Consider the following 72,089-nt stretch of genomic DNA (forward strand, 5'->3'; position numbering starts at 1 on the left):
TTCACTGCTGAGCAGCAAGCAACACATGGCCACGTTAATTATCGACGAAGCCAGCATCAAAGCCAAATGCATTTATGACAGAAAATCTGATGCAGTGTTCGGCTTCCGAGACAAACCTAATAGTGACACTGCCGGCAATTCAAAGGAGATCCTTGCGAACAGAGTCCTTTGCTTTGTGCTTAATGGCATCTGCAGTTCCTATAAAATTCCCTGGGCGTACTATTTTACGAAGCAGCTGAGCGGGAGAGACCTATTTGCTTGGACAAAGGAAGTAATAGTTGCCGTTGAATCATGCGGCTTTTTGGTGGTACGCATCGTGACGGACAATTATTCTGCGAACACCACTATGTTTAAGCTTATGGGCAATGGCTGCCTGTCTACAGTGGTGAATCACCCACACGATCCTGATCGAGTGATTTTCCTCAGCTTCGATCCTTGCCACGTGCTAAAAAACATTCGGAGCCAGTTTCTTGAGCGCGAGCTGACAGATGGTTCGGGTATCATCAGCGGGGCATTTGTCCAAAAACTTTACGAGCTCCAGAAAGGAATGACGGTCAAGCAAGCACGGAACCTAACCAGGAAGCATGTTTACCCGTCAAATCTTGAAAAGATGAATGTGCTGCGGGCTGTGCAAATATTCTCGCCCCTGGTAATCGCAGCAATAGAACATCTGCAAGAAAACACAAAAGGAGACCCTGCCCTCTACATATTCAGACAGGCTAGCTCCACAATCCATTTCATGAAAACAATCAAACAATGGTTTGATATTCATGACACCACTTATGCTGGAAGCGGTAAAAAGAGACCAATAAATGACGCAAGTGATACTCGATTGCAGTGGCTTACAATTGAGTTCACCTGCTATATCGAAAACATCCAAGAAACTTCAAGGGCGTTAAAGCAGGACACTTTCATCGAAGAAACATATCAAGCACTACTGTTCACCACGAAGTAGAATACCTTCTGCGAAAAGGTGTCGGCTCCGTCCTCACCAAGAAACTCAATAGCGACCCCATTGAAGCTCTCTTCGGAAAACTAAGGCAAATGTGCGGAGGGAACGACATGCTAGATGCGAGAGCCGTAACAGCGGCACTTGACCACATTGTCAAGATGGAAGTTTCATCTGGGAGCCAAATCAAGGCACCTAGTGTCGACACCGACGAAATCATTTCAGCTCTGCCGCAATCAGTAACTGAGGAATTGAAAGAAGTGATGGTATCTCCTGTCATTACCCACTGTCACGTATTCTGGTTTAGCTTACGTCGCTGGATACATTGTGAAGTTAATCAGTGACTTCGGGTGTGACGCTTGTGCTATCCTTCTTGAAACCAGCGAAAGAAGCAGCCCCATGTACACTATTCTGCGAGGACAAGATTCTAGCGGACTACATTATCCAAAAGCAGAGTTTGTAGCCCTCTTGGACAAGGGTGTGTCTTTTTTTGAAAAAGCTGTCGTGCACCTACCACACACAAATGTCCTTGAAGTCCTTCAAATCTTAATCCAGCCAGAACTTGAGAACTCACCTTTGCTGAGTTGCCCGGAAGGCATTGACAATAGCCATGCTATAAGGTCCGCTTCTTTAATATGTGAGAAATTTCTCAGAATCCTTCTTGTCAATTATGCTAAGAAAGTGACAGACAGGAACGAAAGGCCAGCTCCTTATGTGCACAAACCGTCCAGAAAGATTTTGAGACTTTAATTTTCTAGCTGCATGTACTGTTTTGATGAATGAGTGCAATGTGTTAACTTTGAAGGACATTTTTTTTTATTGCTTGCCGCTCTTTTCAATTATGCATATCTGTTTGTGCCCATTTCCTTGATTAAATGTTTTTTATCACTGTATTAAACTGACTACGACTGTCTACGTGTGCGTCAGTCGCGAGACTACGTATACATCTGCTGTCTTTCAACCTACTGATTTTTTTTAAACGAAGCTAGAACAGCCCACTTCACTAGACAACTGAAATTTTAACTGTATGCGTAAATTTTTGTTCCTTACTCTGAATCCGAGACGTGCTATGAATTTTCGTCAGGGCCTCTTTTGCTCTAAACGAAAACGGCAGCGGTTGACAGAATATCCACCGAACAGTTTGCCATGCACTAGCGTCAGGTCGCGCTATACACGCTTACAGCTTTCAAAGGCACAGTGCATAAAATGGTACATATAGTTTTGTGAAAAATTTAGGGGCAAAAAGTGTTGATGTAAGTGCACCCGAAACTTCATTCGACCGTGCGCGACAGCACTGACGAAGGCGCGCGCGCTCTCGCGCGCACGCGCATTATTGACTATTTTATTGCTCATACACGATAAATCAGACGCTGATTACGGCTTCTTCCTATAAGCCATATGGGGTGAAATATCAGGACCTGCCGGTTGCAACCGATGCGGGCGGAGCGAAGAGCGAGCGCGCGTTTCCCTTGCGCGTGAACGGCTGTAGCGGAGGAGCAGCAGTGGGGCGGTGGCGACCCCACCGAGGCGCGGCGGGCGGTGGAAACAGACCCCATTGGAGAGGCCGTGAGAGAAGAGAGAAACGCGCTCTCCCTCGAGACCGGAGAAACGCGCTCTCCCTCACGTATGCATATGCACTCAGTATTTCGGAAGTACTCAGTATTTCTTTGTTGAAGCGCGCGGGGAGAAAATATTAGAAATGGTGTTGACGGCAGCTTAATGATGTTAATTGAATTTACTATTACAATATATATGTTGTAAAAGCGGTATTATGCATATATTCATCGGCGGCAAAACATGAGAAAATATTTTTTTTTTGTTTTTTTTTTAAAGTGCCTCATATATGTCACAGCATATATGCGGGTCTAACTTTTATCTGTTTGACACCAGCTACATTGGTCTTCGATTCCATGACGCGTCCTGAAAAGTTTCGTCCACGTTAGTACAACTAACAGAGCTTGATGCGAGGGCATCGACCGCGTCAACATTTCATGACCATAAAAAGTTAAGAAATACTCAACAGAAACCTCTGGGGCAGCAGTGTCTGAGCCAGCAGTTCCTCCAGGGCCTTCAGAAACGCATAGAAAAATTGCGGAAGGTTGGGAAAAGTGCACTTCAATTTTTTATCATTGTCATAACGAGGAAGTTCTCTCCGAAAAGAATTATTTTTTTTACTATGCTTTCAGAAGGCTAGCCAGTTCTGTGCCAGAGAGTTCTGGCTTGCATGTGCAAAGTTCACCAGTAAAGGAATGTTCATCTCTGAAGCCTTTCCCTAAACGAAGGCACTTGCACGGCAAATGACCCCATTACAATCATTGACTTAGAAAGGCACAGTTTTGCCCTATCTCTCATTTCACCAAATAATTCAACAGTTTCTTTTTTTTTTTACTGAAGGGTATAGGATGATGCCTCAGTAACCTGTGATTCATTGATAATGGTGCCTTGCAAAGTAACTCAGGGGATGAATTTAGACAGGCAAGGTAGAGCAATAGGGCTAAAATTTTATATGGAGAAAATGAAAGTAACACTTAACAGGCTAGGATTGCAAATAGGAGTTTACAATAGGTAGCAAGGACCTGGAAGTGGTTAGGAAATATGTCTTATAAGTACAGGTATAACAATCTCCTCTCTCTTCGATGGCAGTCAAATAATTAGAAAAATAAAATTGACTTGGAGTACATTTGGCAGGTACTAGCTCTCAGATCATGAATGGCCCAGTAGTATACCTCAAGAAGTAAATAGTATATGTGACAGCTGTATCTTTTCGGTACTGCCTATTGGGCAGCAATGAGAAGGCTAAAAAAAAAAAAGGTTTCAACAGAACTTTTAGACAATGCAGACAGTTTTGATATAGAAAACGATAGGTTTAACACTAAGAGACAGTAAGTGAGCACAGAGAGTGGTCAGGAATAAACGGGAGTTATTAATATTCTAGTTGAAACCAAGAAGAAATGGACATTACAGGGCATTTCATATTCAGGCAAGCTAGCCGATGGTTGCTATAAGGTAACTGCATTGCATTTCAAGAGAAGGCAAACGTCACAGAGGGAGGTAGAAAGGTGGGCGGATGAGATCAGGAAGTTTGTGAGGACTAGGCGGGTGCAGCTGGCACCAGAAACGGTTAATTAGCTGATGTATACGGCAGAGGTCTTTGCCCTGCACACCTGATGGCAATGGTGTGCATTGAAAAGCACTCATAATACTTCCCCCCCCCCCCCCCCCCAAAAAAAAAAAGTGTTTGCCATGTTATGTCATTATTGCTATGCATACACCTGAGTCACGCGCACTGTATGCCATGTGCGAATGATCCTTTCTTTAGCTGGTTTTTACAGACAGTGCAGACTATATATCTGGAAATTAGAGTATGTTTCTGGTGCATTTTTTATTGCATGCATAGTTCATCTGTCTTTAATTCCTGCATATCGCTTCATTTTTTTGTTCTTCTTTGTAATGAAATTTTGTTCATTTCATTGTAAATAATGTACATAATAAATAAACTTGAATTTTCAATGACTTCGAAGTCTTCCCTGCATATCATGCCTTCTTCAAGAAAATGAATGCATAGATTGCTTTTACTTGCATAGAAAAGTTGATGCATGGTGTGAAAGCTACAGGTACTGTATGTTCTGCTAAATTTATGAAGGGCATGAGGTTATGCTTTCAGTTTAGAGATTTTGTTTTTAATTATATCAAGCAGAAATCTTCACCATTTGGGGTATAGTTTATGGGAAAATCCTCAGTTGGTTCCAGCTAGAGCCAGTTAGGTCCAGAATAGCCCCACGAGCTTAACTAGCTGGTCAAGATTTTTGTCCTGTTAGAAAAAATTGAATTGTTTAAATTAGAACGGTATGATCGAATGAGAGCAGGCATAATAAAAATGCAGCTTTGATGAATGCTGCTGTGAGAGACATGGTAAACATTACTGTTATAATTAGCTTATTTTCTTTATTTCTTTTTCTTAACGGTGTAATTAATATTGTTAATAAGTGGAAGCAAACCATTTTTCTTGCCCCAGGATATGGTATTGAAGACTGCGTGAAACACCTGAGCTGCAGCTAGAAGAAAATATGAGCACAGCATAAGATCGAACAAGGGGTATTAGGTATAGGACCATATACATATGTATAAAATGAAATAAAGTAAGATCCCGAGAGTAAAATGGATATATATATATATGTGTGTGTGTGTGTGTGTGTGTGTGTGTGTGTGTGTGTGTGTGTGTGTGTGTGTGTGTGTGTGTGTGTGTGTGTGTGTGTGTGTGTGTGTGTGTGTGTGTGTGTGTGTGTGTGTGTGTGTGTGTGTGTGTGTGTGTGTGTGTGTGTGTGTGTGTTTGCCAGCTGGTGAATTCCATGACGACCTCATCATGAAGGTTTTGTGCATGATCGAGGTAAGTGCCGACGAAACGCCATGCCAGCTAAAAATGTGCCATTTTATTAGCTGCATAGAATTAAGTTGCGCAATATGCAGCTATAGATCGGTAAGCCTATAATTTTGATGATCGGCGTAGCTCCGCAAATGCGCGGTTCGAATGATCACAATTAAAGGAATCGTTCAAGAGCAATATCTCTAAGCTCACATCGAGTGCACATAGTAAGTTTGTATAATCATCACGCACATTTTGTTGCCGCAGCTATATTATAGTGTGAAACTGAACGAGATTCGCGCGCTCTTTCGGCGAAGATTTGCAAAAAAAAAAAAAAAGTGAATAAATAGCTGAAAAGACTAAAGCCCCTCATTGAGGGGCTTTAGGAAAGACTGCTTATGCTAGCATAAGGAATTTTAAGTTCCCGCTGCTGGCTAGCTACAACGAGTGCAGGGTACACAAGCGGCCGTTATGGCTCCAAAGTTGAAGCAGGCGACTTACCTCGGCGACGCTAGCGACGCTTTCCGCGTAGCCACAGCGCCGGAGCAAAGCTTTTTTTTATGTGTTTTTTGCCGATGCCATGACGTCAACGGTCACGTGAAAAGCGGAGGCTCCGCCCATGGAGGAAGAAAAAAACTAGGAGGGAGTGCCGCGGCGGAAAAGTGAAGCCTAGTCATAAAAAATATAATGGAAAGAATCATTTGGTGTGAATGTAGCATCACCCCTATAGGGTGCGTTCCAAACGGCCCCATCTTTATTGGAATGCTCCGTCGCTTCTGCGCATGCGCCAGCTGAAAGAAGTGAGGAGGAATAACTTGCCGGACATGACGTAAACATTGTTTTATGTTTTCTTTGTAAAATGTCTGCCGCTTCTCGTCGCTGTTTCTAGCGATAGGCCGATAGCTGGTCGCCAGTGTCGCCGGCTCCGTGATCGCTCGCAAGCCAGACTTGGCTGTGGCAATGGTGGCGGACGGGTTTCTTGGCATCGTAGTTTGAATATCGTAGCCGAGTGGCCGTGTTCCTTTCCACTTGTTATAATACTCCTTGAGCTTCGGCCTCGCGTACTGCTGTTCGTCAAGCGGCATGCTGTGATATTCCCATGCGTTCTCTTAGTTACAGATAGCACCCTCTCGACCTGTGGACTCTGCGACGCTAGTTCTGCAATGCGTGTCAGCCCGCCCTTGTCGATGGAACATGCCTGTAGTATGTCGCAAGTAATTGATGTGGTCAGCATTCCATGTACTTACTTGCATTTCCCGAAATTTGTACAGCGCAAGTAGCGCAACACATGGGATGCGAAAAACTCGTCTCCGATCGAGTGCGTAGTTGAATGGAATCTCGCTGTCATTTTTATCGTTGTCCTCGACTTCGACACCACTATTTAGTAGCAGTGGTAAACTTTAATCACCTCGAACTACCATTATAAAAAGGCCGGTTCGAGCCTGTAATTTGTACGAAATTGCCTCTCTATCCTGGATTTCAAGAGGTCGGTTGTGTATCCGCAGGGCAATTGTTTTGCCATTTTCGTTGCATTTATCGGATGTATGTACAAACAGGAATTCGGTGTTTTGATGCAGGCAGCTTGGCACAGCTAATCTATTATGAAGCTCCGGTGCGATAGCCAGCCCGGGACTAACCGGGGAATAGAACCTCAACCGGGAAGGCCAGCTATTCATCACAGTTCTCAAGCGACTCGCTGCCGGCCTACTGGACTAGTCATGCAACCGTGGAACCCAGGTATATTTTCAAGTAAACTTCTGTATTTAGGAGTGCCGGGAGGTAGGACGCTCGCGCAAAGAAAAAATGCTCTCCACTTCTGCCGACGCAGTCTTGCCTCTAGTTTTGCTCTTAAAGTTAAAGGCTCAAAGCGCAAGCTGTGAAATTCCTGGTATTTTTGTACAGTATTTATCTTCCAGCTGCTCTAGCTCTAGACAGTTCTTGTTGTGTCGAATTCCTATAGGTTTTTTTTTAAATATTTTTTTCTTCAGAAAACATCCCACGGCATCCTATTCGATCGATGTTATTTCTACTTGCCCTGTTGTGCTTATCATTGTAGACAAGCATGTAGACTAGTGTCAAAATAATAAATAAACAGTGCTGCGTTCGTAATTCCATCTTTGTCCAGTCATTGCCCTTGCGACTAGTTGCAGCATGCACCAAAAACAGTTTGCCAAGTAATTATTTCCTCTGCCTTAGGGATAACAGGCAAGCTGTGAAAGCTGCAAAGATATGGACTGATATCCCTTCATATTGTTTCACACAATCATGCTAATGATGTGTTGCATCTTCAAAGATTTAAGCAGTCTGCTTGCCAGCGCAAGACGGAACATTTATTGCCGACTGCATATTGGTTGTGTAGTGTCAAAATACACACATGCATCTCGATTTCAGGACATTCAATACCCTCGGGTGGTTACAAAATATTCCAATTGTCATGATAGCCAACTGCAGCTATGCGATAAAAAAGGTATATGGACATAAATCATTGCAAGAGTAACAAAACTGCGTAAATTTGCACTGTTAAGAATATTAAACACTACACAGTGAAAGTAGTTTTGCTAGAACCATTGCTGTGACAGACATGGCAAACAGTGCTTGTTTCCTTTAGTGATGTGTTGAGCACAAGGCCTGCATGGAGATTTTAATCCTGTCAGTTAGGCGGAGTTATGTCCTGTTTTTGTTGTGTTATCATACATGCAGGCCAAGGTAATGCCATATGGTCCTTGGTTCCAACACTGCAATTCTGAAAAAGTGACTGCCAACACAGGTCCGATGTACACAGTCCCACTGCTGACCGTGTATATTCCTAAGTGATGTCCAAGTCTTGGGCAGACACTAATCGACGCAGCTCACAAAGCAACATTCCTGCCAAGGTGGTTGCCTACCATAAAAACCACATGCCATAGCTGCCATTCATGGCAGCCCAGAAGTAATGAAGTGCTGACGAAACACACTTGAGATGTTCGGTGAGTTTACACAAGAGGGAGTTAATTAATATGGTTAATTAGTCATCCAGTGAAATTTGCACTGTATTTATTTTGTTAAAGCTGCTTTTGTGAAGTAAAACAAGCTCCAAGTAGCCACAGGCAAAAAGTAGGCAAATGGCAATATATATTGAAATACTAATTGTGAATTGTATTTTATTGTCGGATTCCTTTGAAGGGACATTAAGGAGGATGGAAAGCAGTTTTCCTGTATTGCTAAGATACAGTGTTCTAATCTTAAAGAGACCACACGAGTCGCTTTGGGACATTAAACTCCACAAACCATTAAAGAGACCACTTAAAATGAAAGCAGAGGTTTTAAAATGATGGAAAGACCAACAAACAGAACAAAGATGCTGCCATTGCCGGCCAATTTTGCAAGTAAAATGCATGCTTCCACACAGAAGTTTTGGTTCAGATTACTGCAAGATATATTGTGTCATGAGCCACTCTAATGTGGCAATGACACGTCCTTTTCAGCAAGGTCATCATGAATCGACTCATGAGAAGGCTTCCAATTTAAATTTTCTCACTAATAAATACTATATGCCACAATTGCTGCCAGACAACACAGCCATAATGAGAGAAATAATCAAATATTTACTGAGACCAATGACTCAATGGAGTTGTACTCAGTGTCCCTTTAAAAGGGTGCACTGAAGGATTCAAGCAAAGTATGCACTGATGCATGTGAGAAAATATTCTGAGGTAACACAATCTTTGCTGCTCCAACAGAAGACTGGCAACTTCACCACAAAGAGGGAAAACAGCTGCCCAGGTACACTGGTACAGCACATACAGCAATCGCAATAATTAGCAGACATGCATTGCAATTCACAGAATGTCACGAAATGTGTTCGCTAGGTTAAATGTAATGGCATTATATGTGCAAGTATATTTTGCAGATTGCCGAGATTTATTTGTTGCTTCAATTATTTATTTCATATATACGGCCACACCTTTGGTCAACAAAAAAAAGGGCGTGTAGGTGCCAGGAAAGGGGTCAGATTAGATGTGCTAGGTTTCTCTCCTGGAGGAGCAAGGAGAGAATCATTCTCCTGTAACCAGTTGACGGTGGATTCATCCAAATGTGAAGGTCCGATGTTCGACGACCCAAAAGTTACCTAAATGGGCATCTCTGCCAGCCGTCGACCAGAGCATATGCAAGAGAGGTGGTCATGTGTAGCCTAAGCACGGACATCTGCACGAAAGAAGGAAAAAAAAAAAAAAGAGCTCACATTTTGGGTATCACATCAAAAATGTGTGTAAGCCTACTCAGCAACCAAAAATGACGTACACTGTGCATGCATACAACGCATGAATATGTCAGCGCAACTTAACAGTGTTGGCCGTTCATGTCATATCGTAATTATGGTGCAGTGAGGCTTTCTGATGATTTAAACAGGCTCTGCTCATCACAATCCTCTCAGCAGCACCTTCCCACAATCAGTGTCCTGACCTTTCAATAAGACAGCTTTCTCCTCCTCGCATTGCTAGAATGTATCAGAATGTTCTTGCTCACAGCATATAAGTACGATCAATATGATAAAGCTCACCATGAATGTCATTACGGTTTCTTCCCCTCCCCCCTTATCATCTGCCTGTGCAGCTTTCTTGACCTATCCACATCCAAATGAGAACAACTTAAGGGAATAGTGAGGGCAAAATGAACTTGGTCTATACCAATAAATTACTGTGTTCTGATAATGAAACACAGGCTTTTTCTATGGTAGAAGTTTTATAGATTACAAAAGTATGGAAACTAAAATACAGCTAAGCCACCAATGGCCACTTTTGTAAGTAAACCACGATGACGTTACTTAATGTTTACTCCGGCAGATCTCCAATGCACGGCTACACAGCCGTTCACTACTGAGTGATAAGTGTGTTTTGCAGCATGAGCTGCATCTCGTAAGGATTAAGGGGTCTCTCCTGGAGAAATTTGTGATACCTACATGACATTTTCTGAATTGTGACCTTGTGGTCTGTGCATGTACAACAGTATGGTGCATGCGTAGAAAAAAATATTGCCTGCAAGCAAATTTCTGGTCTGAAGCCCTGAGGCACTAAAGCCACTCTCTTCTCGTCGGAATGTGAAGCCACGCACCATGTGATGGGTGCATAATAAAAAGCATATAAATGGCACACCGGAAAGCGTGGCGTGATATGTCCATATGGTCACTAAGAGTCGGACATGACTGAACTGAACTGAAATGGCACACGGCTAGGAATGTGATTTGAACCCATGGCAAGCTACACGAGTCAGATTTTCTGGGCGCTGCATTAAACAAATAAGCTATAGCTTCACCTTGACATCACATGCATTATACAGCCACTTTCTCATGCTGTGCATCACTGTCTTCATCAACTTCCACTTGCGCACAGTTTAGTCACAAAGCAAGACCATGCAGACAAAAAACATTTGAACACGTGGTCATTGAAAAAAAAAATAATCTAATGCTCATTTCATATGCCTTGGGGAAACCCTCCAAGGTTAAGCAGACTTGCAATAAAAAGTGATTACTCATTGCCATCCAACCGATGGCAGCCCTATAGCTACAAGAAAAGATATGCAGCTTTTTCAACCAAAGAGGTTTTGATAAAGCTGCATAGCTTTCCTTTGCAGCCTTATCGCTGTGCTTTGGTGGATTCTTATGAGTAATTACTCCCTTGTTCCACTAGTCTTGTAGGTCAGAGGGGAAGGGGGTAGTTGGTAACGCTGGGGGCTTCCATCGGCCGAGTCCGTAACTCTATCTTCTTGGGCAGCCATGCTGTGCTACAGGCCACAACAATTTTTCAGACTGTTCTAAGCCATTTCTGTGAGAGCAAAGCTTACTGCCTTCTTGTCGTTGTTTTATTCGTCCTGCAAATGGGTTTTACTCTACAAGTAGTTCTTTTGGTCATGACGTACCACAGGTGCAAATCAAATGTTGCATTGGGATTGTTTTCGGAGTAATAAATGCACCTCTTGCTGCCAAAAAAATATCAATCTACCTGGAAGAACCCATATAATGATTTTTTTTAGATGCAGTGTCCCTTTAGGGAAGCAGCAGTGCAAAACTTAAATAACTGGAAGTATGTAAAAGCTGAGAAGCTATTCTATATCTAATCGATAACTTAGACAAAAAAATTGAGTTTCTGCTCATTAGTCCCACAGGTATCTGAACTTCAGTGAACCTCCGAAGTTTACTATTTTCCTTTTTTTTTTTTTTTTTACATACTGCCCATCAAAATCTCTCAACTGTGTACAGCCCAGCCAAGGCACTGAGTGAAGGCATTCCTTTCATTACGAAAAATTTCTCAAGAAATGCAACTGTGGGTGTGTTTTCTGTAATTCTGTCTGCTTTCTTACTAAACATATGAAATTTCTAATAGTACTTAGCTATACAACAAGGGGAAGTTTGCTGCTGGAGAAGAGTAAAAATACTGGCATATTTCTGTAGATCTTTCCCTGTGATGACAATAGTTACAGAATATCTGTTTTGCAGGAATTTATATTTTCTTTATGCTGGGGACGGTGACGGCATTGCTATGGGCAAAATATTTTTCTTAGCTGTGATAGATATCACCAGCCTTATTTAACTAATAGCTATATTTAAATTAGTAACTGAGTGCTTTAAACAATAGCTGTAATGAAACATTATTCGTCTTATTTAAATCACCTTCAGGGGCTCCCCCACGCACTAACATTAGAGGAGAGGAGAGGTATCAAAACCTGGGAATTCACAAAGTGCTTGCAAAAGTATGGACGGAGGTCTGGTTCCACCTGGAGCGGGCATGTCGCCTCTTTAGCGAGCAGAAGTTCTCGGAGCTCTGGTGTCGACCGCCTGTTATTTTTTTTTTTTTTTAGGGTGGTAGACTTTGTTTTGTTGTGATTTCATTTAAATATCTAGGTTTGGGGGCGTGACATGGATGGTATAAGTAGGATAGAGCTTAAAGAAAACAGCAGTTGCTAACAATGACCAATGAATGTTTTCCGGCATGTGTGAGTACACCAAACAAGCAAGAAGCATTGATAGTATTCTTCAGCTGGTAATTTTATCTGATGGTTAGCTTCTTCTTTAGGTAACCAGAAAGACCTTAAACAGACTATTTTCTGTGACGAAGAAATTGTGCATGGCAGTTACTGCAGACTTAAGTTGTATCTGAGACTATAGAGGGGAAGCAGTTATATTTATTTTTGTTGATGTGTCGCATAGGACAAGCATTATTTATGACTCTGACATTGATGAGAAATTGTAAATGAACACTTTACACAAGGGCAGAGGTCGTACTTATGAAAAAAAAGAAAGAAACTAAAGAACCAGGACTACATAAAATGTGTTGAGAAACTATATGGCATTTCAGGTTACTAGCAAACCTAAGAATGCTGCAAAACATGTGCACCTTTGCACCATGATATAACAGATCAACATAAAGCTTACACGTGCAGCTTTCTATGCAATGCACACAGAAATTCCCAATGCTCCTGCTGCTATTGGAATAAATGGTAGAATTTCACCCCTGGTAGGAACTTATGCAGCTGCATTGAGCATCCAATGATGCAGTATTGTATGCGAGACATTGCGAAATCCTTACAACTGCAAACATACTGCCTTATGCCGCCGTGAAACAGCAAGGCATAGGCTTCCGCTGGGGATCACATAGCGTTGCTTGTGGCATGATTGTTATACTTGCACTGTGGTTCTGTCGCTTTAAAGTTAGGATTGTTATTGTATTCGCCGTGCTTTCTTTCATGAGGAAATCATAGTTTCTTCCACCATAAGCCAGCTAAAGACAATGTGTCCCTTTGCATACATGCTCGTCTCCCAGCGCTATTAATAAAATTATCAGTAGTGTGCAAAAAAAAAAAAAAAAACATTCGTTAAGGAGCTGACTTAGAAAAGCAAGGGGGCTGTACATACCCCTTAGGTTGTAAGTTGGGCATCACTGCATCACTGACCCTCATTTTAATGGTGGGCTCGTTACGGGCCGCTATCTAGGCAGTGGGCAGTTACATCATCTTTTACTGTCAAGATTCAAAGATATTCAGAGCAAGATTCCTATTTTGAAAATTTACATTTTAAAATGTCCTGCCGTGTTTCTTACCGCTAAAGCTAGGTATACTTTTTTTATCTAGACACGGAGTGTTTGACTACCACAAAGAAAATATAGTTGAAAAAAGTCAGCAGACTGTCCTTCAGATGTGAAGAATTTGCTACATTGTACAGAAAATGCTTTGGACTTCTGCACACAATGCCATTTCATACACAACATGCAATGCTGCCAAAGGCAGTATGCCTGTGTACCGACTGCATTCGTGCCTGAGAAACAGTTTGTCCTACATCCAAGTCCAAAGTGCAGACATGGATCGTCCAACTGAGGTATGGAGATATCTATCTTGGCACTGAGCGTATTCATCAGTGCCACCCTTGACTATAGCAACGGATGCAAAATTACCAGCATGTGGAATGTGATGAAACAGCGAAGCAGTGTGAGAACATCCTTATAGTGCCAATGGCATCAAGACTACCAGAACAGAAGCTGTCATTAAGTTACTGGCCAGACAACAGAAAGGAAATCAGCAGCTCTTTATGTAGCCAACAGCCACTGTGACTAAACAATGTTGAGGAGATTAATTCGTAGTTCTGGTAAGTGGAGAATGAGGCGTGTATTTTTTTTTTTACCTGACAGACTATTTGAGAGAAAATAAAACAATGTCCTCATTTCCTACCCAGATTTGCATAGTTAATGACATGTACAGAAGAAAACAAAAAAACCGCCATAGGTATTTTTCCCTTACCCTACTCACTGAAAATGAGGTTCAGTCATTTATTCGTCTTAATAAGCTTTGGCGGGTCGCGATGGTTAGGTATATACATCGCCACTAACTTTTCAGATGCTTTAAACTGAAGGAGGAGTCAAGAAAATGTGCAATAAGGAACTGTGAAATCAAAGTGACACAGGCCTACGCGAGTGGTATAATGGTAATAACACGAGCCCTTCCAAAACAGTTATTTTCATAGCTGCAGATAAATCAGGTCATAAATGTACGGCACTGCAGTGTTCTAAAAGGTGAGAGAATTGTTATTTTGAATCTATGGAGCACTGACCTGTAGTAAATGATTTTGGTGCACGAAATGCTGTTTTAAATACAAGAAAGGTTATACACATATATTTCATGCAGAACTTTACAACGAACAAAACATTTTAGAAATGTTGCAAACAAGGTCCTGCCATATGTATACATTGAGCATTATTGGCAGGTGGCCAGCTGCCAGCTTCCACGATACACACGTCTTAGGATCCGGGATTTACAACTGACATGAACAGTCGTTCCTTCAGGAAGAACGTTAGTCACTACTTTTAATGTAGCCAAGTGGACATGTACCTGCCATTTTTATCGCAGCTCAAGCACGTGGCTACTTGGAGCTTGTTTTACTTCACAAAAGCAGCTTTGTTTAACAAAATAAATACAGTGTAAATTTCACTGGATGACTAATTAACCATATTAACAACTCCCTCGTGTAAACACACTGAACATCTTAAGTGTGTTTCTTCAGCACTTCATTACTTCTGGGCTGCCATGAATGGCAGCTATGGCATGTGGTTTTTATGGTAGGCAACCACCTTGGCAGGAATGTTGCTTTGTGAGCTGCGTCGATTAGTGTCTGCCCAAGACTTGGACATCACTTAGGAATATACACAGTCAGCAGTGGGACTGTGTACATCGGACCTGTGTTGGCAGTCACTTTTTCAGAATTGCAATGTTGGAACCAAGGACCATATGGCATTACCTTGGCCTGCATGTATAACACAACAAAAACAGGACATAACTCCGCCTAACTGACAGGATCAAAATCTCCATGCAGGCCTTGTGCTCAACACATCACTAAAGGCAACAAGCACTGTTTGCCATGTCTATCACAGCAATGGTTCTAGCAAAACTACTTTCACTGTGTAGTGTTTAATATTCTTAACAGTGCAAATTTACGCAGTTTTGTTACTCTTGCAATGATTTATGTCCATATACCTTTTTTATCGCATAGCTGCAGTTGGCTATCATGACAACTGGAATATTTTGTAACCACCCGAGGGTATTGAATGTCCTGAAATCGAGATGCATGTGTGTATTTTGACACTACACAACCAATATGCAGTCGGCAATAAATGTTCCATCTTGCGCTGGCAAGCAGATCTTTGAAAATACAACACATCATTAGCATGATTGTGTGAAACAATATGAAGGGATATCAGTCCATATCTTTGCAGTTTTCACAGCTGGCCTGTTTTCCCTAAGGCAGACGAAATAATTACCTGGCAAACTTTGTTTTTGGTGCATGCTGCAACTAGTTGCAAGGGCAATGACTGGACAAAGATGGAATCACGAACGCAGCACTGTTTATTGTTTTGACACTAGTCTACATGCTTGTCTACAATGATAAGCACAACAGGGCAGGTAGAAATAACATCGATCGAATAGGACGTCGTGGGATGTTATCTGAGACAAAAAAAAATTAGAAAAGAATACAGGAATTCGATACAACAAGAACTGTCTAGAGCTAGAGCAGCTGGAAGATAAATACTGTGCAAAAATACCAGGACTTTCACAGCTTGCGCTTCGAGCCTTCAACTTTAGGAGCAAAACTAGAGGCAGCTAGGACTGCGTCGGCAGATGTGGAGAGCATTTTTTCTTTGCGCGGGCGGTCTACATCCCGGCACTCCTAAGTACAGAAGTTTACTTGAAAATATACCTGGGTTCCACGGTTGCATAACTAGCCCAGTAGGCCGGCAGCGAGTCGCTTGAGAGCTGTGATGAATAGTTGGTCTTCCCGGTTGAGGTTCTATTTCCCGGTTAGTCCCGGGCTGGCTACTGTACCGGAACTTCATAATAGATTAGCTGTGCCAAGCTGCCTGTATCAAGACACCGAATTCCTGTTTGTTCATACATCCGATAAAGGCAACGAAAATGGCAAAACAATTGCCCTGCGGATACACTAACCGACCTCTTGAAATCCAGGATAGAGAGGCAATTTCGTACAAATTATTGGCTCCAACCGGCCTTTTTATACTGGTATTCCGAGGTGATTAAAGTTTACCACTGCTACTAAATAGTGGTGTCGAAGTCGAGGACAACGATAAAAATGACAGCGAGATTCCATTCAACTACGCACTCGATCGGAGACGAGTTTTTCGCATCCCATGTGTTGCGCTACTTGCGCTGTACAAATTTCGGGAAATGCAAGTATGTACATGGAATGCTGACCACATCAATTACTTGCGACATACTGCAGGCATGTTCCATCGACAAGAGCGGGATGACACGCATTGCAGAACGAGCGTCGCAGAGTCCACAGGTCATAGACGGTGCTATATGGGAATATCACAGCATGCCGCTTGACGACCAGCAGTACGCGAGGCCGAAGCTCAAGGAGTATTATAACAAGTGGAAAGGAACGCGGCCACACACGGCCACGATATTCAAACTACGATGCCAAGAAACCCGTCCGCCACCATCGCCACAGCCAAGTCCGGCTTGCGAGCGATCACGGAGCCGGCGACACTGGCGACCAGCTATCGGCCAATCGCTAGAAACAGCGACGAGAAGCGGCAGACATTTTACAAGGAAAACATAAAACAAGTTTTACGTCATATCCGGCAAATTATTCCTCCTCACTTCTTTCAGCTGGCGCATGCGCAGAAGCGACGGAGCATTCCAATAAAGAAGGTCTGGTTGCGTACCAATACCCCCTCGTAGACGTCTACCACGGTCGGTCTCGAGGGAGAGGGCGCGCGCTCTTTCTTACGGCCTTCTCAATCGCTGCGGGAACAATGGGAACTTTTCTCCTTGAGCTACGCTCTCCGCCACCGCAAGGGGCGCGACCTGCTCACTGTTCGCTCCGCGTCTGCTTCAGCGGCGGCGGGTGGTTTTTGCCTGGTTTCGTGTTGTCGCTCGCGAGTTTCGTGGTGAGTGCAGCCCCGAAATTAAAGAGCACAGAAGGTAGATGCTGCAGCGGCATGTCGTCAACGTACCACACGTGAACGGATATAAAAAACACTGTCGTTCAGCAAACGTTCGACAAGCATGGCATACATTGCGGCACGGTAGCTACTTTTGTTCATTTTAATCCGAATTTTTCCCAAGCCTGTACACGAATGGGAACAAAAAGAAAACTGAATGAGCAGTGATCACATCGAAGCTTCTTCAAGGCTAACAAGACAGCAACTCGTCTCCAACAGCAAAACCGTCTTTCAGCGCTAGATGCGAACCATTCATGTAGCACCGAAGATGAAAATAATTTCATAAAAATGTAATGTAAATTGCAAAATGCTTGCATGATATAAAGTATTAGTATAACAGTCAAAGTAAACGTTGTAGGGTTGAGTTTTAAGTGTTATCACAATTCATATACTTGGCAATGTGTGGTATTATAAACATTATTTTAATTTTGCAAATAAACATTGTTTTAATGAAATTTTTACATGATATTATGCTTATTATGAAAACAAAAAATGGTTGATATTCATGACACCACTTGTGCTCGAAGTGGTAAAAAAAGGCCAATAAATGATGAAGGTGATACTCGATGAAGTGACTTACAAATGAGTTCACCTGCTATATCGAAAGTATGCAAGAAACTTCTAAAGCGTTACAGAAGGACACTCTCACTGAAGGCTCATTTCAAGCCTTATATAGCGACACATTGAGGCTCTCTTCGGGAAAGTAAGGTTAATGTGCGGAAGGGAATGACATATGCCAGATGCGAGGGCCGTAACAGCTAGCGGCACATGACTACATTGTCAAGACGTAGGTTTCATCTGAGAGCAAAATCAAGGCACGGAAGGAAGTGATGGCATCTCCTACCATCCCATTTTCCACTGTCACATATTCCGGTTCACCTTACGTCGCTGGATATATCGTTTAGTTAATCAACTTCGGGTGTGACGCTTGCGCTATTCTTCTTGAAACTAGCGAAACAAGCAGCCCCATGTAGTACGCTCTTCTACGAGGACAATGTTCTAATAGACTGCATTATCCGAAACCAGAGCTTGTTGCCCTATTGGACAAACTTTTTTTTTTTTCGAAAAAGCTGCCGTGCACATACTACACACAAATGTTCTCGAAGGTACTTAAGATCCTGATTCAGTCAGCATTTCAGAACTCAACACTGAGCTGCCAGAAAGGAATTGACAACAGCAATGTTATTAGGTCCGTTCCTTTGATATTTAAAAAAATTCTCAGAATTCTTCTTCTCAATTAATTATACCAGGAAAGTGACAGAGAAGACCGAAAGGCCAACTCCTTATGTGCACAAGCCGTGCAAGAAGATTTTGAGCCTGAATTTTCTAGACGCAGGTCGCATTTCGATGAACTGATGAATATATAGTGCAATGTGTAACTTTGAAGGAAAATTTTTTTTATTGTTTGCTGCCTTTTTCGATTCTGCTTAACTGTTTATGCCCATTTCATTGATTAAAAGTAGTCGCGAGACTGCATATACATCTTCGGTCCTTCAACCACTACACAAGTGAAATTTTTACTATATGAGTAAATTTTTGTTATTTACTCTGAATCTGAGACGCGCCATGAATTTTTGCCGGTGCCTCTTCTGATCTAAACGAAAACGGTAGCGGTTGACAGAATCTCCACCCAGTAGTTCTTCATGCACTCACGTCAGGTTGCGCTACACCTGCTTAAAACATTCAAAGGCAGATTGCATAGCCTGGTAAATTTATTTTTGTACAAAAATTATAGGTAAAAAATGTTGAAGTGTACCCGAAGCTTCATTCGACCGTGCACGGCCGCACTGACGAAGGAGCGCGCGCGTGAGCGGATTGTTGACTATTTTATTCCTCGTACACGATAAATGTTCGATGTTGATGACGGACTTTGTATAAACCATAAGGGGCGAAATGTCAGGACCTGCCGGTTGCAACTGACGCGGGCGAAGCTAAAAGCGAGCGCGCGTTTCCCTTGCGCGTGAACGGCTGTAGCGGAGGAGCAGCAGTAGGGCGGTGGCGACCCCACCGAGGCGCGGCGGGCGGTTGAAACAGACCCCATTGGAGAGGCCGTAAGAGAAGAGAAGCGCTCTCTCCCTCGAGACCGGCCGTGCGTCTACTTAGACAGGTACGCGACCTGCCGGTCGCCACCGCGCGATCTTGGTAAGCTGCGCATGCGCGAGAAGAAAGAAGGTAGGCGAGGAGGATCTATTTGTAGTCTGGCGGATGTGACGTAATAAATTGCTTATTTTTGTTTTTTGCTTGCGTGTACTCTCGTACCCAGACGCTTTTTTTTATCGCCGCCTCCGCAGCCGCAGGCACCGCAGGTAGGGTGCCTAGCCACCCTACCGCAGGTGCTTTTTCTTTTTTCCTTTTCAATTTTGGCGCGCAGTGGTACAAGCAAGCGGGAGGCTTGTTCGCGCCGTGTTTCAGATTGACCAGACTGGAATGTATTCTGCAAAATAGACTGGGCGGCACCCATCCTTGCAAGTTTCTTCAGACTTTCGTAAGTACAGCGAAAATGCAGCGCAAAACACTTACGGTGGCATCCCGTACTTTCCTCGCCAATTTAGGAGAGCTCATGGCGCCGCTCTTCTCACGTTACAGCTTGTCTGGAAAGTTTTTCTGCATCGATGCGTTATTGCTAAGTGATCTCAATTCTTTTTGCGGCATCTTGCTGTGAGTCGGTGGCTTCTAGTGAAGCGTAGAGGATCTACGAAGCTCTTTTCCGTGCGCCAGGAAGCAGTCCCTTCAATATCCATGCTTCGATCGGTCGCCGGCGGCTCATTTTCGAGTGCGCCTCCGTTTTGCTCCCGAATAGCCCTGTCTTAGCAACAGCAACCATTTCTATTTTTTGTTTCAGTGTGTGCCGAAATCCTCTTGCTGCACAGCGATTTTGGGATCTTGGCTACGTCGCAGCTTCTGCTCATGGGCTCGCCTGCACCATGAATGCCTTGTGCCTCATGAAAGGTGGGTACAAAATGTGTGCTGGCAAAAACAGGTTGCTCCACAAGAGCGCTACTATATGAAATCGAAGTGACCTTATTTATGAAGCTGGCACTGGGCATGCATTTCGGTCAGCACCGTGACAGCCAAAGCAGTAGAAAAGGGTGAGGGGGGTGGGGGTGCCAGTATACAGATCTGCCGGACTGTTCTGACCACTAGATAGGACTAACCCGGTCATACGACTACATTTTAGCTAAGCTACATTTTAGCTAAGCGTGATAATATTAATGACATTTTTGCATCAACTCTAGGTGAATTCAAATTCTGTTTCTAGTTATGACTGTATATTGTCTTGTGCACCATACAAGGTAATTGCTGTTGATGGGCACGGTAAAAAAAATGTTTTTCAATGTTCACCAGCAAATCTACTCAGTGACAGTGCTATTTCTGTGGCCATTGTATAGATCCTTTTTGTATTCCTGACTAGAGCTGGTGAAATCGCTTCTTTCAGCTGTAGCGCGTTAACAAAATGAATGCTGGTGCATATTTTCCAGTAGCTGTCAAATACAGTGAGAGGGCATTCAGGTGCACAAGGTGGGACTAGGCTGAACCAGTCTGTCCCATATAGAGATACTAGTGCCCACGTAGGCCTGTCGTGGTAGAAAATAGAATTGTATAATTGCTCGAAGAGCTTTCCAGTAGCATGCTTTGATGGGCTAGCTGGCACACCACTGCAGTGTGGTTTGGCTGTGCGAACAGGCCAAGAACGAAAGGAACGCACATGGAAATGATAAGTTTGTTTTATAATTTCTTCATCTGCGTGTTTCTTTGGTTTACACTGCCAAATCATATTCACGCTTTCCTATATGTTATCTTGCAAACAGCAAATGCACTGCTGACACTAGGGGCAAATTTTATTTGCTCTTTTTGGTTGAGGCCAATTTATTTTACTGATAGAACATTAAATGTTTCCATGTGAGTGCCATGCGACAGCTACTAGCATTATACTTTCCTTCTGTGTTGCAGCGGGATCATTCATGTCTTACCTTTACCAGGAGCCGGCATTTATTGCAATCTTCTGATTTCCAGGCCCTTCCCTGTCTGGCGCGTGTGCTGAAACAGGAATCCCTTGGAGGCGATTTGCAGCTTTTGTTCATCATCTTGATTCCGTCCCCACATAGGTAATAGCCACTGCGGTGGCACAGGATTAGGGTGCTCAATTGTTAAACCCAAGGACACGGGATGAAATCCTGGTTGCGGCAGTCCCTTTACAATGGAGGCGAAAAGCAATGCCGTGAACTGTGCGATGTTGACACACATTTAAAGACAAGGTTGTTGAAATTTCTGGAGGCCTTCACTAAAACATGTATCTATGTCCCAATATGGAAACAGTCTGTCCGGGCAATGGACAGGGAGAAAATCCAATGAGGTCATTGAGAGCATATTTACCACGGTACCAGGGGTGACCTACCCTGTTGGGGGGGGGGGGCACAGCTAGTATTATTGCGACATATCTGTAGTGCTTCCTGATATATATTTTTTTACATAGTGTAGACCAGTTGGTGCAAACTTAACTTGCTGGACATGGACATGGGAAGCCAAGGACATGGGAACTCAATACAAAGAAGTACATGGGACAACACTGTTTGGTCTGAGACCCATTTCCAAAGCATTTCACCCCAAAAGAGCCAAGCATCAGGTCGGAGGAAATCCTGTACCAGTTGGAAAACTGTTGAGTACCTGGCGGCACCTGGAATCAAACCTGGTACCTTCTGAATGCGCAGCATTTCTTTTTCTTGTGTTCCCGTGTCTTTGGCTGGTCCAATATGTTAGATTTAAGTTTAGTACAATACCCCAAGAAAACAAAAATGACAAAATATTTTTGGTCAGTACATAATCTAATTGCCCACTGTTCTTTTAGTTTTCATGCCATTATTTGTCTATAAAATATATATCCATGAAATTTGTTGCCGCTTAACTAAATTTGTGCAGAGCTAAACACAAAATTTCACCGATCCAGTTTTTGTGTGTGTGCGAGTGTGTTCAGGTAAAGACTATCAGTGTTACAGAAACATTGTTCTACATGCTAGTTTAACATATTTGACAATGGGTAAGTTTCAGAAATAAAAAGCACAGCTATGAGGTTCCTGAAAATTTTCAGACAGCTCGTCCCAGTGTATATTATTTTTTTTCAAGAACATTGGTGAGTATGCTGAGCACTGATGTCTTCTTGCAATGAAATTTTTTCTAGCTTGGTCAGTTCTTTCAAGAACAAACTTAGTATTATCCTTTAACCATAATCATCACGGAATGACACGGATCTGGTGTGTGAATCCACCCCAAGTGCTCTGTAAAAAAAAAAAAAAAGAAAAGACGAAAATGTACTGCATACACCAGCGCACCTTTGACCAAGGCCTTTCTGAATTCATGAACGATCATTAAGCTTTTTTAAGATCTTCCAAAGCCACGTTGAGCACCATTAGAACGAGAACCCGAGCAAGGGCTACTACCCCACCAAGACATGATGGCCTTGTGACAGAATCTGCCTCACATTCAGGAGGTACCAGTTTCGATCCTGGTGCTGGTGGGTACAAGATTTCTCCCGGCCTGATTCTCGGCTCTTCTGGGATAAGATGCTTGAGAAAGGTATTCTAGTTCACTTCAGGAAAAGGGTCATGAACCAAAATTCACGATTCGTTCCACCATTAGACAACCCTAAGTCCGCTTCGTGCAGCAGAAGCCCATATGCAGTTCCTTTTTCCTCCTTTCCTAAGCCATGAGCCCTGGTAAGCCAAGCACCAGGCTGGGCCATAGCTGGTACACATTTGAGAAAATTGGGAGTGGAATTCGAACCCACCACATTGCTGTAATGTGGAATGATGCTGAGATAAGGAAATAGTGAGCCAGCACTATTACTAACCATTCAAGAAAGACTACTGATTACTCACACTGTGGTTCATTAAAAGGATGTACTCAGGGGTGCAAAAGCTCAAATAAGATTTGTAGCGATTTTTGGAGCAGCAAAATCTTCGTTTTAGAGCAATAAAATTCATATTTGGAGCAGCTCACAAGAAAAAAAAATTCAAATTTTGGAGCTGTTAAACATGGAAGAAACTTTGCTTTCGGCACAAAAGAATGAAGAGGTGTGAATATCGGACTGTATGAATGCGATCCAAAGGAAATCTAACAAAGGCCACCTATCACCGATGCTGCGTATATTTATTTTTGTAAATAAGCTTTTTGTACTGCTAGGCATGCTATCACACACACAAAAATGTGAATCATAAAATTGAAGAGGCTAAATAAAAAAAGCTAGAGAATATGCCTTTTTTTTTTTTTTTTCATTTAGCACGGTTTGACAACCTTAATCATGGGACTTTATATTGCTTGCAAGGCTCAAAAAACATTGTTTTACTCTCTGCGAAATCCACAGCTCGTGTCGTGCGAGGGCAGCTCCGAAAGAGCTTAATTTGAAGCAGTGACTGCGATCAGCTTGTGTCCAGAAGCGAGCGCAGTGCAAAGACAAAATGTTGATTAAAAAGCAAATACAGAAACAGACAAAAAGAAACGCCGACCAAAAGGCGAAATGGCAAATGCCGAACGCAAGTTTTAAGCAAAGAAAGCCGACGAGCGAGCACATCTTCGGCTTGTAAATTATACTTCTTGTAGACTGGCGGTGGCTTTGACACAATATTTTGATTAAGGAGAGGTGGACGATTATTAGGTTAGGTATTTCATGCACAATGCATACCTTATAGTACTTCAATGTTGCAGCATGCATAAATGTTAATTTTGGCAGTCTTGGGCTCCACTACGGCATTATGGAATTCAATAGCTAGGCTGCTGTGCGTTTCTCGACCTTCTGATGTTCGAAATAAATTTCACATGTTCCACCTCCAGTTGTATTAGCACGAACTTCGGCGGTGATGCAGGCATTGCGAAATCAGGGGGTAGACGAGTCGTACGTGAAAGTGCTGCAAGATATATTTAGTGGGTGCACAGCAATCATAGCTCTGCATAAAAAAGTAACAAAATTCCCATACAGAAAGGTGTTATACAAGGAGACACGCTCTCCCCAGTACTATTCACAGCTTGCTTAGAGGAAGTATTCAGAGACTTGGAATGGGAGCAGTTAGGGATCAGGGTAGATGGAGATTACCTCAGTAATCTGCAATTTGCTGATGACATTGCCTTGCTAAGTAACTCGGGGGATGAACTGCAAATAATGATTGATGACTTAGACAGGAAAAGTAGAAAGGTAGGCTTAAAATTCAACAGCCTCGGGAAGGAACAGCAGTTTACGTTAGGTAGCGAAGCACTGGAAGTAGTAGGCGAATATGTCTACATAGGACAGGTAGTAGACCGCAGACCCGGACCATAGAAAGGAAATAACAAGAATAAGATTGGGATGGAGCGCATTTGGCAAGCACTCGCAGATTATAACTAGCAGCTTATTGGTATCACTCAAGAGGAAAGTATGCAACAGTTGCATCTTACCTGTACTCACCTATGGGGCTGAAACGTGGAGGCTAACCAAGAGGGTTCTACTTAAGTTGAGGATAACTTAGAGGGCTATGGAACGAAAAATGGTAGGGGTAACATTAAGAGATGGGAAGCGTGCAGAGTGGGTCAGAGAAATAACTCAAGTTACCGACATTCTAGTGGAAATTAAGAAGAAGAAATGGACATGGGCAGGACATGTAATGCGAAGAGAGGATAACCGATGGTCGCTTAGGGTAACAAACTGGATTCCAAGGGAAGGAAAGCGTAGCAGGGGGCAGCGGATGAGGTTGAGAAGTTTGCAGGGGTCAAGTGGATGGGAGAGGCCTTCGCCCTGCAGTGGGTATAGTCAGGCTGATGATGAAACACGGAAGCCACCTCCTACACTATCTGATGATGGGAAAGTGAGTCTATCGACAAGACAGTATAGAAATAACCTTAGTGTACATGAATGAACCAACAGGATATCGAAAACTTCCATGAGCCGCATAAAAAACTAAGATACATCCAATAAAAACATGCAGCACTTAAAATGCAGGGTTGAAGTATTGCTCCAAAATCACAAGTACCACTACGGCCCACCACGGAAGCAATAGCAGTGGTGCCTTGTCACAAACAGCCCACTTGCGTTATAGGGTTCCTTCAGCGCATAGACAGTGACTGAACTGGAAAGCGGTGAAAGCACATGGATGCAAAGAAAATATGAGTAGCCATTGGAATGCCATGACGCCATCTCAAAATAAAACTAAAATGCCAGTGACGCATGCTACAGTGTCTGAAGCATCGTGATTGGTTATATCACGGCCGCAGAAAGTTGTCACTGAGTATGGCAAACTTTTGTGGATAGTCGGGGCATTTTGGCACAGCATGGCGCAAATTTCACGCTTAATGCACAGCTTGGTGCAGAAATATGTAGCCGTATCAAAATATGCAATTGGTGCAGCTGTTGCACCCCTGTGTGCTGTCCGCTCATCATTCTTGGATATTCAGGCACCAAGCCGCTTCTGCTCTTTGAGGCCTGGGAGAGGTCTGGTGTCTTTGCCTCTTTAACTGCTTGGAGCACAACAGATTTTATTAACCCTATTCAGTATGCCCACTCTTTTCAGCCTTCCATTAATAGCCTGGTACGCAGATTTAGGGTGTCTTTGGCAGGCGCACCTCCTGCATATCCTCCAAAACCTCTAGCAGTCTCTCCACTGCTTTGAAGCTCCGTTCGATCGATAGCCTTTGTCCTGCGAAGCCCCCTAGAAATTAAATACTGAAACCAAATACTAGAAACCAAATACTGTGGGAAGTCTCGACACTGACAAGAAAGAAAAAGTAAGGGGAACAAAGGACTCCTTTGCGGCGCGACGGAGTCCTGTATTTTTTCTTCATTGTGCATGATCATCCTTTATAGATGTATCGCTGTCATACCTGCTTAAGTGCTTCCGCACTAACTGGGAACCAACATGGCGGCCCACCAAGCCTGACTGCCGTTTTTAGCCAAAATAGGGAACCCTAGCATGAGATGTCACCACCCTAAGCCGGGCGCCGCGGCGCAACATGTAGGCTCCCTATCCTCTGAATTCAGCGCCATCTATTAGTGTTGTGAGAAAGTGTCTGCTGTCCCATATTGCCTCCGAGATCATCCCCACGCTTGCGGGGGTGATCTCTGAGGCCATGCTTCCCACCCTTCCTCGCAAACATCTCCTCGCCTTCGACTGTCTTTTGACCGAGCCGCTTTTTTAAAAGAGCGAGAATGAGTGGCGACTCACTGAGCGGCCACTCTTTTGGAGAGCAGTCGCTTAGTGAACAGTGGTTCTTTTGGAGAGCCGCTGGTTCAGTGAGCCATCGGGAACCGTAAGCAGCGTTTCTTTTGGAGTGCTGTTAGGAACCGTTCTGCCAGAGTTAGGTCTTCTGTTTGCTGCTACTTTAGCGCCATCTATTAGCAGTACGAGAAAGCAACTCCAGTGGTCAGGCACAGGTGGATTGGGCCGGCATATAAAGAAAAGAAAAAAGAGTGCTGTCTGCACAATCCTTCGCACGTAGTTGGTCGGCTGCTTCGGCGCCGTGTCGAGGCTCCGCGCCGGCGACCTGGCAGCCGCAATGTATGTATGCTTCGGGTGGTCGCCGCTGTTTTTGTGCGTCTTTTGTTTTGCTTTCAATAATTGCTATGTATAGTTTTCTCAAGCTGCATTACAACAGGGCGAATGTGGAATGCATGGCCCCTTCCGCAGCCAGCCCAGCAGAAAAAAAATATCTGGTTCAGTCATGAACAGCACTGACTGCAGCGCGTCGTGTGCTCAAAACGGGAACAGATGCTTTATGAAAATTAAAACCACACTTCACAGCATGAATGGCGAGCGATTCGGCTTGAAGTAGATACAAAATGAATGAATTAATTAAATACGGTCGGTGTATGTATGTGGCGGCAAAAACAGGAAGGTTGAACAAGTTTGGGTTAGGGTACTGGGCCAGAAACCTGCTGCCAGGAATAAAGGAAGCAGTGGGAGAAGCCGGGGCGCTGAGAGCTGTGGGCATTGAGAAAAACTGTCGCAAAGTTGAACAGGGTTATAGGAATATACGAAAAACGAATCAGCTAGAGAAAGCATGTGGGGGGAGGGGGGATTTAGAAAGTGAAAAAGGACTAACGCGGACTCGAGCTACAAAGCACACACTGCATTAAAAAAAATGATGCATTTACATTATACTTCAGGCTCCTCCTGAGTTCACTGTCTCCGGCAATATAAGAGGGACCTCGAATCAGGTAATCTGCTTTCTCTATATTTATAATTCACCATCTATATCTGTTTACATTGTCACTGTCAGTATTTATTAACAGTCAGTCCACAAGAGATTTTGGGCTAGAGATTGATGGCCCGAAGTATTTATTAAGGATAATTCTCAGTGTGTTTAATGATGGCCAATGTTATTCAGATAATTTTGAAACGATAGGGTACCAAAAGAACGAAGTCCTCTCTTGGGAAATGGGTGCACCTCCAGTAAATATAGTGGACATAAAGAGTAAGAATCGAGTCTAAAAAAATATGGATGTAGTCACCATTAGGGGAGATAGGATGGACACACAAATATTTCCACGCTTTCGTTAAGTTTCGGGAGGTCGAATGGGTGCGTATCAGTGAACGAGAGAGAGGCAGAGTTGGCTTTCTCTCTCTCCAATAGACCACTGTTCGCTCCTGAGCGACACAGGCTTAAGTGAGCCGGTGAACCGTTCAAGTGAGCCGGCTCACTTCAGTAAGCTGAGCCGTTCTGAGCCGCTTTGCTGATCTCTAGGTCGTCGTCTCTTCAGCTCACTGTTCCTGAGTCTGCGTCGCTTGGATGGTAGCTATTGGAAGGTTCTCTTGAGAAGATAAAGGTGGCAAACACCTGCCACATGGCGGCTGCGACGAGGCACTGGCTGGATTCCCAGGATGTTTTACCCAGCACCTCCACCAAATGTAGCGGATGAAATGGGTTTAATACAGGTCAACGTTTGAATAATGAAGGCTGCTTGCAAACGGCCCAAAGCCCAGAACAGTCTGCACGCATCTCTCTCTTCCTCGAACTCCTCAGTAAGCACTTCCTCATTTGAAAGTAAAAATGGGGTATTTCACATATAAACCTCTGGCACCCATTGCATTGACTTATGCTTTAGTCCACTTCAGCAGATCATAATGGTTGCGGAGCACTGCAAGTTTCATTTTCAACCGTCAAAATGTGGAGCACATGCAGTCGAACCCTGCAAAGGAATTTTTTTTTTTTTTGTTCCCGCGAGAATTTCACTCTTGCAAAAGTTGACAAATAAGTAAATATTAGCAATTGGCAATTCAGCTATAAGTTGTGATGGCTCAAATAGTGAGCATGAAAACAGCGAATACGCACTTGTCAGAATTCACAACCAGGCTGTGCTGTTGGAGGTGCTGTAAACTGCACGCAGGTAGTTCTCGTTATCTATAGACATATTGCTGACTGTGTTTGCATACATCAATGATCGATGTATGCGAACACAGCTGGGAGGCCTCTTGTGACCTTAGCAATGAACTGCTGAAAGGTTTGAGTTGGGTTCTGAAGTCCAAAGGGCATCCACACATACTCTAACAGCCCAAACACAGTTGTGATGGCTGCTTTAGGTATGCTGGCAAACACAGTGGGTATCTGGTGATGTGCCTAACCAGGTCCACTTTGTTGAAAATGGTGCAGCCATTCAGATGTGATGTGAAGCAGTGGATAGCTGTCGTGGACAGTCTTGGCATTCAACACTTCATAGTCACTGCACGGACGCCAGTCACTTGGATCTTTTTTTAGATATGAGATGGAATGAAGCCCATGCGCTGGATGATGGGTGTATAATGTCGAGTTGCATCATGATTGAACTCCCGTTTAGCAGGTGACCACCAAACAAGAGGTGTGATCGTGCTGGTGGTGGTGGTCACACCATATGCTTTGGTGGCTGGGTGAGATTGAAACGCTTTGCCAGTTACTGAAGTCACACCGGGATGTTCTCAAAGGAGGTGATGGTATCAGCATGCCGATGCCAGTGGGGACAAGGTTAGACTCGACGCCAGATATAGATAGCCGAGTGAAGCTGTCTGTCGGGCTGCATGCTGAATGAAGCCCAAGTGAAAGTACGATAAGAAATATGCGCTGATGATTGGGTCAACATCAGCGATGACGAACGCTCATCAAAATGTGTGGCAGGGTACCAAGTTGAGGGTGAGGGAGCGAAGTCTATATGTCACTATGGTCGAAGGGATGGCAGCCCGTTGCGATTGCCCCGCCAGCTAGGCAAGATGGCTTTTTTTTTAAGGATCACGCTGACCTCTGCACCATTGTTGACAAGGAACGGATTATGACAGGTCTTGTCAATTACCACAAAGGGACCCCGCCGGGGTGGCGCAGTGGTTACGGCACTCGACTACTGTTCCCAAGGACGCGGGATCGACTCCCGGCCTCGGCGGCCGCTTTTCGATCGAGGCAAAAAGGAAGGCGCCCGTGTGCTGTGCGATGTCAGTGCACGTTAAAGAACCCCAGGTGGTCGAAATTTCTGGAGTCCTCCACTACGGCGTCTCTCATAGCCTGAGTTGCTTTGGGACGTTAAACCCCACAAACCAAACCACGAAAGGTGGCCACATTGGGGAGCCACGAGTTGCCATTAATGGTCTTGAGGGGTTTTTCCCAACCACGAGACATGCACTTAGTGGCAGGATGTAGGAATTGCCAGTCATACCAGCAGTGTTAAGTTATGGCTCTTTGTGCGCGATGGAAAGTGGTGACTGGAATATGGTAAATGGTCTCTTGGGACAGGCTCCTGAGTGTGTCAACTGAGGTAGTAAGCTCATCAGTACAGGCCTCGAGGCAGGAAATTGCCGAGTCTGCCAGTGGTGAGACAGCTGTGGCTTGCTGGAAGGCCACCTCATGAACCTGGTTGGTCAGCTCCATGGTTGTCACTGGCCGCTGGGAAGGCAAGATGCAGATGCTTGGGCATCAGCAAGAGCTGAAGAAGAGCTCTCGAAGCAGCGGAACATGGGTGGTGAGTCCTCACCGAGGAGCTGCCAAATCCGGTGAAGCAGTTGTGAAAGGCGACAGTCGTCAAGGTCCACCAGTAAGGAGCTGCTGTAGGTGAGAGCGTTCTTACGCCATAGTTCTCTCGGGTACTTTGGTCTTGAGGTGCTGATGAGGGCATCTCCCATGAGTTTATAAGAATATTCTGCAGGTCACTGATCATGTCAGGAGAGAGCGCAGATACGACATGATTGTACTAAATCACCTTGTGAGGTGATGCAGTCAGTAGAGATGTGCACGGGCCGAAATTCTGAGCCCGAGCTAGCTTGGAATCTGTGCTACAGACCAGAGTCTGGCATGGCAACGTGTTCAGACTTAAAGGGCCCACGAAGAGCTATTTACGAAAACTGGAAAACGCACTCTAGATATAGGTATCCTATCAGTCCTGTTTGCAACACACAAATTTTTATGGTAGTGTCAGTAATACCGAAAATATTGGCGACTGAAATGGCGCTCGTCCTCTGCACGCTTAACCTGACGCACGCCGCCATGGAAGAAAAAAAAAAAAATGAAAACAAGCTGAGACGGCACCCCACCACGTTCCATTCTGCCCGGGTCACCTGGGAGCATCCAGTGAGCGGGCACAACCAGCAAGCCCCGATGGAGGTTTGCGCGGGGGAACATGTCGCCCTAATCAGTTGAGAGCTTTAACCAGGAGCACTTTTTAAAAATTAGTTGCCAATTGTCTCCACGCAAAGTGTTTAAATTTGACTCAAATACTCACAAAGACCATCTCTATAAATTTCTTTCACTAGAATATTAGAGCAAATATTGTTTAATGGCCCTTTAAGGCCCTGGTCTGGCCCAGAATGATACAGAAAGAAATAATTTCCAAATAATGAGTTGACCTTGAAATGCTCAGTTGTCGCGTTTAAGATTGAAATTTGTAGAATATAGAGGCACAGCACAACATAGAATTATATTAATTTTTTTATATTATTATGCAAGAACAATTTATGCATTGATGAATGCTTAAGACATTTGTGGCACTCCTGGATTGTGAATCCAGCAACACTGAAGTTCTTTTTACTGCTGTATTTTGTGGCTGCAATGAATAATGTGTTCTTAGCAAGAAAGGAAAGATTTAGGTACATGGTTTCCTCACTTCACCAAAAACACGCGGCCTCTGAGCAAGGGGTTGATTCTATGGCCAAGTAATCGGTAAGCTTATCTTGCTCACTGCGTGTCTTTCATGGCACCGACAAGGTCGTGGACCGCAGATGCTTTGACTAGGTGCTACGGCCCATTTCTACTGAGGCTTGTTGAGGCCTGGCACAACAGACGTGGAAGAGCTGACAGCATACCGCGAATCTGGAAACTGATACCTAAACATCTGCCGAAGAGGAAGAGACAAAAGTCAAAATTCGACAGCCCACAAGCAGCCCTTCTGCTTGGTCGTTGACAGCTAGCAAAGATCTGTTCATGCCAGGGGAGTGTGGTGTAAAGGTGCATAAACATCTGTATAGAGAATTCACACACTCTTGTGTGGGAAGGATGCTGCAAAATACTGCTGTATTGTGACGCCTAGCACACCACAACCATATTCGTGCCTTTAAAAATGTTGTGAATACTCTGGATTGGTGTGTCTGGCCTGGCCCCGCCCAAGCTTGAGGCACAGAGCTTCTGAGCGGCCAGAGTACGAGCTTTTGGGCTAAACCGAGCCTTCGCACACCTCTAACGGTAAGGGCCGAGTTGTGCCTCAATCTGGAGAAACGACATTTGCGGGTTCTGGGGTCAGAAGGGTGAAAGGCAAAGATGTAATGATGAAACGTTCTGCGAGAGTAAGGGCGGCTCTGTAGAGCAGGTGCCGGCTTCAGTCATCCTCCAGTCCGAGGCAATCAGTTGTAGATGTGGTGCTCTAGGTCGCAGGGAAATATAAGCTTCCCACACATTTTAAGGCATAACCAAACTACTGAGCTGTGGCAGCACGTGCCTCCGGCCCAGTACATTCTTTGTTGTCCTCCTCTTGTGCAGCCGCGCTTAAGGCACAGCCAAAGAAGGATGCTGCAAGGGCAGCTTTTCTAACCAATTGTTCCAGTTTATTTTTTCTGATATTTTATGTTGAGCTTCTGTACTCTGTGAAATTTCTGGAACTCAGCGGAGAGTACTATAACTGTCGCAGCATTCAACAAATTCTTTTATTACAGTTCTGTATTCTCTGCATGAACAAGACAAATTTATATAAAAAAAGGAAATGAATACATGGGCTGTTTCTTGGACTAGTTAGTGGGGTTTACTCATTTTGGTGAGGTCTGAAGTGCAAAACAGAAACACAGGGTAAAGCGCTAACTTGTAAATGAAAAATATTGGGGGAAGGGACTTAAACTCTTCCTTTAAGGTCATGGCATGCCAGCGTTAATGGCGCCAGTTGCCGGTTTTCCTTGTGGACCCACTTGTTCAGAAGCTTTTAACTTGCGGCTGCATTCTCCCATACATAGTCGCAAGATACCACATTATAAAACCACCGCGACAAAGATCTAAAGCACCATTTTAACCAAGCCACACAAAGGTATCTTCGTGGCCTAGGGGTCCTGAAGGGCTGGATTCCGATTTCACCCTTCCATGTCACACCTGTGTTGGCAGCGCCTACCAATTCGGCCATGCCACGTCTCATGCCATCACACAACTCAATGACTAGCCATGCATGACCATGTCGTCTGCCAGCTACCACTTGCCAGAGCCGTGCCCATGATTTTTTGCTCATAATGCGGACAATGGCTTTTCTGGGGGACGAAGCCTTTAATGGTGCTGAATGGGAGAACTAGGGTTGGAACACTTTCATCCAGCGATAGAACTAGTGCAGTTTCTTAGCACCAAGAACAGTCAAGGGCAGTCCAGGCTGCACTTCAAACACAAGTTTGAAGGACGTCGCCTGACATCAAAAACACTGCATAATTGGTGTTTCACTCCTTTTAGCAGAACATTTTCGAGAACACTGCAGGATGTGCACTGGAGAAATGCGTAAGCATGCTCATTGCTGTGTTGTCCGCAAGATGTGTCAGCGGGATTCCGCGAGTAACAGATACTGCGCCTTTCCTTTCCTGTAAACCAATTATAGAAGGGTGGTGAACTGTGATGCGTTCAATGGAACACTGGTTGTGTTCAATAAGGGGCGTGCGATGTACCATGTGCAGCAGCAATGCTCAGGCATTCGCATTTCTCCACTGCAGATTCTGCAGCACTCTCAGAATTTTTCAGATTGAAGTTGGCTGATTACCTCTATTACCTCTGATTACACTTTCTAACCATTCCTACCATTTGTGCATGCAAATCGCGCCCTTTCCCGCTCATTCACGTTTCAAACATTTCAAATTTGCTGCCACTGGAAGTCACTACCACGTGACCCGTTTGGATGTCGCCATTACCCCCCTAATTAATTACCTAGTTAACCCACATGCATCAAATTATTTCCCCAGCAAGATTTCTTGGTTCTCTATCTAATGCAACCATTCTTTTTCTTATAACTTGTTTCGTTCAAAGATAATTGATGACAATTCTGGTGACATGAAACTGCCGACATACCTACATAATGCTGACGCATTAAAATGGTAGTGACAAAGCATTACTGCCCTGTGCAGTCATACCTATTTGACACAAGGTACCTCTGTTGCCACAGAGGACATGGGCTCAACTTCAATGTCTTAGCTGTGATAAGCCGAGGAAATGGAGGTTAGCATTTCATTTACAATCATGACAGTCACGATCGTTCAAGGGGCAGAACATGCACACCCTCTCTTGGCACTGCTCCTCACTACTTGGTATCTCTGCTCCCATCCGCCTAATCTAATGAACTATACTAGTACTGATGCAACAGCATTTGCTTCAGTGTCCAACCTTCGAAGCAGTGTCCAACATGCGAAGCCTTCACCGTGTAACTGTGGCAGGTGGTGTTAAGAGGTATTTCCCGCCCTCCATTTATGGGAGAGGAGGGAGATATTTGGACACGAAAGATTTAGCAAAGTTGAACCAAAAGCCACGACGAATAGAAATAGAATATAATCGGGATTGGAATAATTGGAGAGTGAAAAAACGATGGAATTAAAATTGGATTGGTTGAAACATTCCAAATTGACTGGCTATGAGGGACGCTGTAGTGGAGGGATGCAGATAATTATGACTAAGTGAGGTTCTTGAATGTATGTACTCTGAAATCTCACAGCACGTGGGCACCTTGCATTTTGTCTCTATTGTAACATGGCAAGGGTCGAAGCCGGGTTTCCAGGCTCTGTAGTCAAGCACCCAATGACCAAGCCACCACAGTGCACAATGAGAGTAGTAATACATTGGTGAGTGAATTTCGTCTGCAGTCAGTCGAACTAACCGTCCTTAAATTTGTTTTTCCTACAGCAAAACTTCCTATGAAAATGCTCTTTATGAACCGTTCCCAGCACTCAGGGGTGTCAGGCATTGCCCCTAGTATGTGGGCCATTCACTTCTGATCTCTTCAGTAGGCACTGCAATCCTGAGTGACCCTAGTTCATTGCTGCAAAGTGGTGGCTGCACAGGATATTGGTGGCTGCAGGAGACAGGATAAAATGGAAAAAGGTCCAATTGACTTATTTTCAGTAATGCTACTGCACATGTGCGAAGCCTTCTTCTCTATTTCTACATAGTAGGGCAGCAGTTCACTGCGTGTGCGAAAACCATGAAAGATGTCTGCTGGGTCATTGACGCGACAAACTGTTGCGCAATAATTACATGCATTGCTAGCATGTACTTGGCCCTCAGGACCACATACATTTTCCCTGCCTGCTATTGCAACAAACAAAAAGACGCTGCCAGGTTTGCCTTCTAAGAGATCAAGTGCCGCTTGGAAAATAAACCCACCCTACTATTGTGAAAGAATTTCTGCAGAAAATATGTGAGGGAGCCTCGGTAACCCGCCCTGCCAAACATACCTTGCCTGACGTCTGCAAGAAGAGGCGCGACTGGAAAAAGGTCTATAGCAGAGCTACATTGCATGTGCTTAACAAAGTTGTTCGCTGGGTTAACTAGTATAGCATCCTAAAATTTGAAAGTGCTTGGAAAGACAAGGACAAGAGAAGTGGACGAGACAAAAGCGTTTGTCCTTGTCTTTCTGAGCACTTTCACATTTTAAGACTGCAAGTGCTGTTGTGTATAGCAATAAATTTGGTTATTCATAATTTGTCTGTTTTTTATTCTTTTGTTGGCTATTCATGACAAGCTTACAGAGGGGTATTTACATGACCTCACACGTGCCGTTTTATTGCCCAGAAGATAGCTTTTGCTAAGAAATCCCGAGTAAATCGTGGTGAGCCGATGAGACATGCATAGCAGTTTTTTGCAACGCTCCATGAACAGCAAATTGGTGGCCACTGTCATGTTGGTGAATAGACCAAACGTGCACGCACAGTTTTATGTAATGTAAACCAAGGATTAAAAAAAAAAAAAAAGGCTGAGCCGACGACATATTATTCGACTGAAACCGACGACATATTATTCGTCTTCGTGTAGTTCTGTTTGGAGTATTCCTTATATTTTATGTAATTGGTGAATTAGTTGAGATTAATTATTCTATTTTTTTTTTTATATTCAGTTTAGGCCCAAGTACCCTTAAGTTTTAGAGGGGGTTCAAGTACAAATGACCCAGTTTTTTCTACTAACATATTTCCTGCATGATTGTTTTTTCCAGCATTTAAACAAAGTGTGCAAATATGAAAGGAAAAGAAAATACCACATGACTACGGTCTTGCTTTGCTAAAGTTTGAATTATCCGAATTCAGGTTTTATCTTGCATGAAAGATGACAGAATCCTCTTCATGAGTATGTGGCTTCCGCCCACACTGAAAATCCGGAAAGCCCGTCTTTTTTTTTTTTTTCCCCGAATCAATGAAGCATACACGCCCACTGTTTCAAAGTGAGCAGCCACCGCCACTGTCAGCCAACTCTGACAAAGCTTTTATCGAGCTGTCCCACTGACAAAATTTGGCAATGGCAAACACAATGATGATCCCCAAATTTGGTCCAAACCACCCTCAAAATTTGACTTCGTCCGATTTGGACCAAAACCGACGTTCAGGCTAATTCAGCTATGTCAAGCATGATGGTGACTTTCAAATTTAGTCCAGGCCACTCTCTGCTGAAGCTGGATTCAGTTTATTGACAGGCACACTGGACAGCACTCAAAATATTGTTATGTCACTAGTGAGATCATATATGTAACAATACAATAAAACAAGGTGAGTGCTTGTTAAAGAACAGAGAGCACGTGCAATTAAAAAAATTATAGACTTTTTCCCGAGACGTGGTTACGTGGTTACAGGGATGATGACAGTGTTTCACCGCAAGAGATTCCTTCAGTCGTTTTTATGCAATTTCAGTGCCAAATTAAAATAAATCCTCAATTCTTGGATATTGTAGTGCTCGATCTATACTAAATCAGACATTTTTTTTTACACCATAATCTAATTTAATACATATTGTTACATTTTGGTCCATGTTTTCTCCCTTTACAGGTCCAATGGACACATTCAAGTGCAAGGCCCTTAGTAACAATTGTGCAGCAATAGTACCATGTAGCTGTGCACTATCAGACAAAGGGCCAGTTCTGGAAGGCCTTTTTGGTGTCCATGGGATCGAAACATAAGTTATAGTCCTGTGCATTGTTGATAAATTCAGCCTAGCCCCACCATCCACTGGTTGTCCTGGTTAGATGACTTGGTAGACAAACTGCCCCACATGAGTAACAGTCCAGGGTTCACTCCTTGGACCACGTCAAATTTTTCACTACTGAAGCTTCTGGAAAACTTATATAGCTTTTCTTTTTACCTGTATGGCTGCACTTATATGGGTGCTAATGAGTAAGTAGCCTCTATTTGAAGTCTACTTTATCTTGTTTCCACTAAGTATACATTTGACAGATCTAGCAGCCAATGCGTGGTACTGCTTTCTTTGATACACATCGCATAATTCAGCACTCTGCCTGAGATGAGCAGTGCACCTGCTGCTAATCATATTGCTGTAACGCATGTAGCTCAGTCAGAATGTTCTCCTCAGTTGAGCAAACCAACCGTTTTCTGGTCGGAGCATTTCATTAATAAAATAATTAGTGGACAACACACTTTGAAACAAAATTATCTTTATTATTTCAATCAGTAAGCTACTATCATTTGCTTACCATGCATGAAACATTTTGTAGATTTTGAACTGTATACTCGCCACAAGATGAGTTGAAACGGTTCCGACTGATAACAGCTACAAGTGAATGGCATCCATCCTTCCACCAGTGTTCTTGTGATCTGCAAAGAGCAAGGCTCCTGAAGTGAAAGCTGCATGGGCCACAATCTCCACACGAAGTCTTGTATCAAGGCATTTCTAGAACAAAAGAGTTTATTCTAGTAATGTCGATAGGCAGTTCATTGAAAGGTTTTGCAGGCACAGCTGCTGCTAGCCAAGGAGGAGCTTCAGTTTCTTGGGGTGTATTACCATTTTGTTTTTGTTCATGAACTTGCCGCAGAATACATATCTTTATCTGCCAACAGAACTTTTTTTTTATGTACTTTGTTCTTTTCAAGGCTGAAGCAGTACAAGAAAGATAAGGCTGCAAAATAGGTTGATTCTTGTGGTAAAGTATGTGAAGTAAATGAAATAGGCTTCTGCCACAGCAAAAACCCTCCACCTAGTAAACAATCTATCTCACTCCGGCAATGTAGTGCAAAGAGCGACGTGTCAAAGAACGCGAGCTAAAGAAAACTAAGCGCTGTTAAAGCTGATCACACCATCGATCACTTCAAATCTTGCGTGCACGTTTCTGTACGGTCCTGTCGTTTTTCAGAGAATAACGCACTTTTTACAGCGGAAACAATAAATTACTTTCTTCCTGCCGATACATTCCGAACATGCTTTTAGTGCGCTCGCCCAAGTTCTGTACTTGCCCCCACGCATTGACATTATAAATGGCATTGAACCATTTTAACCTCGCAGAAGCCGCTGAAATCATTGTACTCTCCTAAGCTCATTTCCGATGCACGGACATTTTTTAAATAGGAGCGAACTTACCAAGATTAGGTGAATTGCGCGTATCGGTTGGTGGTCTCGGTTCGCCGAAGTTGCAAGTGTACGACAACAATGTTTTAGCACAGCGTTTAAGGGTCTGGTTGCCGACTTATAAAAACTGGGAAAGCATATGACAACCACAGCGGTAAAGAGAAAATGTAACAGCATAATAACAGCGCATATTCCTGCCTCTAACGCCGTACGTTAAATGCTTCAAGCACGGCGCCATGAAGAAAAATGCAAAAGCGAATGCAGCGCCACTACTGGAAATTACAATTGCAACTTCATGGAAAATATTAGTAACAGAAAAAAGTTCCCTTCTGAATGACATCTAACGACATGACTTCAACATTTAGAACTGTATTCTTGATGAGAAAGCTGAGTATGTTGCATCCTAAAGAGAAAAAAAAAAAAAAATGATTGGTAAGTGCCGCCATCTGCACCGCTCGCAAATGCAGATTCGGCGCCCTATTTGAAATAATTATTTTAAACGAGCGCATGTTTGCGCAGATAGACCTCGCAAGGGCCGCTTTGCTCCATCGAAGCATTTGACGCACGACATGTAGCAGTGATCGCAAGGCACATCCGCGCAGACCTGTGAGGAACCAGTGCAACTATGAAGATATTCCCTTGCTCCTTTTTCTTCTCGCAAGCAATATTCCAAGCACAAATAGAAGTGACTATGAAAGTACTTTGCCGAGCCCAAAAGGAAGAATACACTGACGCTGAGCAGTCCCATTACGAATCCAACTGGATTGACATGTTGGAAAACAAGTGGCTGATTTGAGCCTGGCAGTTTTGTTGATGTGCTCAACTGACAGCAAGCAGCCTAACTACTGGCATCAACTAGAGCACAACTCACCCTTGACGATTTTTTTTTTTTACTTTTTACAGTGACTCATGCTATACAGATATTTTATAAATGCACTAAACAAAGCGGCCCAAGCATACAAACAAGCGATAGTTTGTTTTGTCTCGCACTCTTATTTTTTCCTTCATGCATGAGCGCCCACACACTAGGAGGATGAAAATCCTGCAGGTTATGCACCTGTATGGATATGAACGAGGAATGACCAATGATGCAGCATTTGTCCAAACAAAGGCACATAATGCTCTTGAAGAGCCTATAGAAACTCTCAAATTGAAATAATCTTATACTACAATCCTTTTTTTTTTCTGGATGAACACAACGCTTATAAAATATGTTCTGTAATGCAAGCACCTTTCCTGTCATCAGCAGGACATCCGCAGCTATGCATCTAAAACTTGCCGCCACTGTGGGGAAGCAATATGAAATGCAACAGTAAGATGCACTGCTTTGATCTAGCAATCTTTTTCCGCCTCAAATGAGAATTCAGTGTACTCACCACGTTTACAACTATTACAAGGTCCTTACTACCCATCCGGTTAGCCCCTGAATTTAAATCTCCAAAATGAGAGGGCATAGCTGCACTTAACATATTTGCTAAATATGCACTCAGGCACAACAAAACACAGTGCCTTTCAGGTCTTGCAGACATGCGTTATGTTCATCTGTCAAGAAATGTCTAAATACTTGCGTGTCTAGTTAGAAACAAGCCCCTATTTCACAAAAACTGGGGCAACTAAAAAATGTTAGGAACTCACACAAGCCGCACAGTTTCATGCTTGCAGAATAGCAGCTATGTTCTTCTACCAAGCACATATATGACCAACTGCTTATTTCTGTTATCTGAAACTGCTTCCCCAACAAAATCTTGGCTCTTCAGTAAAACTTCCCATCATGTCAGAAAAGAAAGAAATGAAGCACCATACAACACTTCCTAGCTGCGCCATAGAACTGAGCAGTGTCCACTTTTATTTTTTTGGTAAAGTTGTTTTTCTTTTTTAGATACGAAATGGCTGCGCTATTCCAAGTTTGACATTGTGTCCACTCCTATCTTCGTCCAGGTTGGATCGATAGTATGTATAAATCGATAAATAAAAAATGAAGCTAGTGTGACTCGATGAAAATAATGCTCGGCACTTTCTGCACATAGGAAAGTACAAAACACCAGCCATGCAATAATGACTAGCATCTAACAACAAGTAGGTTTCCATGGATATTGTGTACGTTTTTATGTAGGGGTGTCTTGCACTTATTTTTTTAGGTGAAGAGGATGCGATAGTGTGCAACAGCAAAGAAAAAAAAATGGCAAGAGCATAGCCGAACAGGTTCCTCATCATCATCCTAACCAGCCTGACTACACCCACTGCAGGATAAAAGTCTCCTTTAATTCTCTTGTAAGGAGGAAGATGAGCATGCAGGAAGCTCAATGTCGGCAGCCACAGCCAGTTTGCTCAAAGTGAGAGACAAATCATCAAACTGCATGGGAGAAGTTCTAATTAGGCATTAACGCAGATGATGATGATGATGGTGCCATGGTCGGAGAGAAAGTCAAAACCTGAAATGGTGTCACAGGAGCACGACGAGAGAACAAATTCTATGGTACATAATGAGCTGTGAATGGTGGCCCTGGCCGTGCAAGCAGTCAAAGGCGAAAGACACTGCGCATTACGATGTGAGAAGCGAAAGATCAGATAATGATGTCCACACTTTTATTAGCTTGTGCAGTTTCCTACACATCACAGATACAGTAGCCCCAGTATCAACAAGGAACGGCCCTACATTTGTTGACGTATTCGCAGTTCTTGCCTCAGGCAGTAACTAGTTTTCCTGGGGCAGAGATACAGCAAAGAAACCGAGTGGCATTATGAGGATGGAGGCGAGTAGGCAGGTGGTGAGTGGAGGTGTCAAAGTTGTCTGCAGGAAAGACATGGGCCAAGGCTCAGGGGCGCGTAAAGGCAGGCACATCTGCAGGTGGCGACAATGACTCACAATGTGACCAGAAACTCTGCACGCATAACAAATAAGAAGGTTGTCATATATGCACCAGGAGTCCACACAAAGAGGGGACAGTTACGTAGGAATGAAGGTGGAAGGCGGAGATCTGACGTTGCCATACATGAGCGTTATTGCAGCAGGAACCTGCAGATGAATGAATGGCAGCACTTCAGTCACTTGCTCTCAAATCAGCCTGAAGGGTCATGGCCAGGCTAGATGGAGATCCCCAAATGTCCTCAATTAGGAGTAGCTGTTATATCACCTCCCAAATCGCAGTCTTTAAACTGGTCCAGCAGCAAGCTGCTGACGGAACTAAGCTGGAAAGTGATTCAAAGTGCACAGAAGGTGGCTGAACCAGAATGCGCTGCTTTGCTCCTGCCAAAGCATGAATATATTGGCAACAGTGATAGGGTTTAGGGCAACTGCGTCAGCCTCAATGTTTTTGAGAATGTGCTTTATCTGATCCATCTCTGGCTGGAGACTTCTAGATGTGTACACAGGTTCACAATGTCTTCAGTATAACTGGTGAAGGATCCTTGCAGCTGGGTTTAGGCTCACAAGTACTGTTTGGAACACAGCTTTTGTATGCAAGGGCAGCCAAAGATCTAAGAAAAGGCACTTTTAAAAGCAGACTAGGTGGTGAAGTTTGCTTTGCGGTTTCTGCTCTACAAACTGGCAATGCCTGTCACGTAAAACACCATGTCGTTCAGCTTCACAGCGTCGTCTTCCTGGTTGTGGACGCTTAACCGCTTGTAAGAGGTAAGCAATCCTATGTATCTTGGTCATTGAACCCATTGAAAATAGCCGGGTCCCACTATCGACATCAAGGTCCCTGCATACCTATCTTAATGTTTAGCCAGCTGTGGCGACCTAATCCTTGAAAACTTCATCATTCGCACACTTCATTTTCTGCTGCCCCTTGCTACACGAAGTCAAGAATGTAGCACAAAAATAAAGAACAATGGACGAAGAAGAACACATAAGGCGATTGACTAGCGCTGGTCAATCATTTTATATGTCCTTCTTCGTCCGCTCTTTATTTTTGCGCTAAATTCTTGACTTCATGAATGATCAACTAGCCCAGCAGCAAGCTACACTTGGGAGGGAACGAATAAGGTTTGCCACATGAGGGACGGTGCACGAATTCAGGATCTCTGAACAGAACAGATACTCAGCTTAAGCGACGAAGGCGATCTTAGTCTAGAAGCAATGAGCGATAATTTCAGAGCCATTGATAATGAGTGCATGGAGAGGTAGGCAGTAGGATAATTAGACAGGCTACCAGTAAACTATCTAAGCAGACAAAATATCTGATTATGAAATGGCAAGGCGTGAAAACCTCCCTCCGATGGGTCAGGATAGAACTGGCAGAGATGTTAAAGGTACTCAGTGAACGTAATTTGTTAGACGCAAGGGAGTATATTACGGAGAGAATCGAGCATGCTCTAAAATACAATGCTAGCCTGAAAGAGGTGAAGGGGAAATTAAGTAGGTGAAAATCCGATGTATGCATACCAAGGTAGCCGAGGAGTTCTACACTTAACCAGGCTGATAATGAGATTAGCAATAGTGAAGAGCAATCAGACGTTCCGTCAGTGACAAAGGAAGCGGTTAAGAAAGCTTTAGAAGCTATGAAAAGGGGGAAAGCAGCTGGGGAGGCTCAGGTAACTGCAGATTTGTTGAAGGACGGTGGGGATATTGTGCTTGAAAAATGGCCACCCTGCACATGCAATGTCTGGACATCGTCACCGGAGTTTTGGAAGAATGCTGACATTATTTTAATCCTTAAGAAAGGGGATGCTAAGGACTTGAAAAATTACAGACCAATCAACATACTACCTGTTGCGTATACGGAATTTACTAAGTCATTGCTACTACAGTTATATATATATTGAACTCGAAGTGGATCACGGAATAGTTAGATACATAGGCAATTTCATATATAAGGCAAACCAACAGATGAGGCTCTCTATAACCCAGAAGCATGAATATGGTACATGTATGGCAGTGGTGCGTTGCCTGCCGGCAACACACTGCTCACCTAGGGTGCGGCGATGACCTGCAAGGTGTACACACGCACTGAATGTCACCTGCCACCTAGTGTCGAAAAGGAGAGTACATTGGGAACACTTCCAAATGCCACTTCGCAGACGCCAGAAATCTTGGCAGGCAGCAGCTGCCATGACTGCACAACCCGGCTCTATGCATGAAAAATGATTGCCGGTGAGCTGTTAAAACAATCCTTTGCAGGGCACGACGCGCAATTCGATGGACATGAACAACGCTGCTAAACTTTAATGTGGGATTTTCAGGGGGATATTTTGAGAGTTCGATATAGGAAAATGATATATGTGCATTTGATATATCCGGGATCAAATACAGAATCAGGACAACCTTAGACTTTAATCAACCAAATGATCAGGCAGGTTTTCGGAAAGGGTACTCTACCATCGATCATATTCATCATGCTATCAACGAGGTGATAGAAGGATGTTCGGGATATAACCAGCCTTTATAAATAGCATTTGTTGATTAGAATAAGCATTTGACTCAGTCGAAACGTCAGCAGTCATTGCCTAAGGGTGTATATGAGCCGTATGTGAAAGTATTGGAAGATATCAATAGTGGCCGCATAGCAACTATAGTCCTCCATAAAGAAAGTAATAAAATTCCCATAAGGAAAGGCACTAGGCAAGCAGACACGATCTCCCCAGTACTATTTGCCACTTGCTTAGAGGAAGTATTCAGAAACCTGGAGTGGGAACAATTATGAATAAGGGCTGATTTAATACATTGCCTTGTTAATTAACTCAGTGGACAAATTACAAAGAATGCTTAATGACCTAGGCAAGCAAAGCAAAAACATAGGCCTAAAAATTAATATGTGGAAGCCTACGGTAATGGTCAATAGCCTCGGATAAGAGCAGCAGTTTACAAAAATTCCGAGAGCACTGTGGAATCTACACTGCAGAAATGCGACAGCCTGAGTGTTGTTGGTGCACAAGGTGCATCACATTTGCTCTCATTACCATTACCAACTAATTGCATCGTCATTGTTAATTCCATCACTGTCATTATCACTAATTGCAGCATTATTGTTATCGCTACTATCATCCTCACTGTAGACAAGAAGAATTATGATGTGTTTCACAATTCCGGGCATGGCTTCAGTTTGGTAAAACTTCAGTTTTCAGTTTGGTAGAACTGAAAAAGTTTTAACCCGCCGTGTCACGCGAAAGTATGCTGGCACGTTTTATTGTTCATCGTCTTGTTTTGAATGTCCAAGTCGGCAATAAAGAAAAAAAAAAAAAAAAAAAATAAGGGGGCATGGCGCAGTAGGTTAAAGCGCTCGGCAGGGGATCCGAGGTATGGAGGTTCGATTCCCGGCGGAGATCGGACTTTCATTTTTCTAGATTTAAGGACAAAGTTTTCAGCGCAAAGGCATGCGGCCAAAGGAAAGAAGAAGGAAGACTATAGGGACGAACACAGCGCAGTGTTTGTCCCTATAGTCTTCCTTCTTCTTTCCTTTGGCCGCATGCCTTTGCGCTGAAAACTTTGTCCTTAAATATAGAATACCAACTAGCTTACTTTCGGTTTTGGGTGATGACGTCATAGGATTGATAGCTATGTCTGACCGGACGAACAAACAGCAACAGTATGAGCCGTTGAAGGCTTTCGCCTTAATAGGTACACGGGTGGAAGCAGGCTCATTTTGGAACAGCTCAGGGAGCAGTGGTAATGCCACTTTGGAGCACTCAAACTATGCTTTAGAACATGTTTCTAGGGTCAAGCACTTTTAATAACTACAATTTTTTTTCTGATATACAAAAAAATCCAATTTGATTACTTTTCATTCAATATTCAATGCTGTACTACCTATGCACGCATATCTCAACATGTAAAGATGTTTAAAGTAACACAGCTGACTAAAAGCTTTTGCCCATTCTGACTTGACAGCTTTAGACATGTCCACGCTCAAGCACGACCACTACCTTGGAATTAAAATAAACAAGCTGCACATCGCCACTTTTTGATTCCGCAGCTGTGCTGATAAATTCCTGGGCACTGCTCAGTAGTACCTTCAGGAAGGATAGATGGCACTGAAGGGTAGCCTTTTCTTCCTTAAGTTTCTTTACTTCATGGTTGTCTCCCAGTGACTCATGTTTTCTTTTAAATAACACTGGGGCTACACGTCGGCAACAGGCTTTCTATGCCTTTCCAACACTCTTGAAAGCATTTCTTGCAATTAACACCGTCCTGGCATCACCCCCATAATGCTTCAAGTATGCTTTTGTCTGATGTAGACTGGACAGGTTTGTTGTTAACAACAATTCTATAGTGAAGTACACACTCATTTTCACAGCAGAACTGTTGGAACAACTCGTGTAGTTCTTTGTAACCAGAAAAGTTTCCTCAACAGCTCGTGGTAGTCTGTGGCAATTGCTTCGCTCCTTGCCCTCACTTCTCTCACCACCGGCGATTCAAAAGGCTGGGAGAAGTTGCTGTCATGCGCACAAAACATTTTTCTCGCAATTAATTCCTCCCAGTCGTTTGTGACTCGTTTTAGAATAACTTGAGATCAAAATATTTCTTATGCTCGCTTTTCTAGTTTATTAAAATTTTATATGTGTTAGCTAGGCCCAGCCAAGGTGCATTGTACCTCCACCACTAGTGTGCTGCCATCGTTTAAACTATGACGACCCTTATAGACCAGAATAAGGAGGGTAAATTGATCGCTGCCATATTGAGGGCGCTATAAGGCTACCTAGAGGTGCTGCAGCAAAATGACTGCTCTGCACTACCAAACGAGGTGGCCATGGCTATTCATAGCGCTTACGCCTTTACGTTTCTTTGAAGTTTTCACAACTTGCTGCTCACAAAATCGTCAAAATTGCATTTCTGCCTCATGGCAAGGCTGTTCTACACATCTCGCAATGGCAGAGGCAAGCACAGCGTCTGCAAGTGGAGCGAGTGGTTCGGTTAAGCGCATGGTACCTTTCTATGCGAAAAATACTACGGTTGTGACTTTTCTTACCCTCGTGTGGTGTCTGCAAAAATTTGTTGCAGTCCGCACCGCATAAACAGGTGGCATGCCACAAGTGCGAGTAAACCTGATATCTCCGTTTGCATTTAAGCAAGGAAGTGCCTTTTTTTTTTTTTTTAACAGCCATGATAAGCAACGCCAACCAGTCACAAAAATAAGACCTTGATATCTCCTGTTTGGTTGATGTGCTGCTGATTCATTCTTCAACCCTGCTGGAAAGGAAAAAAAACAAAAGAGACACCGGGGAATCATCGCCAATGAGAAGCATTCGCTCGCAGTAGCGGCATGCGGTCTGTTTTGTGAGGTGTGGGCTGCGGCAGATTTTTTGCAGTCACCACGCAAAGGTAAAACATATAGCAGACTGCAAAGGTTTTGCTGGTACATGGGACATTACTTGGGGGTGCAAATCAAATCAGAAAAGTCACAGCCATAGCAAGCCTGCATGCAATGGTACCATGCGCTTATAGGAACCACTCACTTCACTTGCCTCTGCCCTCGCAAGATGTAAAGAATAGTCTTGCCGTGAGGCAGAAATTAACTTTTGACAATTTTATCAGCAACCAGTTGTGAAAATTTCAAAAAGAAACATAAAAGCGCAAGAGCTAGACACCCACGGCTGCCTCGTTTGACAATCCAGAGGCATAGTTTCGCTGCGGCAACTATAGATGGTGCTAGAACGCTCTCAAAATGGCAGTGTTCAATTTACCCTCCTTGTTCTGGTCTATAGACCTTTTCGAAAAGTGGTCGTGGGCGCTGCCATATTGAATACTGGGCTGTGCTGCTAGCATAAGAAAAGTTGAGAATTATCTCTCCCAAAGCCGCCCCACAGCCCAGTCAAACCGGTTTCGCCGAGGCTCGTGAAAAGGTCTATAGCACAACATGCCACTGCCCTGCTGCACTCCTCACAGTCACCTAACCAAATTGCATCGAACCGCATTTCTTGTACCTGGCGCAATTAATGGCCCAATACAATTAATGTTAACCAAAAATCATGTTTCGCTAAATTTTATGGCAAAATACCAAGGCATCAAAACATCATGGCAAAACATCAAGCTTTGGAGTTTTGGAACAATATTGTGTTTTGGGGCAGGATGGCGCAGGCAAAGAAGTTTGGAGCAGAATAAAGCAAACGGAGTGAATGGAGCAGTACTTCCACCCTGCAGGTAACAAAGCTCTGGATGTTGTTGGCAAATGTGTCTGCTTAGGACAGGTAGCAACCGCAGATCCGGACCATGAAAGAGCGATAACTACAGGTTTTCCCCCCGAATTTAATCCTAGTGCTAGTGCAAATAATCTGAGCGCTGACTGATATAATCTGCGTGCCATGTAATTTAATTCGAGTGCCAAGCATTTAATTAAAGCGCCAGCATATCTATTTCGAGCGCGAGCTCAAATAATGCCAGCGCCAACTAATTTAATTTGAGTGCCAAAGCAATTAATACAAGTGCTGGCAAATTTAATCCGTGTGCCAACCAATTTAATCCATATGTGGAAAATGAATGCAATAGAGGGCTCCAAAGCACGAAACATGAATTCCAGAAATAAATCAAAATTGAGATCATCTTTCAGACAATGCGGCGAATCAGCAAAGTGTCAACGTATAGGATAGCCTTCATCAGTATTATGACAAACATTGCCTTGATGCAAGTGTTTTAAACCTAATGTCTCCCAGAAAATAAAACTGCATTTTAAAGACGGCCGCTTCTGTGCTTTTACAAGCCTGTAGTTTCCTAGGCCGCTACAATTACAGCCCAGGCAAATTAAGCACTGCTGTTTGGGTTAAAAGCTCTGCTGTACATAGTTTCAGCCACTTTGCCATGTCAGAGCCAGACTAAATGCAACGGCACGCGCTCTCTCTTTCCGTGGTAGTAGCCGTGTAAAATTGAGAAAGCGGTAAAATGAGATATGTTTCTCTGGCTCCATGTCTTCTCGCCTGAACCAACTCTGCTTTACACTAATCCTTCTTTTCTGCTAGTAGTGTTGAATCATTATTAGAAACACAAATACATTTCTGCACCGGCTGCCATTTCACAAAAACAGCAGGCTGTTGTGTGAAGGCCGAAATGCCATCAGCTTGCAGATTCAGTGCATATGACAACCCATAATAAGCAGTGCTTAACCAGCCAATTAGAAGATGACAGTCATATTTATTCACTTGTCATGCGTCTAAACTAAAAGCTGCAAGAGGCGTGTCATAAACTGCAGTTTTTCAGCTGCGCGTGGTCCTTGGTTTTTGCAAGATACAAGAACAAAGCAAAATAGAGCATGCAGATGTGACGCTTAAGTGTCGCATGGTCTGCGAAGTGATCTCAATTTCGATTTATTTCTGGAATTCATGCTTCGTGCTTTAGAGCCCTCTACCGCATTTATTTTCCACATATGAATTAAATCCGCTGGCGCTTGTATTAATTGCGCTGGCAGTCTGATTCAATTGTTTGGCGCTGTCATCATTCGAGTTGGTGTTCGGATTAAATACACTGCCGCTTTTATTAAATGCTTGGCACTAAAATTAAATTACACGGTGCGCAGATTGTATCAGTTGGCGCTCACATTATTTCCGCTGGCACTAGGATTAAATTCAGAAGGAAAACCTGTAGAACAAGTCTAGGATGGAGCGCATTTGGCAAGTTCTTGCAGGCCATGACTAGCAGCTTACCGGTATACCTCAGGAGAACGGTAAACAACAGTTGCATCTTACGAGTACTCATCTATGGGGCTCAAATGTGAAGGCTAATTAAAGGGGTTATACTTAAGTTGAAGTAGATGCATAGAGCTGAGGAATGGAAAATGGTAAGTGTAGTCTAGAGATAGGAAGTATGCAGAGTGGGTCCAAGAAATCAACTCTAAATAATGGCATTCTAGTCGAAATCAAGAAGAAATGGTCACAAGCAGGACATGTATTGCAAAGAGAGGATAACCGATGGTCGCTAAGAGCAACAAATTGAATTCCAAGTGAAGGCAAGCGTGGCAGGGGGCGGCAGAAAGTCAGGTGGGTGGACGAGGTTACTAAGTTTTCAGGGGTCAAGTGGGTGCAGCTAGCACAAGACCGGGTTAACTGAAGGATTATGAGAGAAGCCTTCGTTCTGCAGTGGGTATAGTCCAGCTAACGATGATAATGATGATGAGCTATGGACAAAAAAAAAACCGTATGGCAACAAAGGGCTCCTTTATCACATAAAAAAACTGAATTAAAAAAAAATCTTCCCACCAGTTGAACCAGACTTGCAATGACCTCATTAAAATGGCCAAATTGCCGCCACTCTGAAATTAATGGCCGAGCAGCATAACTTTTGGGATCTGCACTCGCAAAATCAATACTGACATATACATTTCACTTGAGAAATCTGTCGCCAACGGTGACACCAGCATTTCATCTCTCCTCTTGAGTATACTCGTAACTCCCTGCCACTAAAAAGAAATATTGCTGACAAGTCGTATTGTCTACGAAGAGGCTTCACAAATTCATAAAACATTTAGCGTAAATATATGTGCGGCTCCAACGCCTCAATTCGTCTTTTAATTAAACTGCACGTGCTCTTTTCTCTCTGTCTGAGCACGTGGAGGGGCAGCTGAACTGTGCATGTGCAAAGGTTATCGCGGCGCGAGACTTGTGCTTGACACGGCAGAAAGTGTAGATAAAAGGACAGAATGGAAGAATCGGGGGAGTCTGGCGGGAGCCCTGCTTGGGGAGCGATCACATTGTTAGCTGTTGGCGAGCAGCCCAAAGCATCCTGATGTAATGGACTGTGGAGCAGAGCAATACCAGGATGAAGACGGAAGCGATGCCTCCTGAGCTGGGTTTTTTGCTTGAGTTGCAGCCAGACGAGGAGCAATGTATTTTGTACTGCTCGGAGCCCCTTTTGCCATGTCACATAGGTCATCTTTACACCCCACTATGTTTTGTCTTGCCATGTAAAAGCACTGGCCCCTTACTCTTGTAGCAAAGCATTGTCCTGTCACGAGTCTCGACCACATGCTTCGCATTGCAGCAGCGTGCAGTGTTGTATCTTTGCAAAGTGCTTCTCTGCTGACCCGGAAATAAACTGGCATTTTTATCATCATCATCAGCCAGACTATACCCACTGCAGGGTGAAGGCCTCTCTCATATTTCACCAATTGGTATTTTGGAGCAGAATGGAATTCATGTGAATTTGTGACTAGTAGTCGGGCGAGGCCCTGACTCGCGGGGCCTTCATATTAAACTACAAATAGATTAGGTATTTTTAGACCTGCATCATTATCATCACCACGTCGCTTTGTTGCTTCAGCAGCGAGTCATGGCGAGTCAGTGTGCCAGGTTCATCCATGCTATGATAGATGAAAGAATTCAGAAAATGTTGATGAATTCTGAATCAACTGTTCCTGAATTTCTGACCAAACCAAACCGAATTCTGAATCAGGTGAAAGTGACACAGATGAAAAAAGAACCTGGAAGGAAGTGAGGAGCAGTCACAAAAAAAAAAACTTGGCAGTGAAAGGGTTAATAACTGTGCGCTCTTTGTGATTAGGGTCATCGGCTCTACCTCGTCCATCCATCCCAGAGGTCTTTCATCCTGCCATTTTCCATTCACTTCACGACATCTGCCATTTCAGCATCAGAGCCACATAGTGTCTCATTACCCAGCGGTACGTCTGGCCAAACATTAGACGTTCGCCAGTGGGCCCGCTCGTGTTTTGCTTGCCAGTCCGTCAAAATGACTCACTATACAAAGACTCCTCCCCAGTCTTTCCTGCCATCTGGTTGTTGCTTTGACCACGTTCACCTTGACTTGGTTGGACCACCACCTCCATCTAATGGCTGCCGGCACATTCTGATGATGACTGACCGCTTTACTCGTTAGCTCGAAGCAGTGCCCACTCTGGACATTACTGCGCAAACAGTTGCCAAAGCCTTCGTTTCAGCATGGATTTCCCACTTTGGCTGTTACCACGGATCGTGGCCGCCAGTTTGAATGCATCCTCTTCACTTCCCTTACCAGTCTGCTCGGCACTAAACACTGCCGCACCACAGCATACCATCCTTGTGCTAACGGCATGGTTGAGAAGCTCCATCGTCAGCTCAAGACTGCCCTCATTGCTCGCCTAGATCGCGAGCACTGGGCTGGTCACCTTCCTATGGTGTTTCTTGGCCTACGCACCGTTTTTCGTCGCGACCTTGGCTGTTTGGTGGCCGAAGTCATCTCGGAGACTTGTTCGTTCCTTCGGCTTCCTCGTCCCAGCCCCTGCAGTACCTTTAACGCCTTTGGGACTGCATTCAACACCTAAACCCAGTCCCACCTCTATCATCTGACCGTCAGATCTTTGTGCACCCAGATCTTGCGTCCTCGAGGCATGTTTTTCTAAGGCGAGACACTGTAAAGGCACCTCTTAGCCCCCCCTATGATGGCCCGTACCATGTCCTCAACAAGACTACAAAGTCGGCGACTATCCTGCTGGATGGTCGTGAGAGGTAGTCTCCCTGGATCGCCTTAAACCCAAATATATGGAGACACCTCCCTAGGAGCTCCCCTCGGATGTTGCTGGCTTATCTGTCGACATGCCTGCCGCTGAGGCACCCTCATCCCTGCCCCGTTGGCGCGTACATTTCGCCGCTCCGTTTGGTCGGGGGGCCCTGTAGCGCACAGCGCCGCTGTAAAGCGGAGGCGCTAAGATCGGCGTTCACAGCCAGCAAGCACGGCACAGGCTGCTCGGTTCGAGAAGCCTGCCACGCTGGTCCTCTTGTTCTGGTGCTGCGCTGCAACGCCGTAAATTCCTTACATGCTCTTTACTGCAGGACACTTCCTGCCGGCTGCAAATATACACAGAACCAGCACTCCACTGCTTCAATACAATGCTGCTTTAGGCTTGGGCACTGCCAGCTTCGACAATAAAGGAATCTGCTGAAGGCCACGGACACAAAGAAAAATTTAAATGAAGCTGTAGTACAGCAGAAGGATCAGAATTCCCCGCAAAGTAATTTGAGATGCGGATCAAAAAGCTGCAAAGAAGACTGTTCTTTGCCCGCAGCTGCGAGGAGGGCTATCAAATGCAGGTGCCATATTCGGTTTGAGGTCGAGCACAGAGACTGGCATTCAACAAAAACAGTATGGAGCTCCTATAGGGATGGAGTCTGATGCCGATTTACGACCTACGGGAAGTCGGCGCAGCCGTGGGCGAGCAGCGCACCACGGGCTTACTGGCGGCCCATGACAGGTAAGCGAGCCATGATAATTCGCCCCCTTGTGTTTCCTCGTGACTGTGGCGACGGGGATTTCAACAGAACGAGTCGGATGTACGGCCTGCATGCGGGGCCCGTTCGGCATAGAGGGTGGCCTGCCTCACTTTGGCAGCGGCACCAGGAGCAGAGCCCAACAACCCAAGTCCCGACCCCTGCCCTGATTCCTGTATTACATGGGCCTGCTGAAGGACCAGCCGTGCGACTCCCAAGGGGAAAACGGCACCCAGGTGGAGGTCATGATTAAGGGAGGAGGGTGTGGGAATTTAAGATTACCCACGCTTGCACGACACGGCTCTGTCTGCCTCACGGGGATACCTCATCTCTCTCCTTCCCCTGAAGCAGTGGCGGAGAGGGCAGGGGCGAGAGACCTGGCGTAGCGTGCCGGGCGGCCCCTCCTTCCCCCTACCCTCTAATATCGATGCACAGCATCTCATCGGGGGGAGACGAAGCCGCGACGCCAGAGCCCGCGGATGCTGCTATGACCAAGGATAAAAATTGGGCACTCCCAATAAACAGCCCAGCCCGGTGGCTCTGCCTCAGTGTTTCGTTCTTCCCTGCCACGGATGTGGTCAGAGCTAGCGGCGGGGCGTTCCGTTCTGAGCACAGAGCCCGAGTCCCGTGAGAACCCCCACAAGATGTTGTTACATGTCTCCTTGACGTCAGCTCCAGCATCCATTGCAGTGAAGAGCAAGCACAGAGCAACGCCAGGGTTCAAAGCGATCGCTGAATGGAAATGTTTTTTTTTTTCCATCTAAAGCACAAATTAGATTAAGCTCTAAAAAATAAATGCCATTGAATGATACTGTGTCATGCAATATATATATATATATATATATATATTACCCCGCACCTCCACCAAGTGTTAAGTGGGGATCCAGGCACTGGTAGCGGGCACTGGTAGCGAGAAGAACCGGAGCGGTGGTGGCTTAACTTTTGAGTCAGCTGGTCCGCAAAAGCACTTCCTCTTCCTCCTTCTCGGCTATCTGTCCGCTTAATCAGAACTTCTTCTTTACAATACACATATATAACTGCAAAAAATTTGCACATTTAAAGCTGACAGTGCCCAGGCCTAAAGCACCACTGCACTCAAGCAGTGGACTGCTAGTTCGCAGCCAGCAGAAAGTGGGCTGCTGCGATGAGCAGGCACAGAGCAACACCGTGGTTGCCTGCAAAGGCTTAACTTGAGAAATTATTTTCTCACTTAAAAGCACCCTGATTAAACTTTCAGTATTAAATGGCAATGAATGGCTCTGTGCAAACTAGTATTTTTCATATCTTTAATAGGGCCACTGCATTACATAACTGACGGAGGAATAAACCTCAAACCTCAATAAGGTAATTTTCTCTGATTTAGAATACTTTTGCAGGTGCACCTTACATTGTTTGATCTCTTTTATAATGTTTTTGCAGGTGCAGCTTAAGTTGCTTGATCTCTTTTATAGGCTTTTTGTCTTCTAAAAAAGTTGGAGAAATAGATTGAGTACTATAATAGTAATAATTGGTTTACAGGAAAGGAAAAGTTTTCCCGTGGACACCTGAATCACGCTACAAGGGAAGGAAGATGGGAGCGAAAGCGGAAAGAGAGAGGCCCCATAGTGGAGGGCTACGGAGTAATTTTGACCACCTGGGGATCTTTAACATGCATTGACATCGCACAGCACACAGATTCCTCTCCGCTTTGCATCCATCGAAACGCAGCTGCCGGCAGTCAGATTCGAACCCAGGCACTCTAGTCTAGTGCCTAGACCATAAGAATATAAAATTTGACAAACATTTCAAAATTTCAGCTTTTTGTACCATATTTTATGATTTATATTTGAACAAATATAAGGCAGAGTTTGTTTATTTCCTGCACATCAAAAGAACAATGCATTTTATTAATATTATAATTTTTGTTTATAGTGATGCATCAAAAAGTTAATTTTTTTTACAAATTTATCTGTGTGACTAGGTTTTGCTATTACTTGCAAGCTTAAAGGAGTATAGACCACCTTCACTCTGGCTACGTCATGAAGATGCGGTGGCGCTGTCGTAATTACAAACTTTCGCGTGGTAGGAAAAACAATGCTTCAGTTGCTTTCGCCTATTGTTATTGTGCGATGGTTTGCTGCAGCCGAAAAAATAAAAAACAAAGCACCATGCTGACTAGTTGCATCACCGTGGCATGTGCTGGAAGGCAAAGAACGCAAAGTTTTGTAAGCTTGCACAGGTTTCTTATGGGCGAAGGTCGCCGTAAACAGTGGGCCATCGCAGTGTGGCGCGAAGGCTGGATACCGACACCTTTACGCCAGAGCGGTTATGGGCTCAAAGGCCATGAATAACTCGAGTTTGGCCTTCTTTATGACGCGTAATGGTATTTTGTGAGTGCACGTAAAATGTTAACGAGGCAGCCAGTATATTAATGCGTAGACCTGTTTATAATGTAAGCAATTCCTGAAGCAAATTTTTTTTTCACTTTCTAGTTGTATGTATTATGTGCATAGTGAGCTGCTGCGCATGTGATCAGTATTGCACTCCTCCGTGGTGATATTGTATGGCTAACATTAGCTTTGTTAACCTCAAATTATTTTAAATTTTGTGATGAAATGTGCGTGTGCTGACAGCCACTGATTTGCTCAATTGGAGATGAATTTTATTATACCGAGGGGTTTGAGTGGTATTCACTGCAGCTAATTTTGAATGCGAGTTGTGGGGTTGAGCGTCCCGATTGACATATGGGCCCCTGTTTCAGATTTTGAGGATCTTTACATCAACTACGTACTGCATGGCACACTGTCGCATTCAGAGTTTATCCTACATAGAAACGTGGTCACGGTGGCCGGGACTGAACTGGGTAGCCCTAACTACGGAACCAGCATGTGGACGCTGCAGCTTGTAATGCATGCTAAAAGCTTGAATACCCATGAAGAAATTATAAACGCTGACACCAATAACCTTCCACGAACAGAACAGATAGGCGTGCAGCGTGGTGATTTAAAGGAATAATGCAAGGATAAGCAAACCTGTACGGTGCCAAGGCACAGTGCCCTTGCTACTGTTGCCATGCTTACCAACAACGCTCATTTGATGCTCGGTATGAAGAATCATCCGAGAATGCAATGATGTTTTGAGCGGAATACTTCCTACCTGGTTTGCGTGTGCTGTTTACGAGCGAGAAAAATCACATTCCACTTACCCGACTGAAAGTTGTTGTATGCACCCAAAGCTTTGCAATTCTCGACGCATTCCGCGGCTAATGTGCTGGGCAAATAGCAAATAGATATCAATCAACGCTACTCATTTTCAAGGCAGCAACAACTTCGCTCGTGCGCTTTGAACCCGCTCTTGGTCTGGTACGGTGTGCAGGACAAGGCGATGCATGCTGTGTACGTGAAGTTTTTCCAAGTATTGCTTTTGTACTCGCACAGCGCGTGGGTATTTTATCTGCCAAAAAGATGCCTGCATATCACAATAACACGCTCTTGGCAAGTATGGCCACAGCAGTGGGATGGCACCACAGTGCCGCTCCGGTGCTTTCCGCCTGCTCTGGGGCCATAGACGACTGCCACGCCACCTTGATTGCTTTGTTTGTTTTAAACATGGCGGAGACCTATAGACACCTAATTTTTGGGTTCGTGTTTAATTAGCTGTAATGATGTGCAAGGTATTACTGTACAGAAAGCACCAGGTGATATCCACCTATGACCGCTAAACAATTTATCATTGAATTTCTTTCCTCATCTGTTTCGGTTTCAAAAGCTGTGTGATGGCTGTGACGCCAAAGTCAAGTCTAGGTCACGTGACGGGTGAAAAAAAATTGTGATATCCTGTGATGTTTAAATTCACTGCAATGCTGAAACCAGCCTGCCTCAAGAACAGGAATCGCAACAATTGAAGAGCTGGAGATTATACTGCGGCTTTTTCATGCTGTGCATGGCTTGGACTTGATTGTGATGTCACAGCCATCTCTCAGCTGTTGAAACCGAAATTGGCGAGAAAAGAAAATTGAACTGAAAATTATTTAGCAGTCGTAGGCAAAAACCACTTGGCGATCCGTATACAGGAATGTCTTACAAAAATGCCACCAAAATTTGGCGTCTACACTCCTTTAAGATGGTGGTCACGGGCAGAAAATATTTTTTCGCCAAAAACAAGCTGGGATAATATTCTTCATAGCAATACAATTTGCTATGATTTTTTAAAAAGAAATTGAGGATGGTCAAGCCCACAACCTGTATCAGTTGGTGTGGAATGAAACCGGCACCTTTACCTTAGCAGATCATGCTAGCCATAACAGCTTAGCATTATCCTTGATGCATTAGCATGACAGGAAAAAAAAAAAAAAAAGCAGTGGTAGCATACCATATATACACCATTACAAAATCGAAGAACTTGAAGGTAAGCTGTCTAAAAATTGTAAAAACATTTTTTTTTTTTGTGGAACTGCAGCAGCATCACACTTTGTACCAAAAAAAATTGCCTTGACAAGCACTGGACCATATATATGCTGGTCTGCAAATATGAAACGCCTTTGCCCACACGTACCAGCCACAGCTATCCGATGGAAACTAAGGCAGAATCAAAAGCACAGAAGAAAGCCCCAGGTTGCCTCCAAAGGATCCCTGTTTCAGCACACGCACCAAAGACAGGGAAGGACCTGGAAATCAGAACAATGCAATAAATGCCCACTCCTGGGAATCAATCAATCAATCAAAGTGATCTTTATTTGTAGGAAACGAAATACATAAAGAATATTTGGACCGATAGCCGGGGGGCTAGTAGACGGTCCAGTACAGAATAAACTTGGTCAGGCAGCCGTAATGAGTGCATACAAACACACACACACACAAACATACAAAAAAAAAAAAAAAACGACTCACACAGACAAGCAAAAAGAATCAACAGGCACGGAGAAAAATACTTTTCAGCAAGCAATTCATAGGCAATTAATACAAAACGCAAGCGCACACACACAAAAAAAAAAAAAAAAATGGGGAAAGGTAAGATGTGAAGGATTTTGTTACAACACAGAAAGTATAATGAATGAAAGTATGAATTCCGCAATTCATGGCAGTTGGTTGTGTCTACTATCTTTGCAAACATTTGTCGTCACTTCAAGTAAAGGATCCATTTCTCGTTCCTAATTCTGAGGCAGTTGCTGATTTGCTCCAAAATGAGAGCTTGGTATACAGTGCTGGTTTTAGCGTAGATGTGGTTGATTTGTATAATCTCTTCCACACTCTCAACTCATCCAGCATGTTCAGCAATGTATTACGGAGGACAATGATGAATGCTGGTTCCAAAATGAGTGTGGAACCTTAACCGGATCCTTTTTGGAAATGTTATCTTACTACCTGAGTAACACGTTTTTTGAGTGAGATGGTAGACTTTATACGCAAAAATCTGGTGTGTGCATAGGTGCCAAGATAGCTCCCATCCTCAGCGACATTTATCTAAGCAGGGTTGATATGAAAGTTGAGAATGATTTAGCCAGTTGTTGCATGCACATTTTCCGTTTTGTGGAGGATTTTCTGGTGCTAGCTAGCTCTGTGAATCCTGAATTTGTGTCAAATGTTTTTGATGTTTTTGCACGTAATGGGTCGGGACTAAGGCTCACGCATGAAGTCCCCCAAGAAACAGCCTTACAATTTCTCGATTTAAAGTTCCAACCCCACCATGTCTGTTGGCAGTATTCACCTAGGAGTGAAAAGCCCCTTCTGAATTACAGGTCCTTTCATTCAAAGCTCGTAAAAAGTAGTATTGTTACGGGATGCTTAGGCATGGCAGTGAAGAAACCTTGTCATCATAAAATGATGTCCAGTCTCTTAACTCAGGCGGACAAATGCAGGGAAGCTGGTTTCCTGAACTCAGTTCTCGTCTCGAGTGCAGACAAAGTCCTCTGCGCGCTAAAATTGTCTTCAAGCATGTGAGGGCAGGAAAGGTGTTCGGAGGAAGGAAGAAGAAAGGTATGTAGTAGTCATGCCATATGTACACACGCTGTTGCACCGAATTAAAAGAGTAGGAAGCAAGCATAATGTAAACGTTCTGTTTCCTTCTCCTAACAAACTAGAAAGAGTGGGAGCCGCCGTTCAAAGAATGCACGAGGGGGCAGAAGAAATGTGTGCAACATAAATCATGAAAATAGATATGTTCCTTGTAAGACTGGCATAGTATATCAAATCCCTCTGGCCTTGCCTACATAGGCCAGACTGTGCAATGCAGTAAAGTGCGGCTCATGGAGCACGCTAATTCGCTGAAAAAGAAAGAAGCTAACCTAGCGAAGCACTGATCCATGTGCGAATGCACGTCATTTTTTGATGACAGTGATGTTCATTCTTACCAGTGCACTAGAGAAGCTTTTCACATCAGAAAAAGTAAAGGGAGCGTGAGTACGCCTTTTGTCACATTATCTCCTCGGGAAATGAATATGCTGCACAGTGGGCCGATGCACTCGTGCTTTTAAATGCTTTTTTTTTTCTTTTTACCAAAACTTGAGGTCGTTGACGTTGCGCATGTGCGCTGTTTCTTTGTGTGCGTATATATGATGTGATTCTTCCCAATAAAAAAAATCAGCTGTAAGTTCAGCGCTATTCGTGTGTCTCGTTTCGTTTATTTCTTGGTCTCTGTATTTTTTTCGCTGTTGGGCCACCATTAAATTCGATACTCCCCCGCTTTTTATTGCTTTGGCTGTGGCGGTGCTGATCGAAATTCATGCCCTGGCCACATCAAAGTCATGCTGTGGACTATCTTCATAAATAAGGTGAGTTTGATTACATATATCAGCACCCTTGTGGAGCAACCGGTTTTTGCCAGCACATATTTTTACAAGCGGGTGCACTCAAGTGCTACTCACCTTTTCATGAGGCACAAGGCATACCATCGGGAGAGGCCATGAGCAGAAGCTGCGACGAAGCCAAGATCTCACGATCGCCGTGCATCAAGATTATTTCGGTAAATACTGAAAGGAAACAGAAATGGTTGCTCTTGCTGGGACAGGGCTAGCCGGGGCCAAACGGAGGCGTATTCGAAAATGAACTACAAAAGGAAAGCCCTTTCGTGCGAGCCGCCGGGACTGCTTTTAAGCGCACGAAAAAGGGCTCCTTAGTTCCTCTACACTTCACTTGAAGTCACTGATAAATAGACTCATAGCAAGATTACAAAAGAATAATTGAGATCGCTAAACAATAGAGCGTCGATGCAGAAAAAAAATTCCAAACAATTTGTAACGAGAGGGCAGCGGTGCAATGGGTTGGCGAGGCAAGTACGGAATGCAACACGTGCTTTGCGCTGTATTTCGCAGTACTCACGAAAGTTTGGAGAAAGCAGCAGGGATGCGTGCCACCCAATCTAATTTGCAGAATCCATTCCAGTCCGGTCATTCTGAAACAACGCGGCGCGAACAAGCCTCCCGCTTGCTTGTACCACTGCGCGCCAAAATTGAAAAGGGAGAAAAAAAAAAAAGGCACCTGCGGCTGCGAAGGCGGCGATAAAAAAAAAGCGTCTGGGTTCGAGAGTACATGCAAGCAAAAAAACAATAGGCAATTCATTACGTCACATCCGCCAGACTACAAACAGATCCTCCTCGCCACCTGAACTTGCAGAGAGCCGGCTCCGTGAACTGCGCATGCGCGCCCAGAACCAAAGTGGAAAGGATTATGCGTTGATTCTCTCGACGGATGTGACGTCAAATAACTTTTAGTATTTGCTTTTTTCTGGAAATAAGCCTCAAACTCAGATGCGCCCGAGCCACCCGAACAAAAGCTGGCGCGCTTTTCGGGCAACGGGTGCTCGCGCTTTGCGAGCCCTAGGTCGCGTTTCATGCGTCGGCTTGTTGTAGTTTGCGGGGCATCATCCCGATAGATGCAAATTCGGTGAAAATCTGATTCAGTTCGTGGATTGTTGCCCTAAATTCAACAGCGCAGCCTTCGGTCCTGTCCCTGGCCTGTCTGCAGCCTCCGACTACGGTGAGTCGTACGCGAATGATGGTGTTTCGTACATGCCCGCAACCTCTAGGTAAAGCACTTGTCGGCGTTCTGCTACCGTCTTGCAGCTTTTTTAACGAGTTTTTACACGGCAGTGCAGCTATGCGGTAGTCACTATTACTGACGCGGCGTAATCACGCGACAGTCTCCGGGCGAAGGCATGTGGAGACTGCATAATGGCGTCGATCCCGTTTCTTCGCGCTTGAAACAACCGTTGCATACCTGCTGATGTGCACCGATTGGTCGCCGGTTGCTGTTGTCTTCGGGGTGCACTGGGGTATTGGGACGTACGCGGCGACTTACAGATGATGTGAAACTATTTGTGAGTCGACAGTCACGGAAGTTTGTAATTTGCTTTTTTTTTTTTTTTTTTTTTAAGATTCTTCGTTTGTGGCCTAGTTTGTTTGGGCAGTAGCAGGCATTTTGGTGTGCGCCAGCGTGAACGCGCTGGTTTATGATCAGGAGGTTTTATTGCCTTCCTCGCAGCTTCAGCAGATAGTGACTGGGCCCATAGAAACGGTCGTGCTTCTGTCAAAAAACTCGTAAGGTATTCATCCATGCGGCCCATACGTGGTGCTGCAGTGCAAGAGGTCAGCTTCTTTGCAGTGTCGACGAAGCGCTAAAGAAGGGGAGTTGCTGGCCAGCTGAGAGACAGTATAAATGTAAACTGGCCCAGTGCGAAATGAGCCCCGGAGTGAAATGTGCCTACTGCTCAGCACGAAATGGTTACAAGATACGGGCGTATACCCGCACGAATTTATTGTGCTTGTATGCTCACACGTTCCACTGTCGAGTACTCACATCGGTGCATGCAGCAATGAGGGTGACTCTTCGGCTATCATAGGCTCCTGCCCATGAGAGTATTTGCCCCTTTTACTACGAAAATAACTGCATTGGTAGAACTCACTGAGCTTGTTTATATAGATTTAACACTTCAGATGCATGTCGCTACCGCAGAGTTCCCTAATATATATCTTTTGCTTGCTCCAACTGCGTCATCACTTTGAGAAAACTGGGAATGATAGCAGAAATAATGCCCCCATAAATAGTGGGCAGTGCTTCGCTTCAAGCTGCTGTCAAGGCCATTGACAGCTTATTTGAAAACAAAGCAATAATTAACCTGAGGTGGTACGTTTTGTTGAGGAGAGTGAGGCACCGTTGCATGTACTACCTCGTAATCCTGTCAAAGAGCTTGTAAGTTGCTGCTATAAGCAGTCTTCATTACAATTCCATGCAAGCCGCAGCATATTCCGCACTTACTGCACACATGATTTAACTTAGTATCTTTGTTGCTATTTCAGTGTTTTGCAAGTGTGCTAAATATTTGTATTTGTGCTAGCATTGACTGCCAGTCTCGTTGCTGCCTTTTTCCTTCTGCGGCAGGCACTCTCACTTGCTTTACTCGAATCAAATTCTACTGTGAGTGAGTTTGCTGAATTTATGCAAACTAAATGTAATTGCAGTATTGCTCTCATTTATTTACATTTGCAGAGGCAAGGAATACTCGGGGCCGACGTACGAGTTTCTTCCACCAGTTGGATTCCTCTGCTACATCGGTAGTGCAGTGCGCTGTAACTGGTGTGACCAAATGGATACTCTCACTCCTTCTGCTGGTTTAGAGCGTGCTCCTAGTTAAGTTTAAAATACCTTGCTTGCAATGTATTTAATCTTGTTGTGGAATATTGTCACCCTTGCATTTGCTGATATGTTATTATTTGGAAAGCATTCAGAGTGATTTTGGACGCATGATTTGCCGTGGCGGGAGGTGGAGAAGCACATATGTGTGACTGCAATTTTTTGCCTCTCTAGTTTTCAGCCTTTAGAATTAAAGCAACAGATTGATATGTGAACAGGCCTGGCATGGATTAAAGAGTTTGTCATATACAACAACACTTGACCCTTGCGGGGATAACACAGCTGTGGTTATCTGAGCAAAAGTTCTCTGTATGTGATGGTGTCCGAAACATGGCATTGTCTTAAGTAACTTGGCATGGAATCGGCCACTTCTTGCACTCTCTTGACAGCATCTATTGTAATGTGTGCTAGGCGACATGCCTTCGGATCTGTTGTATGTCTGCAGCAGTTGCCTTGATGTATCAAGATGGGGTGGTTGTTGCGAGTTGGAAATTCCTATACTCCCGACTACACCAATAAAATGCAGTGAAGCCAAATACCAGGAACCAATGTGTTATGTGGTTCATTGTGAAGGCTTGCCATTCTCGTAACTTTGCCAAATTGCTAGAAACATTATTTTTAAGCCCGGTCTTCTTTTGCTCATAGCACAACTCATTTCGTGCATTTGTCAACTTTTTGTTATGGTTGGCACATTTTGCAGAGGGTGACAAAATTTGAGCTGGTGTGCCACGAAGGTTAAATATCTGCTTATTGAGCTCTTCTCGGGAAGCTACATGCAAATCCTGCCTAATGTGGCTGTGAGGGCTTCGCACTTGATTGATGTACCGGCGCTTTACTTGTGGCAGCTGGTCTACATTGTACAGGACTGCCACTTTGAGGAGCACCAGCACTGCTATGAAGCAGATTCACAGCATTGTTCCTGGTGGAAGCAAACCACTGCAGATGTTGCCCTCATTCCAATGCAGCTTCAACCAGTGAAGTTTCATAATGCCCGTGTTGGACGAACAAGAGGCCTATGAACTTGAGCATTTCACTTAGTCATTCCTTCCAAACATCCATCAAAACAAGCAACCTGTTGGGTTTCCCCAAAATCCCTGTACAATCATATATTTATATTTTTACAAATAGTTTGTATCATAAGCTGGAGAGCCTTCACTCAAGTATACACTAGGTTCCTATCTACGTGAAAACTACACGCTTGTGTGCCAGTATCAGCAGATCGTTGCTAACGATTGTGGACACCCTCCTAAACAGAGATAAAACTGAGAACATGCAGCGATCGTGTACATACTCAAAAGCAAGTGGGTACGGAAACTGTGTGCACCTTTGGCCACTGTAATTGTAGTACCTGAATCGCTAAAAGCTGAAATCAGAGCTTCTTCGGACTCTTCTGGCTTCTTTGCTGCTAGTGCGATAAAAAAAATTCTGTAGCTGTAGTTGCTGAATCTCACAATTTCAGTGTTTTTTTGTTGTGCGGCCTGACATGAACATTTCTCCATCTAAGTTGCCACCATTCTTCAGATAAAGATCGCTTGTGTGTCACTACTTGGTGCGATATATGTCGGGGATACACATAAGCTCTGCGTTTAAGCGTATGACTCAACATTGTTAACAGCTATAGTCGGCAGCTGCACTTAGGAGTCATCTGCATATTGATTTTCAAGCTTACCTTTCTACTTTTCCTGTCTAGGTCATCATTATTTGCAGTTCATCCCAGAGTTGCTTAGCAAGGCAATGTCATCAGCAAATTGCAGATTACTGAGGTATTCTCCATCTACCCTTATCCATAACTGCTCCCGTTCCAAGTCTCTGAATACTTCCTCTAAGCAAGCTGTGAATAGTACTGGGGAGATTGTGTCTCCTTGCCTAACACCTTTCTTTATCGGAATTTTGTTACTTTATGCAGAACTATGGTTGCTGTGCAGCCATTATATCTTCCAGCACTTTCACGTACGGCTCGTCCAGCCCCTGATTTCGCAATGCCTGCATCACCGCCGAGGTTTCAACTGAGTCAAATGCTTTTTCGTAATCAATGAATGCTATGTACAAGGGCTGATTATATTCCGAGCATTTTTCTATCACCTGATTGATGGTATGGATATGATTGATAGTAGAGTACCGTTTCCGAAACCCTGCTTGATCCTTTGCTTGATTGCAGTCTAAGGTTGCCCTGATTCTATTAGCGATTACCTTAGTAAACACCTTATACGTAACAGACAGAAAGCTGATTGGTCTGTAATTTTTAAGGTCCTTCCTCTTTCTTATGAATGAGGATAATGTTTGCATTCTTCCATGGTTCCGGTACCGTCGATGTCACCAGGCACTGCGTATACAGGGTGGCCAGTTTTTCTAGCACGATATTCCCCCCCGTCCTTCAGCAAATCTGTAGTTATCTGATTCTGTCTGGCCGATTTCCCCCTTTTCATAGTTTTTAGTGCTTTCTTGACCTCGACCTTCGTCACTGATGGAACGTCCGACTGTTTTTCCCTACCACCAATCTCATTACGGTCCTGACTACTTTGGCTACTGTAGAGATCTGTATAGAACACCTCGGCTACTTTGAATATCTTGTCCATATTCGTGATGACGTTGCCCGCCTTGTCCCTTATCGCATACATTTGGTTTTTGCCTATGCCCAATTTCTTCTTTACCGCTTTAAGGCTTCCCCCGTTCTTTACAGCATGCTCAATTTTCTCCATGTTATACTTCCTTATATCGGCCACCTTGCGCTTATTGATTAGCTTTGATATCTCAGCCAATTCGATCTGGTCTGTTGGATTGAAAGCTTTCATACTCTGGCGTTTCTTAATCAAATCTTTCGTCTCCTTAGACAGCTTACCGGTATCCTCTCTTATCCTACCGCCTACTTCTAATGCGCACTCAGTAATGATATCTCTGAAATTATTGTTCCTTGCTTCTAGGGTAATGTCGCCATCCTCCGTTAGAGCTGAATACCCATTCTGTAACGAAATCCTGAACTCTTCTGCCCTCCCCCTCACCGCTAAATTCGTGGGATTAGGGGTGCACAAAACACAGGATGAACTATGGGGGGTGGGGGGAACTACCACCATTCCTCATCAGGATTAGCTTTTTCTGCAGAAGACTTGTGGCTGCTGTGCGGTTTCCATATACTATTAACAGCGTTTCTACATATGCCTTTCCTATGCCATGGTTATGTAATGCATGCATGATTGATGCATAGACTGAATCAAATGCTTGTAATATAAGCAGGTTGTATGTTGGGGTTGCTTACCGTATTTATAAGATTATAGCACGAGTTACGTTTTTAGAAATTGCATCACTGAAACAGCACTTCATGCTATGTTTAGAAGCAATATCTGAATTTAACACTTTTCTTTTTTTGCTGGTCATCAAGATAGCTTTACCACCAGGTAAGCCAGTTGCGAGGAGAAGGCAAATTTCTGGCAACTTCGAGGCTGTAAAATGAGGCAAGGTTAAAAAAAAAGGTAACCATGGAGAAAGACCAGAAGGTGGAAGTGAAAAAGAAAATAATAAAAAGGTGTAGTTATTGAGGGTTCGAATTCTCCTGTTTAATATCATTAGATCATGGCCAATGGGCAAAACATGCAGGGAGCGATGCGGGATTCTAAGTGAGAGAAGAAAGCATGTAGTGCTTAGCAAATCGTGTCTAATCAAGAAGGGGGAAACGAGTGGGGGCATGTTCATGAACAGCGATAAGTAACTGAGTAGTGACAGTGAATAAACCACTCGGATACTTTTCTTTTGGATTTTTAAATGCAGTCTCCTTTATTGTCACATCCCCAGCTATGGTTGCCTTTAACGTTACGATTTCATGTTATAATCGTGAGCTTGTGTTGGAATCGTGACAATTTTTTTTCTTTTTATTCTCGACACAAACTCTTCCCTCACATCATATATTCATTACGGAATTGTTTACCTGTAGATACGGTATATTCTGTGGTTCCTCTTTCATCTGATTGATGCCGTGAACATCGGCTGTGGTCAAGTGGTGTGCCTGAAATCCAGCCTGGCCTTTTTGTTCACTAAAGTCTAGGTTTCCTCTTAATCTAGCGGTGATTACCTCATTGAATACATTTAAACCCAGTTATAACCTAACTACGACAGGTCTGCAGTTTTATTTCTTGGTTCTGTGAAATTTTTGCGTGAAGAAGAGTGGAAACCAAAATAAGGAGTACATATAAGTGAAATCACCGTGGGAATGTTTACAGCAAACCCCTATTTCTCGTAGTCATAAACTTGGGAAAAAACATTTTGCAATTGCACTGATAGGGCAACTGTGGCAGCAGCCTCCACCATCTCCGCTGCAGTTCGCGCAACATGGTTATGAGAGGTGTGAGGAGGGTGGCCAGAGACACCTTGCCTGGGAAATTGTGCAGTCATGCCACCACTGCTTGAGCTTGACTGGCCGTGAAGGCACCTGTGTCTTCACATATGTTCCCGCTCTGTCTGCCCAGCACAGCCGCCCCAGGAAATACATACTTGCCACTCACATTGCCACTGCTTTCCTTCGTCCCCATTCGAACGTGCGAAAGCTGTCATTGGAATCTTGTGAGCAGTTGCATGGTTGTGCTGTTTACCTTTAAATCTGTCAGTGAAGAACTTAGTGATAGATACTGATAGATGCTGATTGATAATGATAGTTAGTGACAGTGATGATAATGACAGAGATTACTATGATGTCATGGCCGAAACTTACACCATGATGACATCACATTCAGTCATGACGTTACCAGGCGACTCGAGCACATGTCAAGGTTAACCCGATCCAGTCGTCAGTGCAGCGCCTTTCATTTGGCGTTAGCTCAAACACCACATGACACAGCATACAAATGCAGTACAGCAAGCATCAGCAGCATTTCAAATTGGTTTACCGGAAAGAAAAGGCGTATCTCACACTTCTCCGCGAACACCTGAATCGAGCCATAAGGAAAACAAGGAAGGAGGTGCCATAGTGGAGGGCATCAGACCACCGTGCAATAAAGGCTTTCACCTCATTGCTCTTTAGTGGTCCAAAGTGCCCCTAGAATTTTTACTTTTTGCTCGTATGAGCATTCAGTTCAGTGCTGCATAGTGTAATGTTAAAAAAGCACGAATACCAGGGACCGATGCATTTGTCACCTGCAGTCGCTCATTACGACCTTGGCTGTTCCTTTTATGTTATTTTGTGTTTGTCATGACACATTAATGTGTTACCCCGCCGGGGTGGCGCAGTGGTTAGGACGCTTCCTAAGGATGTGGGATCGAATCCTGGCCTCGGCGACCGCTTTTCGATGGAGGCAAAAAGCAAGGCGACCGTGTGCTGTGGAATGTCAGTGCACGTTAAAGAACCCCAGGTGGTCTAAATTTCTGGAGTCCTCCACTACAGCGTCTCTCATAGCCCGAGTCGCTTTGGGACGTTAAACCCCACAAACCATTCATGTGGTTCTGCCAGATATACAGTAACTTCGCACTAGCTAACAGAAAGTCACTGTAGAGAGTAGTGATGTGGTACTAGCTGGTCTATGGTATTATATTGCGCAGGGCTACTGTAGCATTTTCTTTTTTTTTTTCCCGGAAGCTTAAATGGAATTCTTTTTGACTAGGGCAGAAAAGTTTTGCAATTTGAACGCCTATGCTCTTCTCCAGCGTTGCTCTGTGCCTGCACTTCACTGCAGTGCAGGCTTGAGCCAGCGGCAAACGTATACATAACCAGCGCTGCCAGCTTTGCCGAATTAGTCTGCTCGAGGTTGTGGTTACAAAAAATAAAAATAAGCATCAAGATACCCCCATGCTCACTTGAGATGCAGACTAAAGGTCGTTCCTGCAGGAAGCATAATCAAATTCAGATGTGGGTTTCAGTCTGAGCATAAGCAGAGTTTTCCACATTAACAGTGTTGAGCTGCCCTTCTGCCAGGAAGTGCTCTTTGCGATCTGATAAGTACAGTAGAACCCCATTATAGTAAAGTCACCGGGACCGGCTAAAATCTTACTATATCAGTTGTTAGTGATGACATGGTCCTGAAGATACTATCTTGTAATTAAAGTCTGCTTACTAAGCACATCTTGTTGCTTTATGAAAAGAACACTCTTAAATGCCTTCCATGTCTTTCTTATCATCTCTGTGCCATTTCCTTTTTCATTTTTTTTTTACCGCTTGTAGAAGTACCTGTTTAGCATGAATGCAACATGGATACGAATATAGCTGAGCTTGATTTCAGCTGAGAACCAAAGCATTGCGTGAGCGCGGCATCATCTTCCGCTGTTTCCATCTTTTAAGAGGCAATAGATAAAAAATGCGCGACAGTCCAGCACTGCAAAACAGCACAAGCCACGCCTCCAATTCTTGCCACTACTCCTTCGTGCTGAACAGTGTTGTGTGAATGTTCGGCCGTTTCTTCGCTTCCCTTTTTCTTGCTGCACTTTTACTCTATTTTTAAGTGACCGGCCGTCTTCTTTTTGTGTTTGTAGTCTTCCCCCTACGCGCTGCATGCTTTCCCTCACGGCTCCAAGGCCTTAAAGTTGGCTTCTTCTCAGTGCTGATGAGCCTAGCGGTAAAACAATAAAAAAAATGCACTACTTATTTTTTTTTTTTAAGAAAAAAATTTCCTCGCGATTCTAAGTAATGCGTGTGCAGCAATGTCATTTCGTGGGAAGTCGACGCCGCGGCCAGACGTTGTTTAGTATAACCTAGTTTTACCAAAAGCACCTTTACTATGATGGGACTTCAGTTTCACTTTACTATAGCAGGGTTCTACTGTACAATGATAACCGGTCATAGAGACTCCTCCATATTTCACGAGTGGAATGAAGTCCAGTTTTGTGCCCATTGCAGAAACAAGCTGAACAAGATGGTCATTCTATGTTTCCGTTTTCTGGACAAGGTGCTTTGCAGCAATACCTAGCCTTCAGGGGCCGTGCAAAAATCTTAGCATTGACATCCTACGAGATATTCAGAAGAACTTGTCCAAGAAAAAGTATAGACAATCAAAACGATCTGTGCAGGGGAGTATGTGCTAGGAGTTAGCATTGCTGTTCTCAATGCCGCTGATGGGTTGCGGCCATGCAAGCAGGTTGTGCCACCTAATCTACAATCACAGTGCGACACATTGTACCCGTTCTCCACCCTCTTCCTACCTTCTCTTCATCATCCCTCTTGTCTCTACTTTGCCACCTGCCAATCAAGGTCTCAAAGGGACGAACAACACAAGCTGTCTAAAGCCAGCACTTCAAGGACACCAAATTTTGGTTACATGTTAATATGACAGCGTTAAAGGCTGCCATTCACCAGAAAATTTGGTATCGGGGTTGTGAATGAAAAATTGTGGTGATAGCAGGGAATTGATTGGTGGCAGGGTTGTGCAAAGTCACTTGATCATATGATATGGCAGATTTGGCAGGAGCTGCCAACTCAAGCTTCTCGAATCAGATGGGTAGGTGAAAGGAATCGAACCCTCCAGGACTTGCATTTCAAGTCAGACATGCTACCCGTAGGCCACAAAGGCACTTCATACGGCTAGGTTAAGGGAGGCTTTACATTTGTGTCAGGCAGTCTTTCACATAATGTGGTAGTTCATGACTCTATGCTAAAGAGTATGTATAAGATAATGGAGGTACTACCTTTGCCGAAAATAACCAGGCTGCATGCTCCGCTTTTCAACCAAGTAGCAGATAATTCGTACCACTTCTGAAACTGTAAATCTGTGCAAAGTAGTAAAGGCAAGCTGCAGTCCTCACTTCTCAAGTTGTGATCCTTTAGGAATTCATGTTGACCTTAGTATACAAGCTAAAAGCTAAACATGCAGCCTGGTTACTTTTGGCAAAGATTGTACAAAGTAAGGGATTAGTGATTAGGAGAGTGAATGTAAAGCTGCCGAACTCTTTACTAATGTGCACGATGGCCGCCTTTTCTCTTCTGCTCATTGAAGAAGAGCTAACTTGCGTAAAGATTAAGTCTAACCAGAGGCTCACCGAGGCCTTGCCTTATTTTTACCTCTCTGCAAGTTCGATCCCTGCCAAGGAACAGTGGTACAGAAAAAAATTAAGGCAGATTGCAGTCGTGTATAAGACTGATGACACAATGATGCTGTTTCTGTTTGCCTCAAGTTATCCGTGATTATACTTCGAGACTCATCGTGGCTATCTGTTGTCGGCGGACAAGTGTGACAGATATTATGCCTTTTCTTTCCTGTAAACCAATTTAAAACACCGCTGATTCCTGTGTGGTACGGCATTTGAGGAAGCGACAAATGAAAGGCGCAGCACGGATGCCTGGATTGGATGCCTGGCAAGGTTAGCTTCATATATACGTGAATCGCACGGTGAAGTCATTGGTCATGACCGGACATGATGTCATGTGGTGACCTCAGTTCTGGTTATTAGACATGACTGGATGTGACGTCATGATGATGTCACATCCGGTCATGGTGACATTACTGCGAACACATTAAGCTGTGCACAATAGATGAAACAACCTCCAGCTTAAACAGCATCACTGTTGAAAGTGGGCGTTGTGCAGTCTAGTTGAAGATTTGGGCGGCTGTATGCGAGCACGGAACTGAGTGCTGTGATTTAACTTCCCAAAATAAATACCACCTAGTGGTACTTTTTTCTTAATACAGGTCATACATTTACTAGAACAACCTTACTCTGTATTTGACAGCTGTAAATGCTGCAAAAAGCAAATTTTCTAAACTTGAGAATTTTATTCTGGCATGGCTTATATTCTCTAATCTCCAAAACAATTTTCTTGGGTTCCTTTACTTCTACAAAACTTGGGATATTATTGGAACAACTACGATGAGAACAACAAATTTTACAAATTTGAAATTAAAGTGTATGAGAACATGCAAGATGGCGACCATGGCACAAACTTTTTTTTTTCCGCCTAAAACAAGCTGGGGTAATGTTTGTTGTAGTAACCCAATACAGTCCTTTACTGAACTGAAGGCGGTCGAACGTAAAGTTTGCGTCAAATGGCATGATATGGGTCTGTGTGCAGGCTTCACACAACTCGTACCCTCAGGCAAGTCCAGTAAAAGAATCTGACTGCTGAGCTGCTACCCGGCACAACAGAACCCAGAATGCAACCTAATCCTATGTTAGCCTGCATACTTAATATTTTTGAGACAAAGCATTCATAGAAGGTTGAAAAAACTCGTACATGCAGAATGCGATCAAAAAATCTGGAACAAGTTTTATGACACGCATGCCATTTTTCACAGCATATCACACAACTTGGAAGAAAGTCGACAACTGCACTTTGAAAGCAAATTTTTGTGAAAATGTACAACACCACTGGGAAGGAAAACAATTGAAGCAGTTGAAACAAAAAAATTTGGTAGCGTATGTATCAGGGAACCCTCAGTGTCTATTAAAGAAGTGAAATCAATGATCTTCGACACTAGTAGAACCTGAATAGCGCTGTCCACAAGTGGCAATAAACAAAGTTGTTAAAATCAAAACAAAACCAAACTTGACAGAACTTGCACCAATATCACGGCTATGCTAAAATAAAATACACAGACACCATATAACCACTGTTCACAATACAAGTTCTACAAACCTGATGCGAATTTTTATATCATAGCTGTAACGATGCTAGCACAGCCTGATAATTAAAGTACACCTAAACAATCACTCTACCTGCCTCTATGCATATATTGTACGCATATAGGCACTATGCACATATTTTACCAGACTACAAAGTTCAGCATGGTAGTTAACCATACACATGAAACAGCTCAGGTATTGAAAAGCCTCTTCCAATCATGTTCAAAACCAACATATTCTGATAAAATCAACATGCAAAATGTAAATCTTTCGTAAAAATTTTCATTTTGCACACAAAGACAAAGGTAGCTTTACTGCACATACTGTAACACGAGTTGAATGCTCCGGGTAAATTTTCATAGTGCTGCAGGGTTTTTGTGTGTTTATTATATGAACAATGCAAAAAAAAAAATCGGTGAACTCCATAAAAGGTGCCACATTAGAACAAAAATTAGCAGTGCTATGCCTAGATAATTCCACTGCAAGAATGCATATGTGCTGACTCATGTTCTGTTGCCATAAACAAAGTACAGTATGTGAGGAATACAAGGGATGGA

At 43.9% G+C, this 72,089-nt stretch overlaps 2 long non-coding RNA genes across 8 annotated transcripts; one reads left to right on the forward strand and one right to left on the reverse strand.

Moving 5' to 3' along the window:
• The first annotated feature begins 19,569 nt into the window (after positions 1-19,569).
• Positions 19,570-38,145, forward strand: LOC146194173 (uncharacterized). 3 transcript variants are annotated; one of them, XR_014705760.1, is made up of 5 exons: positions 19,570-19,781; positions 20,139-20,245; positions 21,311-21,402; positions 27,420-27,470; positions 36,742-38,145. It is a non-coding gene; the product is annotated as an uncharacterized LOC146194173 (long non-coding RNA). The 3 variants fall into 3 exon arrangements; XR_014705761.1 differs by lacking the exon at positions 36,742-38,145 and adding an exon at positions 28,014-31,162; XR_014705759.1 differs by lacking the exons at positions 27,420-27,470; positions 36,742-38,145 and having other exon boundaries at positions 21,311-27,365.
• Positions 37,395-59,835, reverse strand: LOC146194174 (uncharacterized). 5 transcript variants are annotated; one of them, XR_014705764.1, is made up of 5 exons: positions 59,692-59,835; positions 59,238-59,342; positions 56,930-57,041; positions 38,285-41,114; positions 37,395-37,524 (listed from the first exon to the last, which is right to left on the reverse strand). It is a non-coding gene; the product is annotated as an uncharacterized LOC146194174 (long non-coding RNA). The 5 variants fall into 5 exon arrangements; XR_014705766.1 differs by lacking the exon at positions 38,285-41,114; XR_014705763.1 differs by lacking the exon at positions 37,395-37,524 and having other exon boundaries at positions 38,157-41,114.
• Between the last annotated feature and the right edge of the window lie 12,254 nt (positions 59,836-72,089).

The sequence above is a fragment of the Amblyomma maculatum genome, chromosome 3 (genome assembly GCF_055883805.1).
Source record: "Amblyomma maculatum isolate TAMU_Amacu chromosome 3, ASM5588380v1, whole genome shotgun sequence".
Taxonomy (NCBI): Eukaryota; Metazoa; Arthropoda; class Arachnida; order Ixodida; family Ixodidae; genus Amblyomma; species Amblyomma maculatum.